This window comes from Trichosurus vulpecula, chromosome 6 (genome assembly GCF_011100635.1).
Source record: "Trichosurus vulpecula isolate mTriVul1 chromosome 6, mTriVul1.pri, whole genome shotgun sequence".
In the NCBI taxonomy this organism is placed as follows: domain Eukaryota; kingdom Metazoa; phylum Chordata; class Mammalia; order Diprotodontia; family Phalangeridae; genus Trichosurus; species Trichosurus vulpecula.
Genome location: NC_050578.1, coordinates 206423674 through 206495762, shown reverse-complemented (window position 1 = coordinate 206495762; position 72089 = coordinate 206423674). Strand labels below are relative to the sequence as shown.

At 41.4% G+C, this 72089-nt stretch overlaps 1 protein-coding gene across 1 annotated transcript; it reads right to left on the bottom strand.

Annotated features, from left to right (window-relative positions):
• Window positions 1–20909: 20909 nt before the first annotated feature.
• Window positions 20910–66814, bottom strand: HTRA3 (HtrA serine peptidase 3). Its single transcript, XM_036763895.1, has 9 exons — window positions 65885–66814; window positions 46620–46719; window positions 40902–41124; window positions 37524–37718; window positions 34683–34715; window positions 33127–33241; window positions 26211–26259; window positions 23302–23397; window positions 20910–22131 (listed from the first exon to the last, which is right to left on the bottom strand). Exons 1-9 carry the CDS (start codon window positions 66297–66299, stop codon window positions 21966–21968), a joined length of 1392 nt encoding a protein of 463 aa, XP_036619790.1. The 5' UTR covers window positions 66300–66814; the 3' UTR covers window positions 20910–21965.
• Between the last annotated feature and the right edge of the window lie 5275 nt (window positions 66815–72089).

Here is a 72089-nt window from a genome sequence, read left to right as displayed (position 1 = left end):
TTGTAAGGAAAACAAAACACTCTGTAAACCTGGAAACCCTATAGAAGTCTGAATTCTAATTCTGTGATTTCGCCACATGCTTACTGTTCAGCTACAAAAAAGTCACTGACCGAGTGTGGAGTATTAGATTGGGAGTCAGGAGAGACTTGCTCTATGTGCTGTTTAGTTGTTTCAGTTGTGTCTGACTCTTTGTGACCCCATTTGGGCTTTTCTTGGCAAAGATACCGGAGCGGTTTGACATTTCCTTCTCTAGCTCATTTTACAGATGAGGAGGCTGAGGCAAACGGGGTCAAGTGACTTGCACAGGGTCACACAGCTAGTAGACATCTGAGGCTAGATTTGAGCTCAAGAAGATGAGTCTTCCCGACTCCAGGCTTGGCACTCTATCGGCTCTATGGGCCTATTAATTACTCTCTCCCTGGGCTTCTGGTTCCTTTTTTTGTAAAACTGGGACAAGAATACATATAGAATTCACTTCCCCAGGTTGTTGTGATGGTCAAATGAGATAATGTATATGAAGTACTTTGCAAACATGTGCATCTACCAGCTACTATTAACTCTCGAGAACTGTAGCCTCCAAGCAATGGAGGTTCTCCTCTCACTTCCCTTTCTTATCATTGTAACTCTCGGTGAGGTCAGTACATGCTGGCTGTGGCTGGGGCTGTGATTATGCTGAGCTGTTAGTCTTGTCTTGGGAGGCCGAACTTAGAGGCGCAAACTTCTAAGTTTAATGAAGTGACTTGGATGTAATCATTTCTCTCGGAGCCTGTAAGCTTCCCAGATCTAACAGAAAGAAGGCTATTTATGGAGTGAAAATTAGAGTGCTGAAGGGAGTGAACCAGGCTGGGTGGGTCACCCCTGTAAAAACCCACTCCAGTTGGGACCTTCTGCCATCTTGGTACATGATTGATCCTCTTGCTCTAATTGTGATTAAATAAATAACATGACAAGCTGGCTGTTCATCAGGATTTGGAAGAGGGCAGATTGAGTTAAAATAAACTGGTTAGGGACTTTATTTGGTATGAATTATTCAGTGGCAGCTAGTGGGAAAGTTTCCAGCAAGAAGGAAACTAGCCAAGTCCCAGGAACACTGTATGTATTTCATAGTCTCACAGAATGCCAGAAATGGAAGAGACTTTTAGAATATAGAACATAGAATGTCAGAGTAAAGAGGGACCTTAGAAAATGAAATGCTATTGGAGCTGGAAGGCACCTTAGAACACAGAATGTCTTTGGAGCTGGAAGGGGCCTGATAAAATAGACCACATAACTTTGGAGCTGGAAGGGTCCTTATAACATGGACCATAGAACGTCAGAGCTAAAAGAGACTTTGGGACATAAAATACCTGTGCACAGGACTTTCAAGGGACTTTAGATACAGATACAGAATGCTAGAGCTGAAAAGAAACATGGCTCCTCATCTGAGCCCTTTTATGTGGTTTCCCATCTGAGGCCTTTGCGACTATACCACCATCCTCAAACACTTGGATTGGATGCAGATCTTCCTCAGCTTCTTCAGCTTCTTTCCAACAGAGTTAAAGACCAGGTGCAAAATCACAGTTTCAAGCTTTCCACTGAATGAATTTAAAAAATGATCGCATAACCCATGACTTCTATCCAAACCTATTTTGGGACTTGATTAAGCTTTAAAAACAAAAATATTATCAAGACAGCAGCCAACTTGGATTTCATCCACTTGAACACTCTATTATATGATGAAAAGCTAAAAATGTAATATTTTAGATGACACAGACTCTTGGCCACTCTTTTAAGATACAAACAATTAATGTCAGATTCTTGTTTACTGACCTCAGGTATTCCTTATGAGCTACAATTCCAAATGGAATTCATTAGTTTATTATTAACCTCTTTGAGCCTCAGCTTCCTCACCTGTCAAATGGGATTAATTATTTCAATCCGTGCTTGAAGGATTATTGTGAGGAACAAATTAGATTACTTATGGAGATTACTCATATAACTAGGAGCTATCCTTGTTACTACAATTACTCTTAATAATTCTTGTCATTCAGTCATTTCAGTTTTGTTCAACTCTCCATGACCCCATTTGGGGTTTTCTTGGCAAAGATACTGGAGTGGTTTGCCCTTTCCTTCTCCAGCTCCTTTTACAGGCAAGGAAACTGAGGCAAAGAGGGTTAAGTGACTTGCCCAGGGTCACCGTGATTTTAAGTGTCTGAGGCTGGATTTGAACTCAGGTCTTCCTCACTCCAAGCCCAGCACTCTGCCCACTGTGTCACCTAGGGGGTGTTCCACTGTTAATCATAGCTTTCACTATTTCCCTCTCACTTCAAAGTCTACAAAGTGTTTTTCACACAACAAACCTACGAGATAGGTCATACCAGTGTGATTACCTCCACTTTACAGATGAAGTAGCTGAACCTCAGAGAGGAACCTTGTCCAACCGCACAGATTAAAATTCACTTTGATTCAATGAGCACCTATTGAACGTCTGCTGTGTGTAAAGCATCGATGAATGGTGTTGCTAGAATTTGAACACAGGCCCTCTGACTCTAAGGTTTATTTCTATTGTTGTTTGTCCTTCATTTTTCAAAATGACGAATGACATCACAAAATGATGTCCTGACTTGCAGATGAATTGGATTTAAGTGAATCAGAGCTGCAGAAAATCATCAGCCTCGCTCTTTCTTCCATAGTTAATGAAGTCTAGTGGAAAGAGAAAAGTTAAAAGAACTGGCAATGGCCTGGGATAACCTTGGGATCTTCAATGGCTGATGGCTCTAACCCACCACCCAACCTTGCTACCCCTCTCCCACCCCGACACCCCACCCCAGCGCCTGCTTCAGCTGCCTTCATGGCTGTTGGGACAAATTGTTCTCATCTGCCCATTCTGCTGGGGGAGGTCTCCACTTGCTTGGGATAGACACCCCTGTAAATCACTAACAAGCTTGAGGCTTGTTGGTTACCCTCAACCTGGTTTAGCCAGTCTGCCATGACAGTTTTACCAGGGTGTGGCCACTGCACGAGCTATAGCTTCTTGGAGTCACAGGTGAGAGTTGGGTGACTCAGGTAGACACTAAAGATGGATGAGCAGCCCTCACACCAGAGGTGCTAATCCTCCCTGAACACCCCATATACTCCCATTCTATTTCTAATATACCACAAAAGAGGGTGTAGGGTGGCAGTGTACTGAAGGACGGACTTGTGGGGGAGAGACTGGATGTCAGTTAACAGGATGTGGAAATGCAGGTGTGAGGTGACAGAGACACGGACTAGGCAAGCGATAGCAAGAGGGATGAAGCACACAAAAAGGACATTCCAAAGAAAAATATATAAGACTTGGTGATTGGCTGCATATGGGAGATCAAGGAGGAGAGTCTAAGATGATTCTAAAGCTTGGGGTTTGGGTTGGCCAGTCAATACACATCTATTAAGTTCCCACTATGTGTCAGACACCTAGAAAAAAGGTGGTACCCTCTCAGAGATTGGCAAGTTGGGAAGGCAGTTGGTGTTATGGGGGGAAAAATAAGGAGTTCAGATTCTAGACATGTTGAGTTTGAAATAATAAGCCCACACAAGTGTACATGGCCAGGACACAGTTGGAAATATGGACCAGCAATAAAGAGGAGAGGCAAAGACTAGAGAGATAGATTTAGATCCATCAACAGAGGGTTCATAACCCAAGTCACAGAAATGGAAAAGGTCATTGTAGGACCAAGGATTAAGAGAAGCAGATGGCCCAGAAGGAGTAAGGAAGGAATAGTCTGGGACGTGGGTGGAAGGGATAGTTTGAGAAAGGAAGAATAGCTCTTCATTTGAGACTAAGGGAGGGATGAAAGAGCAGAGGCAGAATCACATGTCAAAGTAGGGATGAGGTGAAAAGTGAGTTATCCCTAGACAAAAGGAAATTAATAGTCATATAATTCAATTAGTGCAAAGTCCTGACGCTCCACCTGAGTGGCTGCATGCATTCCTCTCTTCCCTTGGTCTCAGTTCCTGTGTGCCTTAGCTAAGACTATTTCTATCTAGATTCTGGGTTTTTAACCCGGTTTCCACAGACTCCAAGAGGTTTATAGATAGATTTCGGGGGGAGGGGTGCGGTTCATCTGCGAAACTGAATGGAAAAAATTACATATTTATTTTCATTAACCTCTAAACGAAATTTAGCATTTGCTCCAATAATGAACATAGGCAACAAACATGATTCTAAGAAGGGATCCCTAGGTTTCACCAGACTACCATAGGAGCCCATGATGCAAAAAACGGTGAAGAATCTCCATTTTAGAGTCTCCTCTTTGCTGTACCCATAGACAGTGAATTCATTCTACTAAGGCTGCTGGAGTTAATGTGAGACATGGTTTCATTTGCCTTCCTAACATTCCTGGTCAGCTGGACAGCTTCTGCTATATTCCTGGTGACTTCCTTGTATCTCTTCTTGCTTCGTGGTGGAAAAGGAAAAAGAAACAGTGGTATGACCACTGTAATCACACTTAGGGTAGGAAGTCTGCTAGATGTGCTCACCAGAGTTTTCAATAGAATTTTGATCATATAACGATACATTTAGAGCTGGATGGCATATTTAAAGGTATTAAACCCAACGCCCTTATTTTACAGAAGAGCAAATTAAGACTCAGTGACTTGCCCAGGATCACACAGCTTGTAAGTATCTGAGACAGGATTTGAACTCTGGTACTCTCAAGTCCAGCTCTTTACCATGATACCCTGGAGCCTGGGATAAAATCTCTAAGGTGCTTTGCTGACTTTAGATCTCGATATGAATGCTAGTTACTTCAAGAGGATTTTTCCTAATGATTTTTCCCAGCAGCTAACCCTACCAGTTTTTGCTTTCTTTTAGTTGAACAGACAACCTGATTTCTGCCTCCCTCCTGATCAATAGCTTAGCTGGGTGTGGGGAAAAATAAAATATCCTTTCAATTATTTCCATAGCAACCATCTCAGATCCATCTGCTGTCTGTTATGAATGGTTTTCTTTTGTAAAGATGCCTCTCTTTCTCGTTACAACTGTTGAAAGATACTGCACTTTATTCTAGGTATCTCAAGGGATTTTTAAGGGTAATTTTGAGTACATGAGATTTTGTTCTTCTGCATTGACTTTAGAAAATAACCCCTGAGTAAGATATGAATCCACTCTTGGTTTTTCCAAAACAATTTTAATAGGTAGAGACTCTTTCCAAATGGTGAAACTTGTTTGCCTTTCCAATGGTGGCCAATCCTTCCAATTTTTGTCATCACGCCTATGTTTCTACTTATCTTTTTAGTGGGAAGGCTGTGACTTTTGAAGGAACTATTTAGTCACTCTCCCAGACGTGAATGAGCTGGCTAAGCCTGGCTTTGGGAGGGCTTGCTTTCGCAACACGCTCTTGCCAGTTCCTTTGCTAAATTAGAGTTATTTGTTCTCCTTACAGCTGCTGCCACAGCTGTTCACTCCAGAGGGAGAAAGGCGATTTTAGGGCTTGGGGCTGTTGTTGATAAATGACTCCACCAACTAGCGAGGTGGCATCTAGCCCAATTAGTTTGCAAGACAATAGAACTTCAGTGTTTATTCATTAGTTGAGTCAGAATTGTAAAGGAGAGCAGGGATCTCTGGGGATATGGAGACAGACGAGGTTATAGGTAAGCCTGATGAGGGCGTGGGACAGATTTCCCCAATTGCTCCTTCAACACAGGAGTTTCTGGGAACAGTTAAAAGGTCAGTTGATCACAAAGCATTTCCACCAGTGTCTTTAAGAGAACTAGATCATGGAAAGGGAGCTAGTATATTTGGAATCAGACTAGCTTCTAAAGGATGAAGAATGGAGTAAGTAAAGAGCAGCTCTAGTTGCATGGGAGAAAAGCAGGAGGTCAGGAGGAATGGTAGAGCACTGTCTGCAGTATTTGGTCCTGAGTTTCATCCTTTAGGGTCATCATTCAATACAACATCACCTGGGTCCTAGTCCCCCACCTGCTGCTTACTATCTGGCAGGGGCTGAATCCTACCTCCGACATTTATTATCTCTGTAACCCAGAATGAGTTTCTACATCAGCAAAAGCTAATATACGATCTACTTCTTGTTTTCTCTGCTCCAAGGTAAATCATACAGCCTTTTAGTGCTCTAGGTGTCTTTCTAAGGCTATAAAGTACAGAAGGTGCTGACCTGAATTGGTACAGTGAATCTCTTATGCCAATGAAATTACAGAGCAAGACCTTTAGCCTTAATCAGGCCCCTAAATGAAGCCTAATCCTAATCCCATATCTAATCCTAATAGGATCCCTAACTAATCTATCAGACCCCAAACTCCAACCCTAGCCCCATTCTCATCCGCATTCCCAGACCTAATTTCTTTGCCAAGGAGAATGTTCTCTGGATTGGAAAAGACAGACTAAAAATGGCTAATAGGGAGTTGCTATGCAAAATATGTAGGGAGATAGTAGGAGAACACCTAATTGCTCTTGTTAGATTCAAGCATCCAGGCATAGATAGCTACATCTCAGGGTACTGAAAAAAACAGCTGGTTTGGTTGATGAGCCATTTTGGAAGGTCATGGAAAATGGGAGAGGCACCATAGGACTGGAGAAGGGAAAATGTCACAATTCTTCCCCTTCTCCATCAAAAAAGAAGAGTCTGCAAGCTATAAAACAGTGAGCTTGACTTTAATTCCTAGAAAAATTCTAAAATATTTCATTAAAAGAAATAGCAAAAGGATAACTAGTGAGCACCCACAAGCCGGGATCACTTCCTTTGTCGCTAATTGGATAAAACTCAACTGACGAGCAAGTGACATGTTATGTACTTTTCCTATAGTTTAGCAAAGCATTTTGCAATCTTCTTCATGCTATTCTTATGGACAAGATGGGGAGATGTGAGCTAGACAGTAGTCCAGTTAATTCGATTTTGGAACTGGTTGAATGCATAGAACCAGAGCATTCCGTGCGTCTATGCGTTCAACCAGCTCCCAATACTTCAGTATCAGCTTGGCAGCAGGTCTATAGGGGATGCTCAGAGACTTGCACTTTGCCGTGGGCTGTTTGACATTTTTATTAATAACTTGGATAAAGGCATAGGCAGCACACTTATCAGATCTGTTTAGGATACAAAGTTATAGTAAAAAAAAAAAAAAGGTATAAAAATGTTGGATGACAGACTCCAGATCCAAAAAAAAAAATATTTTGACAGGCTAGAACATTGGGCCAAATCTATTTAGATAAACTTTAATAGAGATGAATGTCAAGTTATATACTTGGATTCAAAAAATCTGTTTCATGAGTACAAAATGGGGGAGGTGAGTCTAATTAGCAATTCATTTGAAAAGGATCTGGGGGTTTTAGTAGGCTCCAAAGTCAATATGAATCAACAGTGTAATCCCATGGAAGATTTCAGAATGACACCAATAGCCATCTTTAAGCACTAAAACAGCTGTCCCATGAAAGAGGGACAAAACCTATCCTACTTGACTACAGATGTGCAATAATAGAAATGGGTGCTTTTTGGAGCAAGGTGACAGAGAAGATAGAGCCCTGGGCCTGGAATCAGGAATATCTGAATTCAAATCCGGCCTCAGACACTTACTAGCTGTGTGACCCTGGGCAAGTCACTTAACCCTGCTTGCCTCAGTTTCCTCACCTGTAAAATAGGGATAATCATAACACCGCCCAGAGTTATCATGAGGATGAAATGAGAGAATATTTGTAAAGTGTTTAGCACAGTGCCTGGCACACAGTAGGTGCTATCTGTATGTTAGCTATAAAATGCTAGTAAGTTTCTCCTCAGAGAAGGGTTTGAAGCAAAGATTGGTTGGCTACCTATTGGAGAGGGTATAGAGGGTGTTCTTTATTAAGTACTCTTTGGACTTGATGGTCTTTACAATCTCTTTCAAATGAAGGATTCTGTTATTCGATGACCCTCCAAAGTCCTTTCTTGTTCTACGTCCTTTGAGCTATGAATTCAATTTGAGAAATGTTCGCTAAGCAGCCACTATGCACAAAGCATTGTGTTGGACAGAAACATCAACGGTAGTCTGGAAACGTGACTCAGGCTGTTCTAGAGCTAACACTCAGCAGGCCCCAGATTTGGAGGTTATCAGCTATGATAACAACTATGGTCAGAGCCAGCCTGGAGCTGTCCTAGTGAATGGTGCTAGCCAGGAAGGTTACTGATATACTATCCCTGGAGAAGGGATATCTGGCAGCAAATACAGAAAAGATTATTGAGGCGATCACCTACTTATGTCATGAGATCCCACCTGGCTCTTAGTCCGAGTGGGTGCCATTTTGTTTTGGTACACACAGTAGAAAAACCCAGCATGTCTAGTTTCTAACTCACTACAGTATTTATTTGTTCTGAGACCATAGACAAGCCCTAGATTTTCTTTATGCCTCAGTTTCCTCTTCTGTTTAAAAAAGAGGGTGGTATGGGTGTGGGATTGAACTAGATTATTAAAGCTTTCTACATATAAGGATGTGAACAGGAATATCACAGAGAGGTCATCTAGTCCAACCTCCATATTTTAATGAGGATGAAACTGAGGCCCAGCGAAGTAAAAAGACTTGTCTAAAGTCACACAGCTCACTCAGTCGATAAACATTTGTTAAGCACCTACTATGGCCAGGCACTAAGCTAAGTATTGGGGATGCAAAGAAAGACAAAAGATAGGTTCCTGATCTCAAGGAGTTTCCAGTCTAATGGGAAGGGCAGAGCTGGGGTTTGAATCTAGGTCCTCATATGGCAAATTCAATATTCTTTCTGCTATGGCTTAGAAATCCAGACAAATAAACTTGATCTTTTAAAAATGCATTAATTAAAAAAAAACCTGGCATACTGGAGAAAACATTGAACTTATAGTTCATAGAACTCAGGTTCTACTTCTTGTTCCAACGCTTATTATCTACGTCACTCAATTTCCTTATCTGTGAAATGGGGATAAAAAGATGTACATTATCAATCTGGTAGGGTTGTTCTGAAGAAAACTCTTTCTAAACATCAAGGTTCTTTTTTGTTTCTTTTTACTCATGGATTTTTAAAGAGTTAAGAGTTTCAGAAAGAAGAATCATAGAATGTTAAAAGGGGAAGGGGATATGAGGACCCTGTTCCTTTGAAGTTCATTTAGGTATGTGCTCTGTTCTTCTCAGTCCCAATTTTTATGCCATTAGCCATTAGGCAAAGTGTTGGTTAGCCAATCGTGGGGATGGAGGCTTGGAACAAGCTCCTGGCAAACTTTCTGGAGATATGTGTTGAAACACATTTTATAGAGAGTTTCTCAATCCTTTGGGATGAAAGATACTGGCTAAATAAAGTATTTTATTATTCTCTAAGACACTCCTTGTGATTCTTCCCAATTAAAATGGTAATTGAGCTCTTCTATCAAGGTACAGAAGCCATTTTTAACTCAGCATCATTGATCTAGGTGATGCAGTGGACAGAGCTCCTGAAGTAAGGAAGACTCATCTTCTTGGGTTCAAATCTGGCCTCAGATCCTTACTAACTATGTGACTCTGGGCAAGTCATTTAACCCTGTTTGCCTCAGTTTCCTCATCTGTAAAATGAGCTGGAGAAGGAAATGACAAACCACTTCAGTATCTTTGCCAAGAAAACCCCAAATGGGGTCACCAAGAGTCAGATATGACTGAAAAATGACTAAAAATGACAAAGATCTAGAGTAGGAAGGGACTTCAACATCCATCTAGTCTAACTTTCTCAAGATCAATGTTAGCAAACAGTCAGGGAAGTTCAATGACTTGCCAAAGGTTGCACAGGTTAACAGGAACATATATTTAGAGCTGGGAGGGACCTTAGAATGTAAAAGCTGAAAGGGATCTTAGAACAGAGATGTTTGGGTTGGACAGTTACTGAGAAAGAACAAGGGGAAGACATTTACTAAGTATACATTGCAAGACTGTGTTAAGCACTCGGGATGGGGATACAAACAAACAAACAAACAAAAAAAGAACAACGGCAACAAAAACCAAAGTCCTTGCCTTCACGGGGCTTACATTCTTAATGGAGAAGACAACACACATAGGGAAGTGGGCACTTTGGTTTGGATAGTTACAGGGAGGGTGATAGGGGCCCCAGGGAAAATAATTAACCTGAGCTGGAGGCGGGGAGGGAGGGAAAGGTAGATGGTTGGCAAGACTGTGGGGAGATGCCTGGAAGGCAGGGAGTGTGAAGTAAGGCCTGGGCTTTCCAGAAATAGGGTAAGACATTCCCCACTGCATACTGGTCCATCTCCAGTCCTCCTGGTCTATATCTGGCCACTGGATCAAGATGGCTTTGGAGGAGAAAGTGAGGCTGGTGACTTTGCATAGCCCTCTCTCACTTAAATACAATTCACTTGTATGTCACAGCATCATCTTCCCAATGTTATGGTCCTCTTTGAGAACAAAGGACAAATAACAAGACATTCAAATTGTAAAGGACATTTAAAGACTGTCTAATCTAACCCTTCAATTTCAAGACAGGAACCTTGAGGCCCAGAGAGGTGATAAGACATTCCCAGTAGTAAGTACAGAGCCAAGACTAGCACTCAGATCTCCTGATTCTCAGTCTAGATTTCTTTCCCTTAGACTACAATGGCTGTATAATTTCACCATTTATTTTCAATCATTGGCCAGTCTTATTTGGGGGAAATTTTTTCCTCTATTAAACTAACTGCCAGATTAAATTGAATGTTCAAAGCCATCAGCCTGGTGTGTGGTTCAGATGAGACCCTCTTTCTATTTCCCCTCACCCCAACCTGTTCCCTCTTGCTGCCCCCCAGGAGGTAAGCACCCCTTTACTTATGAGACCTCACATAACATTTTGTTATACAGTTTTCTAATGTACTTGTCACATATGATCGTATACTATTTCTGTGCTGGCATCATAAATTTTTTTTTCTTTAATTCTCCTGAGCTTGTAGTATATAGGTCTGTCCACAATAGGTATTTAATAAATAGGGAATTGGGTAGTGATGTGCTTGTAAATGTTTAAGAACCAGGTCTTTGAAAAAAAATACAGAACACTTTTAGGTTTAATCTGAATAATTGAACTTTTCCCTGTCCCTATCTTAAGGGAGAAGATCAAGAAAATAAATCAAGGCCTAATGTGTGGCATTGATTATTTTCCAAAGTATAAATGCTCACACTGAAAATTTAATAATCAAATACCTGTGTGAGCAGGCTCCAGTATACCACCTGAGATCTGTGATTTCATCAGTAGATGGAATGCCATGATGAGGAAAATCTTTCTACCAATTGAAATCAATACCTTCTTTATAAATTATAATTATTAGAGAGTTGCCTAAAACCCTGAAAGGCAATGCTTGAGCCTTGGTCTTGCTAGCTTTGAGTCCAGCTGTGCATCGACTAGGCAAGCTGACTCTACACTTGATTAATAACAACAAAGAGCATTATTGGTAGAATATAACCTCCTTGAGGGCAGGGACTTTTTATTTTTTTGCTCTTTGCTTGTATCCCCACTACCTAGCATGTAGCGTTTCAGCATTTTGTATTAGAATGGATGTGATGCACAACAGGAATATGAAGATAGAAAATAAACTCCCTCCCCTCATGGAACTTACATTCTACGGGACAGAATACGACATGCACAAAGATAAGTATGATTCAAGGTAAAATGTCGGATGGGCAAAGCTTTGATCTGAACACAGTACTCTAGCATAACTCAAGGAGGGAGGGAGGGATCACTCTCCACTTTCGGATCCCTTTAATAAATGTGCATCAAATGAACAGACTCAAACTGAAGGTGACCTAAAATTGTTGTTTCCAAGAAGGTGTGACCACTGAGTCCTCTTTCTCTTTAAGGTTCCGGAAGAACCAGGGCCAGGGTGCATCAAATCCAGCATTGCATCAGGAGGCAGGAAGAGTTGCACAAGCTGGGTTTTGGCAGCCCCCAGCTTTTTAAAGAACTTGTTTTCCCCAGAACACAAGAAAAAGAAAACTGAGCCTCCCTCTGGCCCACAGAAGGTGGAATGCAGCCATTCTTTCTTCATCCAGAACACTCCATGCCCCCACCCATGACTCAAAGAAAGAAGATTTTGGACACATTACAACTTGCTTCCACAATATTAATCACATCAACAAACATTGTGATGGTGTTCTAAGCTTTATAAAATGTTTTCTTCCCAATAATCCTGACAGGTGATTCCATTTTACAGATAAAGAAACTGAGGCTCAGACTTGCCCATGGTCACATGTTAGGAAATGTTGGAGACTGGCCTGGAACCTAGGTCTCCTCTACTGGGTCCTAGCCTCATTGTTCCTTTCACGGCTGAATCCTTTATTCTAAGACAGGCTGTCATCCTTTATATACCCTTTTATTTTCCCCTCATTTTCTTATCTTTCACCATTGTTTAAGTTTTGACTTATTTCTCCAGATCTTCCCAGTTCCCCATGGGAGCCTCATCTCCCTGTGCTAGAAGCCAATGAGTTATTTTTTTTCAGGGTCATATGTTGGCATTTATTATTTAAGTTCAAGAACAGGTTGTGAAAGGGGTGGGTGTGGGAAGGCCTAGAGGAGAGGGAGGGAAGAGACAGGGAGACCAGAGTCTCTCCTCTGTGTCTGCTCTAGACGGGGTTGATCCCGATTTCTGAGCCTTGGTCCAGGGCACACAACGAAGCACGCGATTAAGATGAGGTTGGGGGGGTACAGGTTTAGGAAAACACGGCGGGGGTGGGGGTGGCCAGAATTACACATCCAACCAGAGGTGGGGGCTGGAATTCTGCTTGGATCAGCAGCACGGCTTCTTTTTAGGAATTGAAGCATAGTGATAAGTTCCATCCCACTTATTTCAGCTCTTATAAAACATTCTTGTAGTTAAAAGTCTGAGCTAAAGAATTCTTTCATCGCCTCTCTAACTTCTTGTACTTTGCTAATTTCTGGTTTAAGTCCTTTAGGTTTCTACTTATGTTTACTGCAATATCTTTCATTTCTAGATACTTCAAGCTAGTCAGTTTGTTCATATTTTCCAGAAGTTTATAGTCTTCACTGGTAGCTGTGAGCTCGCCCGTCAGGTACGTGGCCATTTTGAAGAACATGTCCTGGCACAGCCCTGTGATGTCCGCCTAGGCGGGCTCCGTGGCCTCCTCCGCTGTCTCCACCACGGCATCGTCTAGGCCGGGGAAGGGAGGTAGGAGAAAGGATGGAGGGAAGGATGGGATGGCGAAGAAAGGGGAAAGGAAGGGGGGAAGGGAGGGGGAGCGAGGGGAAGGGAGAGTGGCAAGAGTGGAAGGAAAGGGAGAAAAGGGGCACCAACAAGTTATTTAAGAGTACTGAGCTGAATTAATAAGGTGAAATCCAACAGGGATAAATGTGAACTCTTACGGTTGGGTACCAAAAAAAACCCTTCACAATACAAGATAGTTAGAGAGATGAAAAACATCTGGGGATTTTAGTGGACTGCCAGCAGTGTGATGTGACAGCCAGGACATCGAGTGTGATCTTGGACTTCATTGAGAGAAGCATAGCTTTCAGGGACGCGGAGGTGATAGTCCCACTGTATCCTACACTCATCAGACCTCATCTGGACTGTGGTGTTCAATTCTGGGTGGCACGGCTTAACATTAGCATCGAGAAACTGGAGAAAATCCAGAGGAGAGCAACCAAGATGATGAAGGACTTTGAATCCATGTCACATGGGGATCAGTGGAAGGAACTGGGTCCATTTAGCCTGAAGAAGACTCAGGGAGCAGATGACTGCTTTGTTTAAAATCTGAAAGCTTGTGTGGAAGAAGGATTAGAACAAGGGTTGATGAGTGGGAGTTAGAAAAAAATTCCTAACAATTAGAGCTGTTCAGAAGTAGGATGGGCTACCAAGCAGAGCTTAGATGACTGCTTCTCAGGTCATTCCTTTAACGGCCCTTAAAATCTCTAACAATTCTCAGATTCTGTGATTCTTTCATCTGGTGGCCCCAAATGTCTTGCAGACTACAGTAACTCATCTTCCCACCTACATGTGAGCTTTTATGATTATGGCAGGATTAGGATCACTTGGTTGCTTATTTTAAGTCATGAGGCTCTCTTCCCAGTTGCTCTTGGCTTGTCAAACTGAATTATCACTGACTTGTAAGCAAATTAGATTATTTCCATGGCCTTCTGCATAAGATAGGGGGATTCCACACACTGGTTCCCAGTTCCTTCTCTGTTCTTCTGCTCTTGCCCTCCTCTCCAGTCAGATTGCACCTCCCACACCAACATGCACACTCTGAGCTTCAACTGGCCTCAGGGTCAGGAAGACTTGGGGTCAAGTTCTATCTTTGACACATACTGTTTGTGTATGACCCTGGGCAAGGCAATTAATTTCTCAGTGCTCTAGGTCACTCTCTGAGATAGACAGGTGACAAAGGATAGAGCTCTGGACTTGAAATTAGGAAGAGCTGAGTTCAAACTCTGCCTCAAACACTTACTAGCTCTGTGACCTAGGGTTAAGTCACTCATCCTCTCTCAGCTTCAGTTTCCTCATTTAAAAAAGGGAGAAAATATTACTATCTGTCACCCAGAGTTGTTGTAAGGATCCAAAGGGTTAACGCATGTATGGCACTTTGAAAACCTGTAAAGTACTATATCGCTGCCAGTTATTACAACTATGATAAGTATAACAATTATATAATATGTAATAACATGTTATATATAATTATAATTATATTATTTTATATTACAGATTATTATATCACATAATTTTTATATCATAAATTTATTATATTAACATATGATTTCATATAATTTATTATTTACATATTTATCACATTATTATAATTTCTATTATATTGATATATAATTTATAATTAATATATAATTTTTATCATTTTTTGAGGCAATTGGAATTAAATGACTTGCCCAGAGTTGCACAGCTAATAAGAATCTGAGGCTACATTCGAACTCAGATCCTCCTGGGTCTAGTGTGGGTGCTCTATCTACCTACACCACCTAGGGGTCCCTATTGTTATAATTATAATAGCTAGCATTTTAAGTTGCAGAGAAGATGATAACCTGAATTAGTAGAGGAAGTCTCCTTACTTGGGAGTTCCCGAAATCAATGAAATCTCTGTGGTCTAGTCTCTATTCCTCCACCATGTGCCTAGAATGCCCTCCTTATTCTCTCTGTCTATCAATAACCTGCCTCATCTTTCAAGGTCTAACTCAAATGTTACCACCTCCTTAAAAGCCTTCCCAGAACCCTTCCCTCCGCTCCCCCGCCCCTCGCCATCTCCCCTAACAGATGAGATCTCTCTCAAGCCTGACCTTCAGTAGTAAGCCTCCTGCTTTGCACTCTCTAAGCTGTTCACTTTCCTCTTTGGAGTGTGCAATGTTTATTCCATTTTTTATCTCACCATATTGCCTGCAATTTGGACAGCTTAACACCAGGCTTCACCCTAGTTATGACTTCAAAGCACAAACAGGGAGCACAGCTTTGCAAAGCTAGCTAGCACACATTCCTACAACATTTGGTTTTTCTTTTGAAATAAAAAGAGATCTTAGTAAAACATCTAAGCACAAACACTGACCACTGAGCTATATTTTAAAAATAGAATATGCAGTTGGCAGCATATGGGAAATCACATACAAGTCAAAAGTAAACACATAAGCACCAGAAAGGTTGGACTGCCCACGTAGGGCAAAGGATATCAGGTAGACAAAACTGAGGGCTGCAAGGGCACCCACAAAATGTTTAAAAAAAAGAAACTTCTGTTGGCTGGCTTTTTAATTGGAGATTTATGGAAAGACACAGACGTGTATCACTGAGGAGGAGAAGAGACATAAGGACTGTAATTCTTCTGGACAAGTGGAACAAAGACTCACTCCGATGAGAACACAGATCCAGATTCAGAGGATGCTGGCTTCAGAGCTAAAAGAAACCTCGATCTTTTGATATCATCATTGTCAGTGTTTTATAGTTAAGGAAGCTGAAGCCCAGAGGGATTTAGTGACCTGGCTAACATCAAACAGGTAGTAAGTGTCAGAGGTGGGGCGATGGATTTAAAGAAATGCGAATACAGTATCTAGACATCTGTAAGTGCCTTACTTGAGGTTTCTTAGCTCATAAGGCTCAGCTTTATCTAACTCAAGTTTTCTCCAGCTTTAGATCTGCTTTCTAAAGTCCCCTCCCACCAAAGGCACAGAACCCAGGTGTGCTGACTTGCAGTCAAGAGTTTTTCTATTATGCCCCACCCATTTCATTATGTACTTGTTCTATGTGACTCTGTAATGATCATCTTGTCATTTTACATAATGATAATTCACAAATTTACTTTTTTTTTTTTTACAAATGATGTTTTAGGACTTTATTTTTCCATCTTTTGTTGGGTACCTGGTACAATTTTCTGCAGAGAGAATACTCAATAAATACTTAATGATAATAGCTAACATTTTTGTAGCACTTCAAAGTTTACCAAGACTTTTACAAATATAATCTCGTTTTACCTTTACAAGCGCTCTGGGTGGGAGATGCTCTTACTATCCCCCCACTTTAAAGATGGAAAAACTGAGGCAGACAGAGGATAAGTGACTTGCCAAGAGTCACACACAGAGCTAGGAAGAATCTGAAGCCAAATTTGAACTGAGGTACTCCTGACAATAGCCCAGAGTGCTGCCCCCTGTACCTCCTAGCTGCTTGCCACTAAATCGATAGTAGGAGAATTTCCCCAACCGTCATGAATGTTTCAGGGAGGAAGGAAGTGGAAGGATCACCAACTCTGGAATCATAGACCTGGATTCATATCCCATCTCTGACGAAACTACCAGTGTAACCATGCGTAAATCACCCCATCTCCCTGAGCTCTAGTTTCCTCATTTGTAAAAATGAGGGGCCTGGTCTAGGGAGCGTCTGAGGTTCCTTCCTGACTTAGCTTTATGATCCGAAGTTTTATGTATTATTTCCATTCAGCACTGTTCCGTGCTTGTAGGAAGAAGTGACCGTGCTACCTTTCTTCCCTGAGCATCACTGTTTGTGGGCATATGTGGGGGTGAGGTGGGGTGGGGGGAGGGGGCCTGCCTTAGTGTCGCACTTTAGAAGGACAGCTGAACTCACCTCACCCTGGATCAATCCTCATCCTCATCCTTTGCAATCTGATGCACTCAGGTGAATCCTGTTTTCCCTCTTTGCTGCTGTCCACAGATAAATGGATGCTGGGAGGCTCTCTACCCAGGGGTCTCCATTTTCCTTAGACCACCCCAAAATAAGCAGATCCAAAGGGAAGCAGCTTGTGTTCTTTCTCCTAAGAGTTGCTACTACTGTCCTTCGGGAAGCTCCCCGTTTTTGAGGGCCCCAACTATCGCAGACATAAAAAATTGTCAGAAGTGAAATATGCGGAATAAAACAAAATAGCCATGAATGACCCACACAACCAAGTGAATATTTCCTGATTTGTATGGGAGAGTCTGACGACACCTGCATTAAGCTAGACATTCCTGTTGTTCGAGGCTCTCAGGCTGGTGGTAGAACCACACCATGGAGGGAGAAAAGTTCCCAATGAAGACGCGAAGCCTCTGACTGCTTTGTGCCTGCGATGAACCTAGTTCAGGTACCCAGTTCGGGTCTCCATTATCGGTTTTGTCAGCATGAGTGGTGGGTAGGTCGTCACAGCGAGTTTAATTTGACCTACCACAGGAGCTCAAGGTGGCAGAATGCTGGGCATCCCAGAGGCCTCAGGCCGGACCGGATTGGATTTAGGCCCCAGGAGCGTCCCCCACCCAGCTCCGTGGATGGTGCAGCGCCGGGTCAAGAGGCCGAGGCGGGGTGGGGAGGGGGGAACGAGTCACGCATCGCGCTTCCACGTGCTTTTTCCGTAGCCCCTGAGGCTGTTTGGGAGTTGGCTTGGTTACGGAGCCACCCCAAGTCTCACAATCCTATGGAGGTGACGTCCTGAGGGATTCGCAAAGTCCTCAACATTGCTGAAGAAAAGGACCAAAGGCATGGTGGATCTTCTCTCCAGCATCAGGATGAGGTGAGTAGCTGCAGGTGTGACTTGTCTGTGTCATGCTCCAGTGAGTTTTTCTCTCTCCCACCCCAAAATGCCATGGCTCGGGACCAAGTATATAGTGGAGACGTAGTAACAGCATTTATGTAACACTTTGCAAAGCACTTCACACATATTATCTCCCTGAATCCTCACAAAAACCCTGGGAAATAGGGGCTATTGTTATCCCTATTTTACAGGTGGGGAAACTGAGGCAGCGTTTAAATTAGCTCGGGGTCAGGAGGGCAGAATATAAATTTAGGTGTTCTGACTTCCTGACGCTCATTCCTAGATAACCACCTCAAATATTATCTTTGAAACCTTGGAAATAGAATGTTTGGATTTGAAAACACACATTTTTCACTCTCTGTTGTTTGGATTAGGAGGTGGGGTGTGGAGACTGCTAGGTATAAGTATAATCTGGTTAAGAGGCAGATTTCAGCTCTTGAGCAGCTGCTTGTCTTAAAGCCGGTGGCCCCTGACACATGCTGGCTGTGTGACCACAGAAAAATCACTTAAACTCCTAGAACTGTGGAGAAGTGTTCTCTAAACTATTCTGACGATACACCCCATCATCTGAAAAATTGTTTATTAATTATATGTGTGTACCACTGTAATTATGTGCTACATTATAAAACATACACAAAGTAGACATTGAAAAAAGATGAAATAAACAATTTCAAATTATTTTATTTTTATTTATTATTGGTACAAAACCCTTTTTTTCTTGTCACTAAAATATTACTTTTTAAATCTTTAAATATTGAGATTAGCTTATTCTTTATGTTCTGAGCAGTTAATTATTTTCGATGTTCTGTATTTGCTTCTTAGAATTTCTAGTATGTCCTGTATTAACTGTTTAAATATTCTGGGTGTTTTACCTAAATTCTTTTTACATAATAAGCCAATATTTCTCAAAATTGGTTTTTAAAATATATTATAATTATTAATGTTATGACTGTAGCTGTAATACATTTTTAAATTCTCTTGTCTAAACAAGGGGCAGATTAACAATTGCCATCAAATTGTGCATGTGTTAGCTTGTATTATGTAGGGGTAGGGTACTTTGCCCTTATTAAAATTTGCTGTGGTCAAGGCCACTAGCTGTTCAGAGGCATTTCAAGTTCCTTAACCCCTACCCTTCCCTCTGCGCTCTCTGCATCCTGAGATGACTTTTTGTTACTTTTGTATTTACTGTTTTGTGTACCTGTTGTATCCCTCAGCAGAATGAAAACTTTTATTTTACAGCTGAGAAAACTTAGGTAGATAGAGATTAAGTGACTTGCCAGGCTCATCTAGCCAGCAACTGGAGATTTTTTTGTCTTTACATCTTCGGCATAAGACCTGTGCTGCTAGGCACATAGAGGATGTACTTGAAGTCAGGAAGACCTAATAATTCTGCCTTGGAAATTTACCAGGAGTCACTTAACCTGTTTGCCTCAGTTTCCTCATGTGTAAAAGTGGGGATAACAATAGCACCTGCCACCCAGGGTTGTTGTGAAGTTCAAATGAGATAATTATATATGTAAACTGCTCTACAAGCCTTGAAGAACCATATAAATGCTAATTATTATTATTATTATTATTACCTTGCATATACAATAGTAGGTACTTAATACATGTTTGCATGTAGCCTGGTACAGTGCCCAGTGCCTAGCAATTGCTTAATTAATGGACTGGATTGAATTGTGTTGCCCATTGGTTGCCCTGATTTAGACAAGAGAGTGAACAAAAACAACGTATTTCTTTCCAGGCTTCATTCCAGACTTCCTCTACCATGCCCCCCATGCCCCAGCTCTCAGCCAACTTAGCTAAAGTCCCACCTTCTGCAGGAGGACCTTTCATGCTCCTCTCTCCTGCTAGGGACTTCTGAGATTACTTCCCATTAACATGACATATAGCTTCTGTCTACATAGTTGTTTGCATGTCATCTCTACCATTAGAATATGAGCTCCTTGAGGGCAGGGACCCTGTTTTTACCTTTCTTTGAACCCCCAGCACTTAGCACAGTGCCTGGCACATAGTAAATCCTTAGTGGATCTTTGTCCATTAACTCATTAGCTCAGGCTCAGTGATATTTGCTGGTCCCTAATTGGTTTTGGATTTGCTTGAACACGCCTAAAGAGGGCATTTATTTTCTTATAGACCTAACATCTGTAATTCAGGAAACTTCTGCCAGGTCGATAGTGTTACCTGCTATTTAAGCCTAAGTCTCAGTTTGCCCGTAATAATGGTTTAGCCTTTTGTTCTTTTTTCTATAATTATGATTCTTTATTAAAACGACAGTATAAATGTAGTGTCTACTTACTAATTACTAACATTTTAAAATAAATTTAAATCCAAATATAATATGGAACAATCTTAAAGGAAATAAAGCATCATGTAGTAAAAAGTACATTGCACAAGGAGTCACGTGACCTGAGACTTAATCCTGGATTTGCTATTAACTAATTGTGTGATGTTGGACAAGTTGCTTCTTTTGGGTGCCTCAGTTTCTTTAATTGTTTAACCTTTTTTCAATGTTTAAAGGGGCTGTTATGAATTGTCTCTAAGACCTCTTAGAAAGCCTGTTTTATGGTCTAAGGTCTCTTCTAGTTCTGATGTTCTATGTTCCATGTGTTAAGGTCCCTCCCAGCTTTGATCTTCTAAATTCTGAGGTCCCTCCTAGCTTTGCCATTTTAAGTTCTAAGGTCCCTCCCAGCTTTAATGTTCTAAGTTCTAAGATCCCTCCCAATTCTCATACCCAGTGTTTTATATTCTATTCAGCTCTGACAGTCTGCATTTTATATCCTATCCAGTTTGGACACAGCATATGTCTATTAAAAACAATGCGTCTATTGTCAATATAAAATGGAAGTGGTAGAAGACCTAGAGAATTCTTTTTGAGTACCTGCTTTGTGCGTGACATTGTATTGGATAGAGATCCCCAGAAAAGGCAACAGCAGCTGAGAAGGCTCAGAAAAAGAAATGAAGCTCTGGCACAGGTGTAAGAACAATTTGCTTGTAAACTTTAATATTTTCTTACAGTAGAAACATACAGTACAAGCTACACTGAGTATTCATTTTACAGTAAAGCCTGCCAATATAATGTAAAACTAATCTATACCCAAAATGTAAAAAAAAATGGCGTGTTATTTTTTCACATCATCTCCATGTTTTTTTTCATATATATGGCATTAATTCTATAAGAATCATTTACTCTCTTCCAGCACTGCATGACCTAGGTGTCAGCTGCTGCAGCCAATTACCACATTTATTCCTTCTGAGGGTCTTGAGAAGGGTGAGACTGCATGGTGGCAAATGGATTCAATTAGGAGACAGGTGACCTAAGTTCTGGTCTCCACTTTGCCACCAGCTGTGACACCTTGGCCAAGTCATCCCCTCCCTGGGCCTTGGCCATTATACTAGGTCATCTCCAAGGTCCCTATCTGTTCTGCACGTCTATGATTCTGCCACAAATCTCCCCACTTAAAGCCCTGTATTGAACTCAAAAGTGGAGAAACTGTTTCCAAATATGATTTCACATTCAAAAGGACATGAAAAGCACAGCTTTCCATCTAAAGAGCTTCATGGTACAGCACAGAGATTTGGATCTTAACCAATCTGATAGGATCTCCCTTTTTGAATACGGCCTCCTCACCATTAATAGGGTTCCTGGAGACTCTGGTTCTTTCTTGGGTGACACTCAGAAGCTTCTGTACGAGGAAAATATTGTGACTCTACTTTTTTTCTAATACTACAGATAATTTTAAAATACTCTAGTACTAAAATTCAGAACCACCAGGTCCAATTTTGCCTTTGGTTGTTATTCTTTGGAGCAACTCCAATACAAGTTATTTTGGGCTCCACTAAAGACAAAATTTGGTCCATCGTTTTAATTCTGTGACATTAGAATGGGTTGTCCCTGTACAGAAATGGCTCAGGCTCACACATATTAGGCCACCTTGTCGTTAGTCAACAGGAAACGGGATTAGTTTGAAGAAGAGGTATCCAACATTCCAGAATCCAAAAAGTTGACAATAGCACATAGGGACTCCTTCCTCTACATGACCACTTCAGGCTCAATATTAAAGAGCAAATCATCGTTTCCTCTTCGAACTTCAAGTAGTAGGGGTGACTCCTTCATCACAGCTTCCTGAAGTTCACTGGAGTTCTTCAAGGGACGGCCATTTACTTTGACAATGATGTCTCCGTCTTTGATTCCGCCTCTGCAAAAGAGATTAATTGGAATGATTACAATTCGCATGTGGTGTAAGGTCAGGCATTTAGCTGTGGCTGAGGTTACTTATTCTTACTTTGGTCAGCTCAGAGATGGTGAACTTGATAATATGCTTTAGCTACTTTTTGCTGCCTGGGGAACACAACATGGTATATTGGAACTATTACATATAACTGCCCTAATTCAGATTTCATCACTTTGGGCTCGAAATATTTTAATGATCTCCTAATTAATTTATCTTCTTCAAGTTTCTCCTTTGTCTAATTCATCCTTCACACAACTACAAAAGTAATCTTTATAATATATATATTGTTCAGTCATTTCAGTCATGTCTGACTCTTTGTGACCCCATTTTGGGGTTTTCTTGTCAGAGATCCTGAAGTAGTTTGTCATTTCCTTCTCCAGCTCATTTTACAGATGAGGAAAGGGAGACAAACAGGATTCAGTGACTTACCCAGGGTCACACAACTAGTAAATGTCAGATTTAAACTCAGGAAAATGAGTCTTCCTGACTCCAGCCTGGCACTGAGATACCTAGCTGCCATTTCTAATGTATAAGGCTGACCATATCATTCTCTTGCTCAAAAGTCTTAAGTGGCCACTCACTGCCTTTAGGACAAAATGCAAACTTTTATTTGGAATTGAAGGCCTTACATAATCTGGATCAACCTGGCCTCATTTTACATTACTCCCTTTTCACATATTCCCCTCCTGAATTGGGTCAGAAGGTTCGTAAGATGTTAGAACTGGAAAGGCCTTAGAAAGAATCTGGGCCAAATGAGGAAACTGAATCCCAGTGAACTTAAGACTTATGGGGGTCACTTGGCTAGTAAATAGAGCAGAGATTCAAACATGACTCCAAATCCCTGACTCACAAACCTCTTAATTCCCAGATCAATATGCTTTTCATTATACTATACAGCTTCTTTCAAATGATCAGCAATTCCGTGATCCTGAACACATGGACAAAGTAAAAGAAATGCTCCAACTTAACATTCCCTTTGGTTTATGGTGAAAAGTTCAAACAAAAAAAAATCACACCCTAACACCCTTTATCTCGAATAATTACAAAACACAAGTTCAACTAGAAACATAAAGTCAAGTAGGTTTCAACTGCCTGAAAGTCTTTTTGACTCAAAACTGTTCTTTACTTGCTTACCTCTGAGATGGTGAGTTTGGGACAACCTCATGCACATAAATCCCACTGCTGACATCAGGAAAATCAGGATTGTCATCCTTCAGTTCTTCCACCAAACTGAAAAGAGATTTAAAAAAAAATTTTATCATTATTTACTTTAAGGTCCACATGATAAATCTGAGGTTCAGAGACGATCAAAGCACTTGCCTTAGATTGCTCAGGCAAATAGGTGAGGTGACAAGGATATAGTGGAAAGATCACTTGTCTAGAAACCCTTCCCACTCCCACCCCCTATTTCTAGCTCTGACATTCTATGGTTTAAAGCTACTTCCAGCTCTGACATACTTTGTTCTAAGATCCCTTATAGCTCTGACGTTCTATGTTCTTAAATCCCTTCCACTCTGACATTCTGCGCTCTAAGGTCCCTTCCAGCTTTGACATTCTGTGTTCTTAAATCCTTTCCAGCTCTGACATACTTTGTTCTAAGATCCCTTACAGATCTGATGTCCTATGTTCTTAAATCCTTTCCAGCTCTCACATTCTGTGCTCTAAGATCCCTTACAGCTCTGATGTTCTGTGTTCTTACATCCCTTCCAGCTCTGACATACTTTTGTTCTAAAATCCCTTCCAGCTCTGACATTCTGTGCTCTAAGATCCCTTCCAGCTCTGATGTTCTACAATCCCTTCTAGCTCTGACATTCTGTTCTCTAAGGTCCCTTCCAGCTCCAATGTTGTAGTTTTCTAAGGCCACTTTGGTCTTGAACATTCTAGGACTCCATAAGACTGAGTAACAGGAACAGCTAAAGAGTGATTAATGAGAGTTGCAGTACATGTGGTAACTAGGGAGGTTTTCCCAAGGCTTCTAGCCTTGGGAAATACAAAAGTGTAGGTTAGGAGGTCCTTGGAATCTGCTGTATCAATATATTCTTCCTAAGGACTTTTCTTAGTAGATGTTTACTTCCTTAATAGCCAAGAATTGAATTCAATTCGAAGAAATTTGCTGAGTGCCCACTCGGTTCAAGGCACTGTGCTAGACACTGTACATAACCACATATGATGAATAGCCTCACAGGTGACAGTGTTCTAAATTCTGTTCTTTTCGGGGGGGGTGTTCAGGAAATGGCACAGAGAATATGAATTGGGTTTGAAGAGAAGGAAGAAATAAAGTTAAATTGATTTTTAAATTTTTGTTCATGGTGGTGGTGGATGACTGTTGACAAAGCGTAGCAGCCCTCAGACATTTCTAAGAGCTAAATATAAGAATCAATCATTTCATTAAAAGCAGCATGGAAATAGAGAGGGGTGAATAAGTTCATTCCTTCTTAAGTTCAAAAGAATTAAAGCCCTTTATAAAGCCATAATTACCTTGGAGTCCAGCTTTTTGTGGGGACACATAGGAAGCATTTAACATGAGATAAGGAAGGAGATGCTGTGGGCCACATGAGGATTCTTCAGATTGTACTTTGTAGATCATGCTTCTTTATAATCTCATATGGCTGCCTGCAGGGCAGCAAGGTGGTACCATAGTGCATAGAGTGCCAGGCTTGGAGTCAGGAAGACTCATCTTCTTGAGTTCAAAACTGGCCTCAGACACATCAGCTGTATGACCCTGGGAAAGCCACTTAACCCTATTTGCCTCAGTTTTGTCATCTGTAAAATGAGCTCGAGAAGGAAGTGGCAAATCACTCTAGCATCTTTGCTAAGAAAACCCCAACTGGAGTCATTAAGAGTTGGACACAACTGAACAAATGGCTGCCTAGGACCTCCTTTTTGTGTTGAATCAGTAGGAATAGAAATATCCTCCCCATCGTTGGCTAGCTGAGCTATCTGTCTAACCAGGTATGATAACCAAGGAAAGCCATTAAATGTTGTCTTGATGTTGGCTGACAACTCAGCCAGACAATGACGTGAATCAAAAATTGTATAGAGGGTAGCCTCTAGCTTCAACAAATGCTTTTATATCCAGGACTTTATTAGTATGAAGTTTTTGTACAGAACCCTTATAACCCTGTGGTTGGAATAATACTTTATAGATTAAGAGCTAGAAATCATCTTAGAACCTATTAAGTACAACTCCTCAATACGTTATATATGAGAACACAGGAACATTAAAATCACCAAATGGGTTCACCCTACCATAACATCAGCCCAAGCCTCTATATCTGACTGAAGACTCCAAGGACAGAGTGTGGGAAGATACAATTATCCCCATTGGTGCTACCTTGAGAATGGTATTTCATAGGATATCTTGATTTTGCATAACAAATAATTATAGATTTTTGTCACAAGGAATTGGTGTGTTCCAGCGGATGTGATTTGATGTAAAACATTTTCAAATGTGCAATCACAGACTAGCAGGAATGTATTTGGAAGACAGGAACCAAGATGGAGAAAGGATGAGAAACTTTATCATAGGAGACCTGGTTGAAGGAACCTGTAATGTTTAGCTTGTAGAAGAAGAGTCTTAGGTGGGAGGGAGAGAGAGGGAGAGATTTGATCCCTGCTTTCAAATATTTAAAAATCTGTCCTACAAATCACAGAACAGATTTATTTTGCTTGGCCCCAGAGAGCAGAATAAGGAAAGATGGGTACAAGTTGCAGAGAGACAGCGTTAGGGTCATTGGAAGAAAAGACTTCTAATAAAGAGAGCTAAACGACCTTAGGAACCGATGATCTTGGGAAGTAGTGAGTTCTCTTTTGCTTGAGGTCATCAAGGCTTAATGACCCCTTGCTGGAGGTATGGTAGAGAGAATACTCTACAGACATAGGTTGGACAAGCTGGTCTCAGAGGTTCCTTCCAACTCTGACCGTCTACCATGCTATGATTTCATCATGAGCCGGATTAGTTATAAGCAAGAGAATGAATACACAAAGACAACTGCAACAGTACTTAACATATTATGGAATCCCCTGCCCCCTCAGGCACCTACACTGGTGTAATGGTCCGCATCCGTATGCCAATGAAGCGCTTTTTCACATCTGGAAAATAAATGGTAGGATATTGTTAGTTTCGCATGATCAGTTTCTGCCTCGAGATAATGAGCCTAGCAGAGCTCCCTCAATGTTCACATCCCTCCTTTGAACCCTCAATGATTTGAACAGGAAATTGGCTTATTATTCATGTAGGGCATGGTACAATTTGTACATGATACAATGAGAAGAGCCTTGGTTCTGGACTCAGGGAATCTGGGTTCAAATCCTGCCTCAGATGCTTACTAATGATGTGAGACTTTGGGCAAGTCACTTAACCACCCTGGGCCTCTTTTTCCTCTTCAGGAAATGAGAGGATAGACTAGTTGGCCTCCGAGGACACTTTCAGCCCTGCACTAGGATCCTAGGATCTTGATTTAACCACTGCTTTCATGTATTTAAAGGGCTACCAAGTCAAAGAGGGATTACATCCACTCTATTTGACCTTAGAGGGCAAAACTAGGAGAAGTGGCAGAGAAGCGAGTTTCAGCTAAACGTAAGGAAATGTTTCATTAACAGTTGACGGGATGGGCTGCGTCAGGAGGAAGATCGTTTCAAGTCACTGAAGTCCTTGCTGAAGATGCTATAAGGGGGGCTTATGCTGGCCATAGTCCTTCCCAACTCTAAGATTCTTGTTCTACGGTCCCTCTTATATCTAACATTCTGGGAGTCTTACCGCTTTACCAAGCATTGGACCATGTCTAGCCAGTGCTGGGTATTATTATTGTTCATTCGTTTGGTCATGTCCGAATCTCTGTGACCTTGTGGACCATGCTGTCCATGGGGTTTTCTTGGCAAAGGTACTGGAGTGGTTTACCATTTCCTTCTCCAGTAGATTAAGGCAAACAGAGGTTAAGTGACTTGCCCAGGGTCACACAGCTAAGGAGTGTCTAAGGCTGTATTTGAACTCAATTTGATCTTCCTGACTCCAGGCCCAGTGTTCTATCTACCGAGCAATCTAGCTGCTACAGATTAGGAAAATACAAAGAAGCATATGGCGATGGGCTGAATCTTATATTTACCATTAAAAAAAAACTGTTAAACACACAATTTGGGTAATACAGTTTTATTTTTTGCCATAAAAATAGCTGTCTAGCCACCAAATATAGAGAGTGCCCCAGAAATCTTAATGTGGTTTTTGAGCACCCTATATTAAGGCAGCTCAAAGCAACAGAAGGAATATTAGACCAAGCAACAGGCAGAAACTTCTAACACCACCAGTTCATTTTACAGATGAGGAAACTGAGGTAAACAGGTTAAGTGACTTGCCCAGGGTATTAAGTATCTCAGACAAGATTTGAACTCAGGAAGATGAGTCTTCCTAACTCCTGGCTGGTCCTCTATCCACTGAGCCACCCAGCTGCTCAATTCATACCTTTTATAAAGAGGCTTTTCAACAATCAGAGAGAAAACAAAGAGGATTACCTAGATGAGCCTTTGTTAATTGGAAAACATATCCAATTAACCTAAATGTCCCCCTTTCCCTAAGCATACCTTGGTTGATTTTTACTGTACTTTGGCATTTGAAGTAGTTAGGAGTCTCCACCCCAGGGTAGCATTAACTTTCCCATGTAGACCTCACATAGTAGGGCTTATTTTTCATAATTCAATGTAATTATCAAGTCACAGCGCATATCGTAGCTATCCATCTATGCCTCATTCCTCTTCTAGACCATATACTCCTCAAGGGCAGGAGTTCTTTCTTTTCTAAACTTGATGTCTCCCTCCCTCTCCCAGTATGTTTGCCTCAGTTTCCTCATCTGTAAAATGAGCTGGATAATTGACAAGAAATGGGGTCACAAAAGAGTAAGACATGACTGAAGAATGTGAGTTCATAGTATGGTGAGAAGAGGACTGGATTGAGGACCAGCAGACAGTGGTTCTGGATTTTAGCTAATTCACTTCTACTCATGGACCCTCGGTCTCTTCATTTATGGAATAGGAATATTGCTACTAGCCCTACATGCCTCACAGGTTTATTGTAAAGATGAAATGATACAGGGAGGGAGGTGTGAAAGTACTTTGAAAATTCATGTTTGATCACTCTTCCCTGCTTTAGTAAATATTATATGCTGAACACAGTGCATTTTTGAGTTGTTATAATTTTTGTAGGTAGGTACACAAGGTCATCACTTAGGTCCTGTTGTGCAGAGCAGTGATTGGAGAAATTCCAGGAGAGGGAGTTATAGTGTAGACATGAGTTTCCTAATTAAATCCTTCGGCAATTTCTCCTAAAAGTGAGTCCTATTTACTCGATGTTTCTCTGCAGCTGTAGCTGAGATTATCATATTCAAAGTATGGGGCACCTCCATCTCATTTACTGAGAACGGTCACCTTACAACAAGGCCTGTCTGGGGTCAGTGGTACCTAACTGATGAGGTTTTCACTACAAGGTTCTTCTCATTTCTAGTTTGGATGGTAGCAGTGCCGACTGACCTTCGGACGGCAGCACAGCACCAGGCACGTGGTGAACAATTAATGCTCGTTGATTGTGGATTACAACCTGGTGGACTAGACCCCATGGGTATTGGAATTGGCAGTAAGGAGCGCTGGACCTGAGTCCTAATACTGCTACTTCCTAGCTCTGTGGCCCTGAGCAAGTCATTCACCTCTATAGGTCTCAGTTTCCCATATGTAAAACGGGACCAATATTAGTGATACTACCTAATCTGCAGGTACTCAAAATGATGTAATGTATGAGATCAGGGTTATGAAATATATGGTAGACTACAAAGGGCTATAGAAATGCAGACTAATTTAACTACTCTACAGAACTCCCCTTGAGAAGGAATTGGGGATAGAAAGAGAACTGAATTCAGAATAATAGGACCCAGAAAGAAAAAGAATAATAGGACCCAGATTCAAATTTCAGTTCTCCTTACTTCCTATGTAAACTTGGGCAAGTAATTTCATTGCTTTTGGTCTGTTTCCTCATCTGTACTCATGAGGCAGGGAAGGGTTGACCTAGATTATGTATAAACTTCCTTCCAGCTCTAGATCTTCTGATGCGCTTGGAAATAGTTTGAAGGCATTTAAATCACATAGGAGAAGCAGTAAGTTAAAGTGGACAGACGGCTGGCCTCTGAATCAGGAAGACCTGAGTGTGAGTCCTGCCCCTGACCCATTGTGGCTGGGTAATTCCGGGCAAGTCACCTCCCAGGAGGTTGTCGAGGACCTCCCAGAAGGTTTCAGGACCCAAGGAAATTCTTAAGAAACAGAAGTTGCAGTGAAGTTGACCATCTGCTTCAGTAGAGGGAGATTCCCTTTCCACAGTTTCTTACATCAATGAAAGTATCACAGGTTTGGACCTTTAAAAAGGACCAGAGCCGGTTTGGCCTTCACATGGTCCATAGAGATTTGTGGGGATTGATTTGCTGTCATCACACGTACTTTGGGGAAAAACATATCCACAATGGAGTTCAAGAAGGCCCTCTATTCTCTGGAAAGTGTGAAGAATTATTATTACTATAAACAAAAATACAATAGTTGACATTTATATAGAATTTTTGGCCACAAACTTTTTTTCCCACATACACAATCCCATCCTCATAACAGTACTATGAGGTAAGAATTCTTCAGGATTACTATGTTCCTTTTATAGATGATGAAACTGATGCTCAAAAAAGGAACCCAGCAATATAATATGTAATATAATAGTTCGTATACATTTGCATGTTGTTTCTCCCATTAAATTGTAAACTTCTTGAGGGCAGGGGCTATCTTTTGCCTCTTTCTGTATACCCAGCACTTAGCACAGTGCCTGCCTCATAGCAGGCACTTAATAAATATTTATTGATTTATTATTGACCGAATATCCTGCCTGGCGACAGAAGGCAGAAATGAGGGCAATGATTATAGAAAGGAAGATTTCCACTCAGGGTAAGAAAAAAAAAACTTCCTCTCTATTAGACTTGTATAAAAGTGGAATTAGTTGCTTAGCTTAGGAAATAATGATTCCCCTATCCCTGGGGGTCTTTGAGTAGAGGCTGGATGGTTGCTTGTCTGGTATCTTGTAGAGGGGATTCCAGGCCAGATACAGGTTCTTGGGATTGTATGGATGGAATAAACACCATCTGAGCTCTCTTCCAACTTCCAAAATAAGTGAGTCTGTGTATATGGTCTCTTAGAGCTATAAAGGTTTCTGAGAAATGATGGAGACCAATGCTTTCATTTTACAGAAGTGGAAACTGAGATAGTATGAAATGAACTGACCTATGCAGTCACATAATTAGTAGGGGGATAGTGTTGAGACTAGGACCCAGATTTCTTAGTTCTTTTCACCCTACTGACAATGAGTCTCCTGCTGCATTCTCTCTTTAGCATTATTAAATTTCCTATTGTGGCTACCCTACAGCCTAACAAATTGGAAACCCTGGCATGAGCTTGGAAATGACCAAATGGTTTTCACAAGAGCCAGACGTTACACCTGAGAAGCCGGAGGAACCAGCAAGGAGCGAATCCATAGCCTGTCTCAGAGTAACTCACATTTCCATGTGCTCAGGGCTCACAGGTGACTGCTGTCAATGTTGGTCAATTTACACACACATGTATGGGGCTTTGAGGATTTGAAAAAAAGTGGCATTAACTATTCAGACTGTAAACAACTAACAAAAGCTTCATACCCGTTATACATTGCACCAGAATTCCTGCTGAGGATTGTGACAAATGGAAACATTAGATGCTCTTTAATTTAAAATGCAGAGATAAAAGGACTTTAGATTAACAGAGTTTGAATTATCTGATGCTTTTATTAAAGGAAAGAGCAGACCCTTTAATCAGTTGAGGGACCCAAACTGTGGATCCTTGATGGTAAATGGAAAATGGCTTGACAAAATTTGGCTGTATTCTGAAGAACTACAGGATTGCAAGGTATTTTCTTTTACTGGTATATAAGTTGGTAGACACTGCACAGGACAGTATCTGTCCCCTAAGAGCTTATGTTCTTAAATACAACCATAGACAACCATCTATTTTGTGTGACCCAGTCTGGTGTACATGTGGAAAAGTGATAATTCCTGTGTCTTCTCTCTGGTTAGACCATATCTGGACTACTGTGTTCCGTTTGAGGGTTTGTGTTTTTGAAAGGACATTGACCAGCTACAGTCACCAGTGGAGGACAATCGGATGACGAGGGGACTGGAAACCAGGTCATATGAGAATTAATGAAAGGAATTGGGGATGTTGAGCTTGGAGAAGAGAAGATTTGGGGTGGGATAGGGACAAGAAGGGGATTATAGCTATCTTCAACGGCATGACGGATTGTTATATGGAAGAGGGATTATGTATCTTGTGAGGCTCCAGAGGGAGATGCTAAGACAAATGGGGAGACAATTCAGAGGAATGAATACATTTTACTCAATATAAGGAAGAATTTTCTAGTAATAAGAGCTACTCAAAAGTGCAATAGGCTACTTGGAGGTGAGGTAGTAAGCATCCTGTCATTTAGAGTGTTCAAGAAGATGTTTGGTTAGGCACATGTTGGGGATCATTTAGAAGAGTTTCCTGCATTGGGAGGAGAGTTAATGATGTATTAGGTCCCTTCTAGCTCAGATTTCTCCTGGAGAGAATATGTGAATAAGAAAAATAAAATGGAAGTTGGCTATGGTGACCATAATGTAACCTCACACAGCTGCATGTGTCCTTAGACATTGGGATCTGAGGGGAAGTTTGGTCATAGTTGGTGTCGTCTCTTTCCCAGATGATTATGATGGCATCTGACCTGGAGCTTTAAAGCGATCGAAGATTCCAAGTTAACAGTTGTTTGAGAAGCTTACAGGTTCAGTTTCAGAGAGGTGGCGATGACAACAGAATAACGTGACAACAGAATAACGTGACAACAAAAATAATGGCCGCTGACACTGATGGTGCTTTAAGGTTTGTGAAGCCCTATACAGACATCACCTCATTCGATCCTCACAACAACTCTATGAGATATAGGTATTATTCCCAATTTACAGATGAGGAAACTGAGGCTTAGAAAGGTTTAAATGCCTTGCCTAAAATCATAGAGTTAGTGTCAGAGGCAGGCCTCAAACCCAGATCTTCCCATTGCTGGGAAATGAACAGAGGTTAGTTATCTCAGCAGATGAAAACTCAGTGGGGTAAAGAGAGATGTGGTGGGAGCAGAGGCGGCTCTGTGTGAGAAAGGCCAGTCACCTGAATTCAAGATGGCACATTGTTGAACACCACTGATTTTATTAAGGGGCACAGCACTACCCTAATGCTACATAATATAAAATATTTAGGATTACAACGGAAAGTGATTTAAATACAATTATCAAAATATTTTTTAAAAAATAAACAAGTTCACAGACTGCCCCCGTCCCCGGCCCAGGTTAAGAACCCTAGGACTAGATGATCTCTGAGATCCTACCTAGCTCCGCATCTTATGATGCTATGAGATGAGACTGTTGATGACAGGGAAGGAAGAAGTTGAGCTTGGCAACTACCTGAGTGTGGACTGAGGTGGATAAGGGGGCACAGAAGAGACAGGGAGAAGCTGGGGATGACTCATTTAGTGTCTCAACTCTGTGCAAAACTTCTGGGAGCAAAAGGGATGAAACTAATACCAGGAGACAAGAAAGCAACATCTTCACAACATATTGCTTTGGTCCAAGCCCAAGGGACTATTTTCTTCTGCTTTGGCTCTCCATGAGAAGAGAGTTGTTAGACTTGGCACTGGCTCGTCCCTGGCCCTGGGCTGGTTCAACATGCTTTATTCTCAGGCACCAGCCTCTGTTTGTATCCCCCAAGTTAACTGGCCGAAGCTGAGGCCTCATTCTTCAGGGGAAGTGGGCATTTTACAGGGAGAATTGTTTTTGCTTTTCCAATCTTCTGAGGGTTGGTTTTTCTAAGGTCTCCAGGCAGGGACTTTACCTTTATTTTGCTTGTCGTAGGACTCGGTAAGGAAGCGTGTGATCCGATCTGAAGGAATAGCAAAGGAGATCCCAGCTGCAACTTTTAATGTGTTTATTCCAATGACTTCTCCATCCTGTGCAAAGAGAGTTGATTAAGTGGTCACTAGAGGACAATAAAGCAAGCCACATTGCCCACAGCTTTAAAAAAGAAAGATAAAGTTAGTCCAGGTTCCTAAAAGGAACAGCTGCCCAGTCACTGTAAAATGCCTCACTCTAAAATGCTTCCCCAAAGTATCCCTTTAAAGCTGATCGCTTCACTTATAATGGCCAATTTCCCATTTTATTTTCTCCAAACTCAAGGAGGAGCTGAATGATCCCAAACCTGACTAGCACCTCTAAGTGGCTGAGAGTGGGCTGTCCAAGAGATGTAAGAAAAAAAATGGGAATGTCCTCCTTAGACATGCATTACTCAGATAAAGAAATGGAGGCACAGAGTGAAGTGGTTTGTTTACTATCATATTGCTAGAAGCTTTCATACTTTTTCTTCCATCACCCACACTAAATTCTAAATAACCTATGTCACAGTCTGCTTAGAACCATAAAATTCTGGAATGGGCTTTTCAATATAGAATGCCAGAGCTAGAACACAGATCACAGAATATTAAAGCAGAATTTTTTTTTCAGAGATCATCTGGTCCAAACTCCTTATTTACAGATTTAGAAACTGGTGCAGAGAGAGGAAATGATTTCCTTAGTGATTTAATTTAGCTTAATGATGCCAAAGTCCTTAGCACCGTTTGATGGTTCAATATCAGGAACTGATATGATTTTATCAGAGGACGTGACATCAGAGAAGAAGTACTCTCATCTGCTTTGCAGATGCACCCTAAAAACAATGGGATTTTTCCATTTGACTTGAAGCTGAAACCTTCCACATATGCTCTCTCTTGTTTTAGAATGTGAGCCTCTGGAGAGCTGAGACTATCTTGATTTTTTTTATTTATGTTTCTAGTGCTTTGCACACAGTAAGTGTTTAATAAATGCTTCATTCATTTCTATATTTGAAAAAAGAAATTTTCCAACAATGAATGTCCCTTTCTGTCTTTCATTTCTACCTTTGATGTTCCTTCCATGCTGGCTAACTGATCAGTAAAGACATTTTCACCAGCAGTTCCCAGATACAGCTCAGCTAGAGAAGTTTTGGAGGAGAGAGTGCCAACCTCGGGGTGATCGATCTGAAACTCTAGGAGATGGGAGGGGGTGGAGGGGCCCTCCTTCAGGGGAAGTCTTAGGGAAATCAAGCCTCATTCTAAATGCCCACAGACAGGCTTCTTGGAAACAGCTCTAAAGCCAAAGCTCCTAAGAGTTTCTCCTCTTAGCAGTAATACTGTCTGACATTGAAGACTTAATCCCGTTTTATGGAGACACTAATGGTCCACTTGGTGGTTTGCCTGGACCCTTTGCTCTCCCATCATGCTCCTTTGTGGTAGTCATGTCCAGGCTCATTAATAGGAAATTCATGAAAATTCAAAGAGACTTTTGATCTAAAATCAGCTTTCAACTGTGTGTACTTACCAGATTAACTAGAGGTCCTCCTGAATTTCCATACTATAAAAAGGGAGTAAAAAACAACTATTAGATTTTCAGTTTTAGGGGAAAAGTGTCTATATTTAAAACATAGTTCAAAGAAGTACCATAAAATATTGGAGCTGGAAGGGACCTTGGGGCTATAGTGCACAGCTTCTAATCACCTTCTAATTATGTTGCCTCTCTAGGTAGAAGATAAGCTTCTTGAAGGCAGGGACTGTTTTTGTTTTTTTTTTTTTTTTTTGCTTTCCTTCATACAGTAAGTGTATAATAAATGCTTATTTAAGGACTGATTATAGGGCACAGTAAACAAGACCTGAAAGAATCTTAGAAAATGGACCAGTAGAGCTAGGAGGAATGTTAAAACTCAGAGCTGAGAGAGTCCTCAATTTTATAGAGGCTCAGAGATGTGAATTAACTTGCCCAAAGTCACACAGCAGATCGGTGGCAGAGCTGGGCATGAAATCAAGTCTTCCACTTCCTAGTCTGAGACTTACCACTATACCACAGTGCCCAGTGTTCAAAGGGAAGCTCCTAAAACATCCTTACTAAATGGCAGGTTTACTGATAAAGGTGAACAACCTCCCAAGTGGGTCAACTTTGAAAGGGAAAAATGAATTTTTGGTCTGTTTGTTAAAAGATGAAGTCTCATTAGGTTATAGCCATTTTTGTATGTGATTACAACTTATCTTGGTGAGCTATCACAAAGAAAGAGTGGATCTTAGAAGTCAATATAAAGAATTATATAAATGTGGATTATTATTCATGTAGAATTACAAAGAACTATATGAATGTGGATTATTATTTATGTAGAAGTACCCAGAAAAATGATAAAGCCCTATGAAAGCTAAAGAATATAGGGGTGAACTGCCTGTCACAGGAAGTGTGTAAGTCAAGGTACCATTTCTGTTTTCCTAATGAAGTAATATCAAAAAACAAAGTCACTCACATCCCCTTCCCCTAGTCTATTTTAAACACTAGCAGCTACCTATCATTCATTTGTCCTAAGGTGTATGGAGGCATGAGGTTTAGACCTTGATTTGTCTTGAGGAAAGGTGTGTGTGTGTGTGTGTGTGTGTACACACAGATACATATACTACACATCTCATGAAATCTTTTTTTTTTTAAGTTCAGTGCCACTCTGACAACCCTGTACTCATTTATTCCCCTGGATCAGTAAGAATCCTTACTTTTTCACAAGCACATAAATGTTCCTGATTTGGGTGGTGCTTAAGCTTTAAGAACACTTTGGTAAGAAACATCCATCCATCCATCCATCATTCACTTCCTATTCCCATGAGGAAAGAGGTTGAATCTGATCCCAAGTTCAGATCCCAAGGTAGGAGGCATCTTCCCAGCTGGACTAACAAGTCTAACTTAGTTGTCAATGCCAAAAACAACAATGATGATTTTTAATGCTGATTTTCTACACTAAACTGCAATGAAACCATCTTTCCGCTCAAGTCAGACCACATCTGGAATATTATGTGCAGTTCTGGGCATGATATTTTGGGAGGGACATTGACATATTGGATTGAGTACAGGGGAGAGTGACCAGGATTATGAGGGGACTGGAAATTATGGCATATGGTGACATACTAGTTAAAGTAACTGAAGTTTAGCCTGGTGTCTTAGGGGAGACATGAAGGTTGTTTTTATATATTTGATGGATTTTCCCATGGAGGAAGGATTAGTTACTTTCTACAGGGGACAGCAAGTTGATGACAATATAAGATAGAACTTTTTAGCCATTAAAACTGTAAAGAGGACTTCCTCCTTATGTGGTGAGTTCCCCTTAACTCTTGAGTGTCCAAGCAGAGACTGGATGACCATTTATTAGAGATGTGTTGGGAAGGTGAACTAAGGTCCCTTAATAATGCAATTACCAATGTAGTTTCATCATCTATAAAATGAGGATGATAATTCCTATCCTATGCATGTCACAGTCCATTGCTCATAAAATGGAGGAAGCCAATTTACTTAGAATATGTCCCTACCCAAGTGCCCAAGGGATTTAGTACTATTTCATGAAATCATTTCAGTTGGAAAGGTAGACAGTCATTTAATCCATTCCCAGACTAGAAGCTTTAATAAATGTGAAACTTTAAGCAACTGGGCCAGTTAGGTTTGGCATAACCATAACTAGGGTGAGGTGACTGGTACTTTGCTCCAGGGTGCTGAATTTAGATGGCACTAACAGCACTTTCAGCCCTTCAGCAGGGCAGAAGCAGCAGAGCTTAACACCTAATTAGCAAGAATAATAATAGGAAAATAACAGATGAACTCTTTTCTTGCCTAGCTTTCCCTCCTAGCTTCTTCTTCCCAGGCAGGCTTCTATGTTGCTAGCCCTGGGCAAAATTTATGAGGTTTGCTCCGGGCATTAAAATTCTTAATTATGGCACTGATCGTAGCTCATCCATACATATGTATTATATGTATGTACACACATACATATGCATATATTTGTATACGTTATATATGTATACATAGATGCCTATGCGTGACTATATATACATATATTTTTGTGTGTACATATATACACATACATATAGTTTCCTCATCTGTAAAATGGGGATAATAGAACTTACCTCCCAGGGTGGGGTGAGTATTAAATAAGATAATATGTGTAACGCTTTTAGCACAGTGCCTGGTACACAGTAGGTGCTTAATAAATGCTCCTCCCTCCCATCCACTTCCTTCCGATGTACATATACATGTTCAGACCCATAAGCATAAACCAGCCCATCTACAAACTACAGTCATGCTGGACAGTTCAAATACAGCTATTGGCATGAACAATATGTTGTCAGAGTTAAGTACATGACTTACATTGATGATGGCATCTGTTTGAATGTAGTCCATGTCGGAGTCCTTAAGACCCAGTTCCTTCCCATCTCGCTGGGCTGTGCTGACAATTCCTGTTGTGACTGTGTTTTGTAAGGCAAAAGGACTCCCAATAGCCACCACAAATTCTCCTGGCCTCAGGTCTGCTGAATGGCCCAGCAGTAACACAGGGAGTTTTTTCTAATGAAGAGAAAATTGAATATAGGAAGATGAATACCAAAATTCATTCCATTATTCAACAAATACATTGGTCAGATTTCTTAGGAAGAAAATAATGAGCTGCTTTTTAACTGAACCTATGGTTTCATGAATGTGGGGCTCTCCCGATGAATGAGTTCCTTTCCCAGTGCCTATCAGCCAAAGCTCTGAATCTTATCGTCTTAGAGAATTGCCCAGGTAAAGATACTTGACCAGGGCCAGATGGCCAGCATGTGGCAGGGACAGGACTAGAGCCCAGGCCTTCCTGAGCCCGAGGTCAGCTTTCTATCCAGTTAGTCATGCTACTCTCAATGAAAGGTAAAGGTGAAAAGCTTTTGTCTGTTCATATTAATAGGAACGATAATGATAACATGATATTTTGGTTTGCAAAGTGCTTTGATCTTCTAAATAACCCTGGGAGATAGGTGCTATTATTATCTTTGCAGATGAGGAAACTGAGATAGACGGAGGTTAAGTGACTTGCCTGGGGTCACACAACTAGTAAGTGTCAGGTGGAATTTGAACTGGGGCTTCCTGATTCCAAGCCCAGCATTCTATCCGTGGCATCAGATCTTTATGTGGGGCTGTTTATTATTATTATTATTGTTATTATTGTTATTTTGGTGTCAGGAGAGCTCCAGGTCAAATCCTGACTATAACACTAGATAATTACATAGCCATAGATGAGCTGTTTCTAGTCTCTGAGTCTCAGTTTCCTCGTCTGTAAAATAGCCATAATACTTTCACTCAATTCCTAAATACTTTGTGGAGAAAGTGTGTTGTAAACCTTAAAGGAGGGAAAAAAAAAAGTGCAGCTAGATGGTTCCATGATGGATAGAGTGCCAGGCTTGGAGTGAGGAAAACTCATCTTTTTGAGTGCAAATCTGGCCTCAGACACTTACTAGCCGTGTGGCCCTGGACGAGTCACTTAACCCTGTTTGCCACAGTTTCCTCATCTGTAAAATGAGCCGGAGAAGGAAATGGCAAACCACTCCAGAAAACCGCAAATGGGGCCACAAAAGTTGGGTACAGCTGAAAAGATTGAACTACAACAAAATCTTTAAGTGCCATAGAAACGTGAGTTATTATTCTTTATTGTTATTATTATGATTTTATATGGCACTCTGTAAAGTGCTTTTATCTATGGAAGCAGTGCAGTATAGTAGAAAGAGGATTGGCTTGAAGTCGGAAGATGTAGGTTCAAAACCCTGCCTTTTATGCGTACTCTACCTGAATGATTGTGGACAAGGCATCAGTGTTTTCACCTATAAAAAGAGGGGGTTGGTGGACATGACCTCTGAGATCCCTGCCATCTTTAGCTTATCTATCCTATGATCTTCATAACTGAGGCCCAGAGAGGTGACTTGCCCGAAGCCATAACACACTCAGTCCTTAGTATGTCCAAAGCCTTCATCCTCAACAATGCCAAATCTCAGGGCCCGTGTCAAACTCACAATACAACTCCCTCCCACACTAGTTTTCTCCTCCATCCAGCCGGGATGGGGGAATGCAAAGTCATTTAAGCATGAGCTTAAGAGAAACCTAATTATAGCACCAATCTATAAAAGTCACGCAATGCATACCAGAGCCAAATATAAACTGTTTCTGGATGAAAGACAGCCTAGTGTAGTGGAAAGAACTCTAGCCTCTTGTTCCAGTTCCCTTATTAATTCACTCTATGGCCTTGGGCAAATAAGAGCTGGAAGGGGCTAGATGTTCTCTAAGAACAACCTTTTATTTTAACGTTGAAAAAAACAGTGCTAGTGTACCGGACTCTGATTCCCCAGCCCTTCATTTCCTCCCTCTGTAAAATGAAAGAGTTGAACCAGGTATCTCCAAGGTCTCTTCCATCTCTGAGAGGCTATGTCCAATGTAGGTACATTCCTCTTTGTGCAGACATAATTGTGAAAACCCAAATTTGCGCAGAAGGTAAAGAGGTGAAGATTAACAATTTTATTGAATAAGACTCACCATCGAAGTATCAAAGGGGGAGCCCAAGGTTGTTGGACATTTACAAAATTAGACCAAAGCTACTGTTCCATGTCTCCCTGATGAAATGGGTTCAAAACCAACCCTTGGGTGACTTCGGGCAATTTACTTCCTCATCCTGAGCCACAGTTTCCTAATTTGTAAAATGAAGGAGTGAGGGGAGATCACTTCTAAGATCTCTTCAAGTCCTAGGATCCTGTTGGTCCTAACTCTTTGACCCGAAATATTGAATGGAAACTACATGGATTTGGTGAGATGAGAGGCCCTTTCAACTTTCTTAGATGATCATTCCAGAGTTCATTAGGACTATTATTACTGGGGAGCAAGTGATTTGGTTGGCCTGTGAATTAGGAGACAGGGAGTCTATTTCCCAAAGTTTTAATTTCATGACCCAAGTCAGTCTCCGAGCCTAAGACTGATACTTGTAAAGTAATAATATATACTTATCCACACCCTCCCACAGGTTGTCTGGAGGTCAGATTTTAATAGGTCAACAGGAAACTTAGCTGGAAAAAATTTTTAGAGCTGAAAGGAACCTTAGAGATTATCCATCCAACCTTTTAATTTTATAAGTGAGAAAAATGAGGCCTTGCTTTACTAATTGGGGACTCTCTCTCCCCTGGACTACCACTTTAGCAAGGAGCTGGCCAGGCTTCACTTAACTCTTGCCTGGACTCATTCTGTCACCCTAGAGAAATCAGAAAGACCCTGCTTTCCTGATGGGTGACTCCCTTCCTGAGGCCACCATTGCAGAAGGGCAGTAGCCAGGCTTCATCTTACCTGCAGTGACACTTCTCCTCCCTCTCACCTGCTTTCCCTGCCTCTGTCTCCATCTAACCTTCTGCTTTCCAGCTCCCCCACATGCTTTGTCTTTCCTCATTACATTGTGAGCTCCTTGAAGGCAGAAACCATCTTTTGCCTCAGTGAATATCCCCAGCACTTAGCACCGTTCCTGTACATAGTAGGAGCTTAATAAATGGTTATTTATTGATTGGTGGAATACTGAAAAGAGGGAACTGAACTAGAGTGCTTCTAAGTTCCCTTCTAGAGCTAATCTTTTAGGTTCTAAGTTCTCTTCCATCTCTGGCATCCTGTAAGCCTACAACACCCTTGAAAAATTCAAGAATTCAAACCATTTCCTGCCTGATAAGGACACTACCTTCACTACTTACTTACCTTGGGATTGATCTTGATCGTGGCAATGTCAGACTTCTTGTCAATGTCTTTGATCGTTGCCTCATAGGTGTCTCCACTCTGCAGCTGAACCTTCAACTGCTGTCGTCCAGAAATGGCATTGGTGCTTGACACTACATGGGCATTGGTCACTATTAAGCCAGATTCCGAAATGATAAATCCAGATCCACTGGACAATGGCACGTTTCGACCGAAGAGAGGGTGCCTGTGGCAAAGCAAGCACAAACAGGGACCTTTTTAGGTTGTGCAGCAGTGGATGGGAGGCAATACCCAAAGTTCATCAACACACAGCATGTAGGCTCACAGATGGTCAGAGCTGGATAGGACTTTAGAACATAGAACATGGAATGTCTGAGCTAGATGGAACCTTAGAAGACAGAATGTGGAATGCCAGATCTAGAAGAGGCCCTAGAACATAGTGATGTTAGAGCTAGAAGGGGCCCTGTTATTATCTTGTTTAATGTTATCATTCTACAGTTGGGGAAACCGACCCAGAGAGGATATGTGACTTGCCTAAAGTCACACAGTGATTTACATCACAAAAGCAAGTCAAGCTCTGTGCCCAGGATACAAAGAAAGGCAAAAGACAGTCAGCCCCTGCCCTTGAGGAACTCACATTCCTGTGAGGGAGACAATATGCACACAATTATGGATAAGATAGATCTATACAGAACAAATTGTGACATTCTCCAAGGGAAGGCACTAGCATTGAGTCATCATGAGAAATTGTTTGGCCTGTTGAATAACTCAGGCAGTCTATTTCAATACAGTGAATGGCTGAAGGAAGTATGTTTCTTTAGGCTGTTGAGGAAAAGACCAAAGGGGACATGGGGACCATGATGGGTGTCTTTAGGTATTCAAAGGACTATCAATTGACCCCAAAGGAGGAATGGGTAGAAGTTGTTATTTTGGTCATGTCCTATTCATTGTGACTCGATCTGGGGTTTTCTTGGCAGAGATACTGGAGGGGTTTGTCATTTCCTTTTCCAGCTCACTTTACAGATAAGGAAACTGAGGCAAACAAGGTTAAGTGACTTGCCTCGGGTCACTCAGTAAGTGTCTGAGGCTGGATTTGAACTCATGAAGATGAGTCTTCTTAATTCCAAACCCAGTGCTCTAGCCACTGTGCCACCTCGCTGCCCAGGGGTAGAAGTTACATGGAGACCAATTTTGGCTCAGGTAGAAAGGAGTCACTCTCTAACCATCAGAGATATCCAGCAACCAAATGGACTGGCTTAGCCGATAGCAAGTTTTCTAGAGAGAAGATTCCTCCATCAGGCCTAAAGAACTGGACTGAAGGATGCCTGGGGTTCTTTGCCACTGTAGGACCCTATAATTCCAGCATCATCTACCCATAAGGCCAAGTAATTGGATTTCAGAGTTTGAGGTGGCTGTTTAATAAAAGGGCAATTAAACTAAATGGGGCTCAGCACTGGGATGATTAAGGAATAAGTTGTTTACTTTTTTGATGTAAATTAACTCTTTAGTGCCAAGAACGTACCACTTAGACCAAATGGAGCAGCTACATATGAAGTTAAATGCTCAGAGCTGGAAAGGTTCCTTCTAAGCAATGGGGCATAACAGAGGAGACCTGGGTGTTCATGCTAGATCACAATTATTCCATGTGAACTCAGATAAGTCTCTTCATTTCTCAATTTCCCCATCTATTAAAGAAGGGAGTTGCCAAAGATGCTCAATTACCTACGAGCCCTTGGGCAAGTTGCTTACTTCTCTGAGCCTCAGTTCCCTCATCTGTAGAATGAAGGTATCGAACTAAACAGTCTCTGAAGTCTGCGCTCCTATGACCCCCGACAGCCGACGTGCTCTGAATTAGCTTCTTATGTTCTGACATTATTTGTCCTATGTTCCCTTCTGGCTTTAAGAGTCTATGAGTCAACACCAACCCTTTTACAGAAATTCATTTTATTAGCTGACTAAGCCAATCTTCTGCCCTGTCTGCAACCTGTCAGCTCAGTGGCTTATCTGCCTCCTTCAAGCACCTGCAAATTTCTGCTGATTATATTTGTTTTGTCTCACCTTTCAGACAGCAGACTCCCGCAGGGTGGGTTCTATATCTGTGTGTCAGTCTATACCCCAGGCACCTATGGCGAGTTTCATGAACTTTTTGGAAATTCAATGGGTGTTTGTTGACTGATCATTATATGTTGTTTACCAGATCACTTTTTATCAGCATGGCCCAGTCAAAAGGGCAGTATCAGGTCATTTTTTATCAGCGTAGCCCAATCAAAAGGGCAGCGCCTGAGAATAAGGAGACTTAGTGTCCCGTCTGGGCTCCATCACTGACTGAGTAACCTTGGCAGACACTTCAGAGTGCCTCAGTTTCTTCATTTGTAAAACGGGATAATAATAATTTACCCTCATGAGAGTGTTTTAAGGTCAAAATAAGATAATACATCTAAAAATGTTTCCCAAAAAATGTAAAAGTTGAATGAATCATATTAACACCAGGTATTTTTGTTGGGCAGCTAGGTGGTGCAGTAGATAGAGAGGAAGACCTGAGTTCAAATATTATTAGCTGTGTGTCCCTAGGCAAGTCACTTAACCCTGTTTGCCTCAGTTTCCTCATCTGTAAAATGAGCTGGAGAAGGAACTACTCAAGTATCTTTACCAACAAAACCCCAGATAGGGTCACAAAGAGTTGGACATGATTGAACAACAAATTATTATTATTAATTATTGTCATCGCCATTAGATATCTGTGTGGGATAGTGAAAAGAGCATTGGATCTGGAATCAGGAGTCCTGGGTTCTAGTTTCACTTTTGTCAGTTACTGGCTACATGATCCTAGCATGAGTCGTTTAAACTCTCCAAGCCTCAGTTTCTACATCTCTAAAATTTTGTACCACTTACATCACAGGGTTGTTGTGAGGAAAGTACTTTGCATACCTCTGAGTGCATTTTTGCTCAGTTTCATTGGTCTAGGGAATTCCCTCTGAGGAAACTCCCTCTATTAATCTACATGGGCAAATTTTTTGGCAATTTGCGGCCTTTTTCTGCCTTGTTCCTGAACGTGCTCTCTATCCCTTCCAGTTTTCCAGATTCCTTTTACACATTACCTTCCCCCATTAGAATATAAGCTCTTTGAGGGCAGGGATTGTCTTTCTACTTGACTGTAGAAGAAGTTGTACTTCACGACTTCTAAAGTGTTTTGGTTCTTTGAGTTCATGTCCTATCACCCCTACTAGACTGAAATCTCTTCCACAACAAATCAAACCAAGTAATTTTATTTAAGAGTTTGATGTGACCATTTAATAAAAGGGTCTTTGTAATCAGGGTTCTTTAGGCAGTAATTAAACTAAATGGGGCTCAGTCCTGTGATGATTAAAGAATAAGTTGTTTACCTTCCTGACATAAATTAACTGTTTAGTGCCAAGAGCAGTCCTTAGTCCTAATGGAGCAGCCATTTATCAAGCTCAACCCTCAGGTCTTGAAAGGGCCCTTCTAAGCAATGGGATGTAATAGATCACTGGGTCTTTAAGTGTCTTATTTTCATTATATCTTTCCTAGAATTAATCACAGGACCTTATACACTGGAAGAACTTCACAACTTTGGTGAATTAGAAAAATGTTTCCAACATAGACATGGCGGCTGTTCCTTCCGTCAGTCTATCAGTTGGTGTTTGTTGATCAATGCTCTTCACCACTTGGCTTTAAGCAACTTTTCCAGAGTTGCTTTAATTACGCATTAATAAATCTTTTTTTTTGGAGGGGGAAGGCAGGGCAATTGGGGTTAAGCGACTTGCCCAAGGTCCCACAGCTAGTAAGTATGTCAATTGTCTGAAGTCAAATTTGAACTCAGTTCCTCCTGACTCCAGGGCTGGTGCTCTACTCACTGCACCACCTAGCTGCCCCATTAATTACGCATTAATGTAATTAATTTAATTACACATTAATCCACACTCTACTGTTTAGTCACCTTTGCCGTTCCTCACACTTGTTTACACCTCATAGTCTCTTCCTTCACACAGGCTGCCCCATAAGCTGGGAATGTCTTCCTTTCTTGCTTCCTCCTCTTGGATCCAGTTTCCTTCAAAGTTCAACTAAAATGCCACTTCCTACATGCTGCCTTAGGTCCTGATACCCGGCCCCTCAACCTTGTGTTTATCTTTAAAAATATTTTGTATTTACTTATATGTACTGATCAACTTCCTTTTCTCCCTCCCCCCAGCATGTAGTAGGCATTTCATAAAGGTTTGCTGATTGACTGGCTATTGCTATATGTAAAATCCTGCGCCAGGCTTTGTCAGGGCACATAAAAGGTTAATTCTTGGCCTCAAGGAATTTATAGTCTCTGCAGGGGGATTTATTTGTTGAGTTGTTTTTCAGGCGTTTCTGACTCTTTGTGACCCTTTTTGCGGTTTTCTTGGCAGGGATATTAGACTAATTTGCCATTTCCTTCTCCAGCTCATTTTACAGATGAAGACGCTAAGGCAAATAGGGCTAAGTGACTTGTCCAGGGTCACACAGCCAGTAAGAATCTGAAATTGGATTTGAACTCAGGTCTTTGTGACTCCCACCCCAGTGTTCTATCCACTGCACTACCAAGCTGCCCCATGCAGAGGGGGATAAGAAGGATAAAAATTGTATAGTTCTTCTGAAATCACATCTCCTTATGTCATTCTCCTGCTCAAAAACTTTCAATGACTCCCCAGAACAACATATAATGCTCCTCACAATCTGGCTCCAACCTCCTTTTCTAGCTTTCTTTCACATTACTCCTCTTAACGGGTTCTATTCCAGCCAGATTCTCCAATCTCGTCCTGTCTTCTCTTGCCCCGTCACCTACACACATAAATGTTCTTATTCTTCAGAGGCAGAACACGGGTTCTAGAATCAGAGAACTTGGGTTCACATCCTGCCTCTGACATTTATTAAATGTGTAACTTATGGCAGATCTCACTTAACTTTTCTGGTTATCAATTTCCTCATCTGTAAAATAAGCTTCTTGGGCTACATGACCTCTGAGCCCTCTGAGACCTCTTCCAGCCCTGAATCTGTGATCCCCATCTCTACCCATGAAATCCCTGTATTCCTTCAAGGCCTTGGTCATGTCCACTGTAAGTTCTCCTTTGTTCTGCCCCTGCCTCCCCGCCTCAACTAAATGGGATTTATCCTTCTTTCAACTTCCTTAGATTACTTTGGCTCTCCCCCCAAGGTCCCTCCTACCTTTTAAGGCACTCATGTGTACACCTGTCCTAGGCACCTGATGAACTATAAATTCATCATGTGAATAAACTATAAACTCCTCAAGGATGGGCATAACTTTGCTCTTTTTAGAATTTCTTAGTGTCTCGCAAGATTAACACAGAGTCTGGCACATCATCAATGCTTAATAAATGTTTGTTGAAATGAATTGACTGAAATTGGAGCTCACTTGAACCAGGAGGGCCTGGAGGGTGGTTAGAGGTTGGATTGGCAGGGAGGGAATCATAAAGAGAAAGAACAGCATGAGCAAAGGTTTGGGGGTCAGAAGGAGCAGGATATGGGGACTGGAGGTGAAAGGGAAAGAAGGTATGGGGAGGGACATGGAGAAAACTGTCCGGACTGGGACGGAGGGTTTAGGTTTTATTTCATCAAAGGAATCATTGACAAAGGAAATACAGAAAGCTGATGGAAGGATAGAGGGTAGCGTGGGCAGGAATTGGTGGGGTCAAGCAACCATAAGAGAGAATTACCTACCTCAGAAAAAGTTCAATGTGAACCACGGCAGGAGCAATCTTTTCCACCACATCCGCAATGAAGTTAAACTTGTACCTCGGGCTGGTGAACTGTTGGTGACCTATACTAGCAGAAAGAATTGGGTATGTTAATAAGAAGATGCAGCTTTCATGATCTACCTGGAAAAAAAATAGATGTGAGAGAGCTGAGCTCTTACTGGTTTTGCATTAGTCAATTTTACGACTATAATAACAAAGACCTTTCTTTTGTGACTTCTCCTTAAGCAAAACAGATGGGAAAATCTGAGATTGCTAGACAAATAAATCAGAGAGGGGAGCAATTATTCACTCTCCAGATGACTTCTTTGTTCGAAAAGAGGAGTCAGGAACATTCCTGACCATTCTGGACTCCACTGGTAGGTTTAAAATTGATGAGTTAATTAAAAAAAAAAAAGATTTACAACAGATTTTCTGGAACACATGGACTTGGATTCCAGTTCTAGCTCAGTTACTACCTGTGTGACCATGGGCAAGTTACTCTCTTTGAGACTCAGTTTCCACTTCTATAAATTAAGGGGATTAAGACTTGAAGGCTCTTTCCAACTTTAAATTCCATGACACTGACATCTATTATGTAATAACAAATTATAATAGCTAACATATAGTGCTTTTAAAGTTTATAAATGCATTCCATATGTTATCACACTTGACTCTCATCCCTTTGAGGTATCATTATCATTATCATCCCCCCCTCCCTTTTTAGAGAGGAAGGAAATAGAGGAATTTGGAGATTGTGACTTGCCTAAGGTCACATAGCTAGTAAGTGTCTGAGGCAGGCTTTGAATTCAGGTCTTTCTTACTCCAAATCAGAACTTTGTACATTGGTACTACTTAGCAGCCTTAAAGAGAGGTTTACTTGCATTAGATGGCTACAAGCATTCTGGAAAGCAACATGCATACTATGAGTCAACACAGGCTAGCAGACAGAGTACTGGACTTGGGATCAGGATAACCTGGGTTCTAATCATTGCACACATTACTTCATTGTTCTGAGACTTAGTATCTTCACCTGTAAAATAGGGGTAGAAGCAGCAGAAGTGTCTCGGAGGATAAAGCACTGGACCTGGAGTCTGGAAGACCTGAGTTCAAAAACTTAGAAACTTACTAGTTGTGTGACCATGGGCAAGTCACTCAACTTCTCTCTCCCTCGAGTTTCCTCATTTGTAAAATGGGATAATAATAGCACCTACTTTCCAAGGATGCTATAAGGATACTGTGAGTTAAGCTTCGTAAAGTGCTTTGCAAATCTTCAAGCTCTAATCAATGCTAGCTATTATTATCTACTGCTCCAAGAAACTGGGAGGAAAGAATAGTGTAAAGCCGAATGGATGGTAGACATGGGAACTATGGTGATGTTTCTGGCCTTCTGACCCATCGCCCTCACTTTAAAATCTAGATTCATTCATGATTGAAACAAAAGGTAGTTATAGCCCTGACACCTAGAACTGAAAAGCAACAACAAAACAAAAAAACCTCATTCTCATCAGCAAGGCTTCATTTCCAAGCCTATGGAATTACCCTTCCAATATCTAACACATATCTAGTAAGCCCTTTCCAGGAGGTGGCTTGGCAGCACTGTCTCTGGAGTTCAAAGACTACTTCAGGTGCTATCTACTCAGGTTCCCTTGGGTTCTTTATCTAACTACCCTGAACCTCAGCTTCTTAATCTGTAAAGTCAGGATGCTGGACTAGTCAATCAGTATGCATTTTTTAAGTGCCTACTATGTGCCAGGCACTGTGCTAAGCTTTGGAGATAAAAAAAGAGGTAAAGGCTTGCAGGTAGAAGGTGAGATTTTAGTTGGGACTTGGAAGTAAGACAGGGAGGAACTTATGATCCAATGGGGACAAGAATATGCAAACAACTATGTACAGACAAGCCATATATGGGAAAAATAGGAAATAATCAACAGATGGCAGTCACTGGAATTAAGTGACTGGTAGGTTTAAAATTGATGAGTTAATTTTAAAAAAGAGATTTACAACAGATTTTCTGGAACACATGGACTTCGATTCCAGTTCTAGCTCAGTTACTACCAGTAGGCCTTGGCAACAGATTAGAAATGGGAGGTGAGAGACAGTGAGGAGCTGAGGATGACTGAGGTACTGAGTGGATGGTGTTACCCTCTACAGTAATAGGGAAGGTAGGAGTCGGGGAGGGTTGGCGGGGGCGGGGGGAGTGGAGATAATGAGTTCTGCTTTAGACATATTGAATTTAAGATGTCTACTGGGTGTCCATTCCAGATGTCTGAAAGAGAGCTGGAAATGCAAGTTTGGAGGTCAGCAGAGAAATTAGAGTAGGAAAGGTAGCCTGTGAATCATCAGCATGGAGATGGTAATTTAATCTATGGGAGTTGATGAGATCACCAAGAACTCTATGGATAGATTTCAGTAGGTCCATCAACTTGGAAGGGAAGAAAATTATATCTTTATTTTCACTGACCTCTAACTGAAACTTTGCAATTCCTTTAATTATATAAGGGCATTATTATGATGAGTATACATAGGCTTCACTAGACTGTCAAAGAGGTTTATGACAGAAATAAAGGTTAAAAAAGTCTTGCCTGGATGGTCTCTGAGGTGCCATCCAACTCTAAATCTAAAATTTATGATCCTCCAAAATGCAGAGTATAGTGTCAGGCTTTAGGGGAGAGAAGCAGTCTAGGTAAGATGCAGGTTTCTGTTTTCAAGGAGCTTAAAAGAGTATTCCTAGTATCCAAGTCTAGTGCAGAGAAGAAAAAAAATAAACATACCTACAATAAACAACATTACATGGCGAGTGTATTATCAACTAGAGAGAAGGGTCAGAGGGGATAAATGAGTCAGCTAATTAAGTAAATGGTAAAGATTTCCAATCAGGTCTGCTGCAAGGCTTCAGTCCTGAAAGCATGTTTCCAACTGAGCAATGTTTATCTTGCACTTAGCCAGAGGCAGTGGAAAGCATATTGGACGTGGGGACAAGAGACCCGAGTTTGAATTCCTACTTTGTCACTCACTAGCCATGGAACTCAGCCTCAGTTTCTTCATGTGTAAAATGAGAATGACATCTGTACTACCTTCCATCAGCAGTGGTCCTGAAGAAAGTACTTTGTAAATCTTAAGGTACAATATAAACACGAGTTATTACGATTAGTAATAACTAATTTATTTATGCATTTAATTTTGACACATTTAATGTTGCCTAGGCCCAGGTTTGCCAGGCAGTTCATGAACTTTGATGAAACTTTTTTGATGGATTGAATTTCGCTCACTGTTAGCAAACAAGCCAAAGGCATTTGAGAAATGACTGGCTTTTCTTTTCTTTCTTCAATTACAGGCATGTGCCAAGGTCTCCCACTTAGCTGTGAAGGCATTGACTTAATTTGGAACAAACAGGGCTCAGTTTTTGCCTTGAAAGGCTTCGATTTAAAAAAATACTCATATACTCCCCCCACCAAAAGAAAAAAAATGAAAGAAAAAACGTTATTGGAATTCAATCTGCCAGCAAACTCCTGACATGAAAGATGAAGCTCAGTGCTCAAAATCAGCCTTGCTGTCCAGCTGTGATGGCAAGCAACCACAGAGTTGGACAAGACCTCAAAAGTAGTTTAATTTAACTCCTTAGACCTGGGATCTACTCGCAGCTCTACCATTTACTACATGTGTTAGCTTAGGCATGCCACTTAACCACTCTGGGCCTCAGTTTCTTCAACTGCAAAGCGGGGAGATTGGGCAAGATAATCATGAATCTCCCTGTTTCATCTCTAAATCGTCTGAATCTATAATACAGAAAAGAATCTCCCACAACAAGAAGTTATCCAGCCTCCATTCGAGTACCTCCAGTGATGGTGAACTCACTACCTCACAAGAAATCCATAGTCAAGAAGTTCTTTATTTTAGATCAAATTTAATCTCCTTTTCCCTTCGGATGGTGATTGAGTCCTTCTGAAGCAATCTTGTCTCCAGTCTAAGAATCCATATGTCCCTCAACTGTTCTTTAATCCCCTCCCTGTCTTGGCTGTTAATGTGGCTCCTAAATTGTGGTACCTGGAATTGAAGACACTACTCCAGATAAGATCTGATGAGGGCAGAGAACAGTAGGCCCACCACCTACCTTGTGATGCAAATTGACATTCTGGAGAAAGGAATCATCTCTCTAAATTCCCAGGATTCCACCCAAAAACTCTCCTCCTAAGCAGAACATTGATTTATTATTAACATTCCTATGGGCTTTTGAATTTTTGAAAGCACTTTAGATGCATTATCTTATTTGGAGCTCACAACAACTCTAAAGGGTATGGACCACAGAGTCTCAGAGAGGTTGCGTATGATCACACAGCCCATCATCACAGGCAGGATGTGAAACTAAGTCTTCCAGACTCCAGGACCACTCCATCCCCTACAGTACTCCTGGGGATGTCAGTGGATGTCAGAAAGTTCAGAGAAAAGATTATGGCCTGAAATTCTACAGAGGACTCCAGCCTAGGAGATATGGAAGGTTCTTTTAAGGACAAACCAGATAGCACACACTCAAGGAGGTTTTGAAACATTCCTGATGAATCTATTTTATTTGTTGCTGGTACCCCGCAGGGGAAGAGATTCTTTGGGGTCCCATGCAAAAGCCTCTGTTTTCTATTGGTCTCAGTCAAGCCCTCCGGGCTTAATGATGAGATGGGAAAGGAAGATGGATGAAGCAGGATCCTTATGGAGCTTGGTTGAACACGTAGGTTGTTCAGGCAGTTAATATCAGAACCAGGACTTGTGACTTTCTGTCTAGAACTCTTTGCTCCACTCCCCTCTGAGCTCCCCACCCCTACTCCATGTGCCTGGAGGTCAGAATTCCTGCCTCTCTACCTAGAGCTAGCCTCAGTTGAAGGCATCGTTGTGGTTGGCTGAAGAGGAGGCTCCGTGTTGCCTCTTAGCCCTGATGTAGTATCTTGTTTCCCAGATAAACAGCTGGAGTCTAACCTCTGAGAGCAGTTTACATCAGAATCTGGCTGATTATAAACCTAGAATCAAAGTCTCCTTGTATCAGGTCAGCCCTAGAGCACAGGTCAGCATTGGGTGGGTGGGGCTAAATAAAGTGGCATGAGATGTGGCGGTGTTTTAATAGCAGGAGGCTCCTTTTTAGTCTCCACATTTAGCAGCCAGCAGGAGTAAATCTCTTTGATGGATTACTACAGAATAAACAGAGTGGGACAATTTGGCAGATTTAGAGTTTGCCACTTGGTTTTATGTCAATCCAAGATTATTGAAATACACACGTACACACACACACACGAAATGAAACCTCTTGCTTACATAAGCTTCTAGTTGAAAGCAACGCCTAGTCAGTCTAGTTAATGATCATTACTCCAGGGGACCCTCAGGGTGTAGCTGGAAAAAAATATGTAAGAGTAATTTTTTTCATTTGCATATCTCGAATAACTCACAGGGAGGCATCCATCTGTCTGTACCTTCTTTGAATAGATTTGTACAGTGAGCTCAGTTTACTAAAGCCCAAGTATATGAGCCAGAGGCAGACACCAGATACAGTCACGGCAGGAATGTGGTACAGTGGGGAAACCCTGGAGTTAGAGGTAGAGACCCTCCTCCACTTCTTGCTATACCTTCTAGTGAGCTTGGGAAGGCCTCAGTTTTCTCATCTGGAAGAGGAGGGGGTCAGATTAGATGTTCTCTAAAGTCCTGGCCAACTCCAGACTCTAAGATCCTATGTGGTCTGGACCAGTGACCACTCTACAGACAGAGAGTCTGGGCCATCCTGAGGTTAAGTGATGCTCCCTTCACCACAGAGATTTGAGAGTATTTGTAATGCCAACTTCCATACTGCCCACTCCAGTTTCTCCAACTGATCCTTGTGGGGAAGGACTTCAAGGCCCCTCATCATTCTATGGTCTTCCACTGGTTGTCAATATGCTTCCAAAAACATGGTGTTCAGAACTAAATATGATGATCCCAATATGTCCTGGACAGGGCAGAGGACAGAAAACAGGACTCTGGACTACCCCCTCTTTCATTCTGGATACCATGGCTCTCTTAATTGGCCTGGTGCAGAATCTATAAATCTGGTATACGATTTACCTTTAACCCTAATCCTATCCCACTCTCCTTTTAAGTCTTTAAAGGGAAAATGGGATGCTCACCCATTGGGAATGCTGCAGAAGGTATTCCTGCTTAGTTCAGCCTGAACTAGAGAACTTTGGTGTTCAGTCAGCATTAATTAAACACCTACTGTTTGCCAGGTATTGTGTTAGGTGCTGGGAGTACAAGTATGAAAAAGGAAACAATCCCTCCTCTCAAGGAGCTTATGTCCCCCTTAGCTCTGACATTCTGGAATCCTAGGAGGAAATCTAGGGGTAGTGGGGTGGAGAAGGAAGGCAGATTCAAAGCTTTTAATATGCTTCCCATCTGTACAGACGAATCCTCAAGATGAAAGAACGAGATGGAAGAAAAGAAATTTGCATTCCTCCAAACCAGGCTTCCTCCATATACTACACCAGTCTGGAAAGACCTACATTTTAAAACAAAAATGAAAATGACTACCACTCTAGTCTGCTCCTGTCCTCAAGCCAGTATTCTGAAGTCAACCCTCAACTTAGATGAAATTGTCCAATAATCTCTTTTCTCTGCCCACTAAAAAGTGATCCATAAATCCCAAAAAGCTTTGGTCCCCTAGAACAATAAAGGAAACCCCATGGGGGTCTCTCTGAAAGAGGAGGTTAACAAAAATTTAGTATGGCTGGAGAGAAGCAGGAGACCACAAGGGTTAGCTCAAAACATTCCTGTGTGACTGACTGCTTTTTGGGTGGGAGGGATGGAGAGAGACTGAATTTGCATTCATTTGGAAGGAAAGGAGACGTCTATACCTTCAAATGGTCTAAAGAGAGTCAGAATTTCCTGACCAGAAGAAGGAAAATATTTTCTTTGGCAGTCATCATGACTTCCCTGAAATCAGTTTAGGAGGTAAAGAGCTCTAGATTTGGAGTCAGAGGACCTGGGTTTGAATCCTGGTTCCGATCCTTAGCACGTGTATGACTTTTGACAAGTCACTGTTCCCTTTTTAGGGCAATTCATGAAAAGAAAGGTTTGATCTCTTGGAGAGAGCTGGGGAGTTAAAGGGGATAGAGTGCTGGATCTGTAATCAGGAAGACCTGAGTTTGAATCTAGACTCAGTCACTTATTAGCTGTATGACCTTGGGCAAGTCACTGAAACCTCTGTCTGCCTCTGTTCCCCCATCTATAAAATGGGGGTCCTCTTCAAGAATGAAAGACAGATAACAACAACAAAACGAGGTTAATAATAGTACTTAACCTCTCTGGATTTTGTTATGAGAATCAAAGGAGATAATGATTTATAAAGTGTTTTGCAAACCCTAATGGGCTCCATAAACACTAACTAGCTATTCTGGCTCTGATCTCTAGAGTCTGTATGAGTGACCTCTCAATAGACAGTCTGAGCACCATCCAGAGGTTAGGCGATGCCCTCAGAGGGACCCCTCTGTGAGAGAGACCACAACACCAGCCACCATTCCACTGTCTCAGAGTCCCCATTTCATGTTCTAAAATGGGTTCTTTGAAAACCTAAGAATTACCCTCCAGTGGTTTTAAAATTATATCATGGAACAGGCTCCTTAATGCCTCCCGTTCTTTTACAACATCTCTGCCCCACCCCCACCCCGCTCCCCTCGCTGAATAGCATCACTCGGGGCCAAGAATAATCTCGGCAGCTTCTGTATAATGCTTTCTGTGAGGTTTGACCAACGTCCGGCAGGCCTGCTAAAATTCAGCCACTGTGTCACTGGAGTGGGGGATGGTGATTAGAAGGAAAATTTAACTGAAAACTGCAGTCACAGCTGAAAGTCCCATAGAACTCAAACATACCAGAACAAATTGTCCTACATTTTGATTTACTTCCTTTTCTAAAGGGAAGGGAGGCTTCTCCTCAGTATTGTATAGGCATAATTATTCCTCAACTTATTCTAATGAGGAGGGTCTAGTGGTATTGTAGAAAGAGCTGAAGCTTTGGATTCCAAGGACCTGGGTTCAAATTTTGGCTCCATTACTTACTATCTGTTTGCCCTTGGGAAAAATCTCCTCCTCTCCCTCTACCTCAATTTCTCCACCTGTAAGATGAAGACCTTGATATTTATCAAAAGGTCTCAACCTGGGACATGAAAAAATTTAGTAAATTACTATATTATTCTATTGAAATGTTCTGAAAGTATAATATTGTTAGTGAAAAAGTATGCTGATAAACATTTAATAACTTCAGGATTCTAAAAATGTTATGTACTAGATTTCTTTATGAAAAACTTATATCTTTATTTTATTTCTTATGTGTATGTCTATTCAAAATAAACTCTAGAATTTATTTCTTTCCATACTGAATAGAGGATATGGAAAGGTTTGGGAACAAAAAACATTGGGAACTCCTAGCCTTAATGATCTTAGGTCACCTCAAAATCCAATGATACTCTAAAATTCCAGAGTAACCTAGAACCCTAAATGGAAGGGAGAAAGGATTTCAATTCTCTACACAGCACTGGTAAGCTGGGCATTGCTTCACTTGCATTCCAAACTCCAAGTCAGTAGAAGTGATCCAACATTAGAAGCATTGATGAAAAAATACTTATTTTTTCTTCTAAGGAGAGGGCAATGGTCAAGTCTTACCTCCTAGGTTCAAGAAATCTGAGCTCTTGGACAGTCTAGGTTTTTCCTGTCTTCTGGGAATCTTTCCCTGATTGACCCCACCTAGGATCATGGGATTTCAAGATGTGAAATCTTTTAGTCTAATCCCTCACTCTGGTTTAAAATATGAGGAAACTCAGGTGCAGAGAGATTTGCTAAATAACTGCGTTATACTAGTCAATATTCCAAAAGAAGTATTTTTATCAAAAAAATTTCAATAACCATTAGTGAGAGCTAATAAGAAGCATAGCCAGAATTTGAACCCACCTCTTCAGAATCCATATGCAATGCTTTTTCTGTTATGCCACATAGACATTTCACCGACTTATACTTCTATTCTGTGGCATTTCAGACCTATGGACTTTCTGCCTAAACCCCCCAACAACTACTGTATATTTTATTACTATACACACACACACACACATATATACTATATAAAATATATATACTGTATAAGTGTACATTGTATGTATATTTTATTAAATATGTCAATGTATGCATATATTATACTATGTATATATTATACGTTATGTGTATACGCATATATAGTTTACAAAGCACTTTTTCCTAAGTTGTCTCATTTGACCACCACATACCTTGTGAGGAAGACAGGGGAAGGAAATTTTCCAAGGATACCCAGACACCAAGAAATGAAGCATAGAACCTTGGGGAAGGGACCTTGCATGAAGCATAAATTTGTTCTTGACAGGTGATTATCTACTGCCATTTATAGAGTTCAAGTTTAGGGAAATAGTCAAGGAAGATGACAAATTATCAGCGTATTTAATTTGTGAAAATTTTCTCTGTCACTTTATATCCAAAAGTCAACTAGCCATGGCAGTCAATGTCTCCAGTGTCTAATGTCACACTTCAAGAATGAATTTGTTATAGACTTGTGAGCTTGTAGAATGTCAGAGCTGGAAGAGACATTGGGGCTCTAGCCATCTCATTTCACAGATAAGGAAACTAAGGCACAGAAAGAGAAAGTGACTTTTTCAAGCTGATCAATAACAGAGCTGGAATTAGAACCCAGGTAAATATAAGTCCAGGACCTTCCCTCCAGTGCTTTCATATTTTAAAAGGAAGGAAAGGGTGGGAAGAAAACTCAGGCCTTTTGTCTCTGCCTAAATCTATTGCTTGGCAACTTGTCTGACAACTTCTGCATCTCACTTTAATTGAATACCAAATTTTCTTGATGAATGCCAACCTAATCTCAGAACCTGATCAGAAAAATAAATAACTTTTTGGCTCATGCACTCAAGCACTAGTTGAGTAAGTCCTATACGTGAACCAACATGGGAACAGAGCATTCCCACTGTGGAATTGTGTTAAGCAGGTCTTAGGTCAGACAGACAGAAGTTGTTTCATCAAAGCAGATTGTTCTCTGACTTGAGTCCTAATAAAAAAAATCTTGGCTCAGCTTGCCTTCATTCCATCATTATTCACTTGAAATTCTTCTTTGTGTAGAGGGAAATGGAAGACAAAATCACATCTGGCTATTTTCTCATTGAATGGTAGTCTTGAGATTCAGGAGGCTCCAAAGTTAATATAATTTTTTTTAAAGTTATCAACTTTGAAGCAGGGAAAGAGGGGGAAGGGAACAAGCATTTATGCAACACCTGTTATGTGCCAGGCACCATACTAAGTGAATTACAAACACTGTCTCCTTTAATGACTCAACTTTAGTTTGCTTTCTTGCTGATATTTAGAACAGCCTGTATGTGGACCTTAGGAACTATTTGGTTCACTGCTTTACCTGAAGAATGAACGCCTTCTACAATTTCCCTGACAAGTCATTCAGGCTCTAGTTGAGGACCTCTGGTGACAGGAAACCATCCTTGACCCTGCCTATTGCAAGAGAGTTAGTGAAGTATAGAGGATGGAGTATTCGACTTTGGGTCAGGAAGACACTGGTTTGAATCCCACCTCTGACACCTATTGGGTGTGTGACCATAAGGATTGTAGTACCAAGAGTACTTTGAGGCAGCTAGGAGGCACAATGGACAGAGTGCTGGAACTGCAATCAGGAAGACCCAAGTCTCAAATTTTACCTCAGATACTTACTAGTTGGGCAAATCATTTCAACTCTGTCTGCCTCAGTTATTCCATCTGTAAAATGGGGATAATAATAGCACCTACCTCCCAGAATCGTCGTGAGGCTCAAATAGGATATTTGTAACGTGCTTTGTAAGCCTTGAAGCACTATATAAATGCTAGCTGCTATTATTACTAGTAACATTATTATTGCCCGGGGTTGTTGGAAGTGTCAAAGTACAGGCAAAATACTTTAAAAATGTAATGAGCGCTACGTAAATGTCGGCTCTTATTACATCATTCACTGGACAGCTGGAGTTGTTAGAAATTTCTTTAAAGAGTGATGGCCAATCTGTTTCTCTCTAATCTCCACCCCTGTGACCAAGCAGAACAGGTCTAACTGTCCCTAGACTTCAAGGCAGCTATCATGTTTTCCCTAAAACTTGTATACTCCAAGCTAAAGTGAGAAGAATCAAAAACTGTTTCCCTTAAATTGCCTTCAGATGGTGTGGTTTCAAAGCCCCTCATCATACCCTGTCCCCACCCCACCTCCCAACCCCACTGAAGTCCTCCACCTGGCCAAATTCAGCATCCCTAGCAAAGAAATTATGAACATATTGCACTGGATTTCTCCAGCCCCTAGGACAATTAGGAGAGTTGAAGTACTACTCAGGGGTCTCTCTTATTGAGTACAGTATTGAGAATGTTAATTAGTACAAAGAGTCCTGGGCCAAGAGAAATGAGACCCACACAACAGTCCTGCTCCTGCTCCTGCTCCTGCGTGTCTTTTGGCCAAAGCACCTTAACCTTTCTGGATCTCAGTAAAAATCCTCATAAAAGTAGAGAGGGTTGTTCCCTTACAGTTCTACAAATTCATGAGTCTACAAAAGAACCCTATTTGAGAGTATGTAATGAGTCATGAGAGACTTCACATTTCGGTCACGATTAGTTGTTTTGTTGGAAAGTGAAGACATTTTGCAGATTAAAAATTTAGTTTGCTAAATGTCCATACTGTTCTGTCCTCTGGATACGCTTTGAATCACTAATGGTTCTTGATACATAAAGACAAATTTTCTTTTACCAAGGTACTGCAGAAAGTACTATAGGAATTTATACCCTACTAAGGCCTGGCTGACCTCTAAGGTTTATTCCAGCTCTGAGATTCTACAATTCATCTAAATTCTCTGTGTGCCTAAGTTTCCTTGTATGTAAAATTGGTCAGATATACATTATAACACTTATGTATATATGTGTATGTATGTGTGTGTGTGTATATATATGTATATACGTATACACACACACACACACACACACACACACATTGTGAGTATATAGAATATATTTATACAACCTTGGGTCACTGAAAGCTATACCAATGGAGCCGTGATCGATAAGTACTACCAAGTTAGAAGGCTTCTTCTAGAATGGGGCAGGTTTTTTTTTTTATTTTTGGAAGCACTTGGGGTTAAGTGATTCGCCCAAGGTCACACAACTAGTAACTGTTTGAGGTCAGATTTGAACTCAGGTGTGTGTGTGTGTGTGTAATTTTTATGAGCCTAGAGAATGAGCAGATTATTTTCCCATAGGAACAATGTGATGATAATAGATTTCCAGGTGAGTGCACAATAACTGTTTAGCCCACATTGTAAAATAGACTCCTATTTCTCAGTTTCAAATGGGCTTTTTAAAGATATAATATCTACATCCAGAGAAAGAATTACGGAGTCTGAATGCAGATTGAGGTAAACTATTTGCTCTCTCTCTCTTTTTTCTCTCTTCTTTTTTGGTTTTGTTTCTTCTTTCTCATGATTCACTCCATTGGTCATAATTCTTCTTTATGACTTGACTATTGGGTAAATAAGTTTAATGCGAAGGTATATGTAGAACATATATGAGATTCCATGCCGTCTTGGTGGGGGGAGGGGAGGGAAGGGAAGAAAATTTGGAACTCAAAAACTGGTGGAACTGAGTGTTGTAAACTAAAAATAAAAAATCTAAAAAATTTTAAAAATATGTAATACTTGTTAAGCCACGTTTTGAGTTAAAGTAGGCTTCAGATACTTGAGAGATTATCATATTGTTTCTATGAGAAAATTTGTGCCTATTAAGACTCAGGATATTGGGAACACATCTTCCCTACTTGCAGCTGCTGGGGTCACTGACTTCTTAAGGAAGATGGAAATACTTTTTGTTCCCTGGGGCTCAAAGAGCCCTTCTTGACCCCAGTGCAACTCTGACCTCTGTTTTCATACCTAATGGCAGTATTTTTAAGTCAGATATTTAAAAGTCAAGGAGCACCTGTACTCTAGTTGATACATCCAAAGAAAATTTTGAGATCTTATGTTGATGCAAATATGTACTGAAATGAAGCAAAGAAATAAACAAACCCACCCCCCCAATAGGGAAAGACATTTAAATTTCTAAAGTTGTCCTTAATGGTCACTGGGGCTTAGCTAAATAAAAAAAATAGAGCAGAGAAACATTTTTCACTTTTTCTTTTTGAAAAGGGAAATTTTACATCAAAAGCCTACCTTCTATCAGCTTATATTTTGTAGTTATCCACCTATACAATGTGACAGAATGGGAGAAAAATACTGGATTTGGAGTCTGAGGACCCCAGTTCAAATCCTAGTTGTGCTACTTAAAATATGTTATGACCTTGGACAAATCTCTCTATACCATGGTTTCCTCATCTGTAAAATGGGGCTGGGGTTGAACCAGGTGAACTTTAAGGTCCCTTCTCCTTCCAGATCTATTTGCTCGCTGCTATTCTATAATAATCTGATTTTGGTGAGAGGAGTCAACCTAGGGAGGTGGAGGGGGGAGGGGCAGAATGTCTACAGTAAAGTACTTTAAATCTCTGTCCTTGGTCCTGTTCTCTTCAATATTTTTATCAATGACTAGAAGAAAGCCACAAATGGCATGCCTTAGCTATTCTGCAGGTGACATTAAATCAGGATAGGCAGTGAACGAATATGTTTGCTAACAGTTAACATCTAAAAATATATTAGCAAGATGAAACTGTTTGCCAATGGAACACAGAGTGATTGCAGAAATGGATTGACCCTTGGCCCTTTGGAGAAAAAAATCAAAGCTACCAAACAATTCCAGAACCTTTCAGCGCTCCAGTGAGGACTTTTTTGTCCCCAGAACCTGAAGAATAAAAAGGCTCAGGTAGGGCCAGGTGGCAGCTAGGTGGCATAGAACATTGAGCCTGGAGTCAGGAAGACCTCAGTTCAAATCTAGCTCCAGACACTTACTAGCTGTGTGACCCTAGGCAAGTCATTTAACCCTGTTTGCCTCATTTTCCTCACCTGTAAAATCAGCTGGGGAAGGCAATGGCAAACCATTTTAGTAATTATGCCAAGAAAACCCCAAATGAGGTCACAAAGTGTTAGATGTGACTAAAATGACTGAACAAGAACAACAAATATTTCTCAAGCCTTTAGAGATATCTGCAGATATCATAGAAAATATCTATGTATCGATCTAAAGAGGAGGGGGGAAGAGGATGCACTAGAGGGTTTAGGAGGTCCCTTGAAATTTACTGCTTTTGTGACCTTGGGCAAATTATTCTATCTTCCCTGGGTCTCAGTTGGCTCATCTGTAAATGAAAAGGTTGAATTAGATAGCTTCTGAGATTCGTTCCTGCTCTAAAATTCTATGAGCCCTAATACTCATTTTACTGACATACCAAAAGCCAAATTTTCTTTTCTTTAAGTGCTGTATGTTTGGCCAAAAGGGAAGGCAGTATCCCTAAGGATCACTCCCAAGTTCATCTGCTATGAACTCCCACCTGACTCACTGGAGCAGTTCCTTATTTATTCCTTTAAACTTGTGCTCTTTTTTGGAGCTCAGAATGAATCTTCTAACAGCCATATGGCCTTGGGATTCTCTATGCTCGGAAACAGCAGAGGCCAGGAGAGTATTGAAAGGTTTGTGTTTGGGAAGCAACAACTACAGATGTCAAATGTCCTGGTCTTTAAACATCCTAACTGGTGAAGTTCCTGGCTCACTCCACCTTGGCCAAGCCTCTTGGCTTCCCAATGCCTGTCAACCCAGCTGTGAGACTGCAGCAAATACAAGTCCTCTTTGAAAGCCAGATGTTCTATCTGAACTATGGTATCCTGGGGAAAGAAGAAACACACACATACATACACGCAGAAGTGATCTGTATCATTACTCCAGATTCTAAATTCCAGTCTTCAGACAGCCCAGAAAGCTGTAAAAAGGATTTTTAAAAAGAGGCACCTCTAGCATTTAAATAATTAAAGGTGAAAGAAGCTGTCAAACCCTGTTCTTCACAGGCATACTAATATTGGATGGATAAATTCTTTATTTTAAGCTGCCTTGAGTGTGTGATTCTGAATTAGTCACATGCCCTGGCCCTGATTTAATTGGAATGCCCAGAATATATCATGATTGCAAGATCAGGTGCTCACATTGTTCGATATGAAAAAGGCACTTTTTTTAAACACACAGATCAGTTGCCTTTGGAGATCTGGCAACCACCCAGGAATTTTTGGCCTGCCTTCCATGAATACAACTATCAGAGCTATTTCTCCCCTGAACATTTTATAAAGTGTTGTGAGGGATTTGGTTAGAAATAATTTCCAATTGAGCCCAAGCCACAAGTAAAACCAAGTGCCCTCAGAAGTAAATCAGTTACCTGGAAAAGCCATTTATCATATTCAGTCACATCTTTTGAAATTGGTAGCCACACAACTCTAGGAGGCAATCACAGGTCATAAGTTAACTTCTAAGATGGAAGGATGGCAATGAATGGGCTGGACTGGCATTTTCCATGCCAGGTTAAGAGCATCAGAGGAGCTGGCAGGATCTGAGAGGTCATCTGGACCAATCCTCTCATTTTGCAGATGGGGAAACTGAGGCCTATGGATGGGCAGTAATTGTCAAAGGCCACACAGTTAAGAAGCGTCAGGGCTAGGAATTCTGCTGCCTTTCCCATAAGGTGCAAAGCAAGGAAAGCTAGAAAAGAAACAAACTGCTAAGGTAGTTCAAAGGGGTGGAGGGTTGTTTGGGGGTGGTAGTAAGTAATCTGGGAAGGCTTGAGAGGAAAAAAGGTACTTGAGCTGGTCCCTGCAGCATAGGTAGGATTTCAGCTGGTAGGAGTGGATCAGGGAGGAGGGTATTCCAGCATGGAGAACTGTAACCACCACCAACAACAGCAATCGTTGGCATTCATATGGTACTTTATGTTATCTCATTTGGTCCTTTTTTTGACCTACCCAGGTTTACCCAGCTACGTAAATGTCTTGAAGTAGTATTTGAACTCAGGTCCTCCTAATTCCAAGTCCAACATTCTGTCGTCTATGCTTGACCAAGCTAATCTCCAAAGTTTGAGTTTTGTCGGGTGTGTGTGTGTTTTGTTGTTGTTGTTGACCTAGTGTGAACGAGGGCTTAGAGATGGGAAGCTGTGTACATGAAAGAGTGGTGTGGAAAGGTAAGTATTTGTTATTGGTGGGAAGGAGAGTACATGCAAACTTAATTCCGATGGAGTCTGATAAGTTGTGGGATGTACAACTAGGGTTCTGTAGAATGGCCCAGGTGTCCTGTACCCTGTGATTTTGGGAAATTAGAACAGTCAATTATATTTTCTGGGGTCAGTCCTCCCTCTACCCCGACCCAGACTGAAAGAGAGGGAAACCCCAGCGTGCCGAGTGTGCACAGGGATAGCAATTGCAGAGGCTTTCTTCACAACATCCTGACTGGCAGCTTGGCTCCTGAGCTGTAAGAAGAAGGGTCCCCAGTCCATCTGCAAGTCACATCTGGCTTGGAGATCATCCAGTCCAACTCACCTCCTTTATGGATGGAGACACTGAGGACCAGTGCTTTTCGAACTAGTGATACTGGACTCTTGGCTGTTGCATGAACAAGACACTCCGTCTCTTGGCCCTGGGTATTGTCTCTGGCTGTCCCCATGCTCTCCCTCCTTCACTCCAAATACTGACCTCCTCCCTGGCTTGCTTTAAGTTCCAACTAAAATCCTCCCTTCTATAGGAAGCCTTCTTCATCTGCTTTTTATTCCAGTGCCTTCTCTTTGTTAATTATTTCCTATTTATCCTGTATATAGCTTGTTTTGTTTATATTTGTTGTCTTGTCTCCTCCATCCTAGATTGTGAACTCCTTGAGGTCAGGGACTGTCTTTTGCCTCTTTTTGTACCTCCAGTGCTTAGCATAGTGCCAGGCACAAAATAGGCATTTAATAGATGTCAATTGATTGATTAATAAAGGACATTGAAGGCAGTAAGAAAAATTTATATTTGTATAGTATTTTCCAAAGTGCTTTGTGTACCATAATCTCACTTGGTTCTGTAAACAACACTGTGTGGAAGGGAGTTATATAATCCCCATTTTACAGAAGAGGAACTAGACCCAGAGAGGTCAAGAGAAATGACTTGCCCAAGGTCACACAGCTAGATAGTAGAAGAGCACTGATTCAAACCCAGGTCTCCCCTGCTTCCAAAGCCACTCTTCTTTCTACTTGGCCATTATGGCTCTGATAACTCCCGTAATCAAATTCCATTGTGTAGGATTCAAGATGGATCCACATTGGACCGAATTCCACACTTCATTGAGTCATGTTATCAGAAGGCTCTTGTGTCCTAGAAATGGAATTAGCTAGACCTGAGCTCAAAGCACCTACTCTGGAGTCCTGGCTCAGTATTTTGGAAAAAGTCACCTTACCAATCCACCCATCTGTTTTTCTCTTCTGCAAAATGGGGAAAATATTCCTTGTGACACCTAATTCTGAGGGTTTTTGTGAAGAACAGCTGAGATTATGGATGAAATTGAATTGTAAAGTATGATGTCACTGCGAGCTATTACAGTTCTCCTAAGGATATTATGATCATTTTGTATATGATTATGCTTTAAAGCCATTTCTTATTGAATATGGAACTGGAGCCATGAATTCACTTTGGTCATTGTTGAGAACATCTAATGAAGCATCAGAGAAAAACTATAACTCTTTCATGTTACAGGTATTTAAAAAGTGGGATATAACATGTTTTAGATCACATGATAAGTTAATGGCAGAGCTAAGATTAGAACTCAGGTGTTTTTGAGCTCGTTGAATCATACTGCGCTAACTTTGTGACCTTGGGTAAGTCAACATCATTTCTCCAAGCCTCAGTTTCCTCATCTGCAAAATGAGATGTCATCCCTAGACAACCTCTGAGGTCTCTTCCTATTATAACTCTGTAATCTTATAATCCTGTAGTCCTTTGTTAAGCACTTCCTAGGTTATTGGACACTGCAGTTGGGAGACCCAGGATAGCTATCACTGGGTCCTTGACTTTCTTTCCAGTTTTGGAGCAGCCCACTCTGGTCCATTCCCCTTCGTAGTCAGCTTCCTAATCAGGGCGCATTTGTATGCTGAGAAGCAGCATTGCAAACATCCCTGGGCAAGGAACCAGGTAACATTGTTCCAATGCCCACTTTCCTACTAACTCTCTGGGCTCTAAAGTATAGGTAGGATTTCTACCAGTAGAGATTCGTGTGTTGGGGTTACCTCCCCTCTCTGGGCCTCAGTTTCCTCATCTTTAAAGTGATGATCTCTAAGGTCCCTCCTAGTTCTATAGTCTTATGCTTCCACGTTCTAAGCCTAGTTCTGACATTCTTTGTTTTGAGGTCCCTTTTAGAGCTATCCAAAAGTATAATGTGCAGCCTGGGGGAGGTAGCAGATTTCCCCTTATTAGGAGCCATCAAGCAAAGATTAGATGATCACTTCTTGGGGGATGTAGTAAAAGGGGATTATGGTTGAAGAATGGGTTGGACTCCATATTGTCTGAACTCTTTCCAAGTCTGAGACTTCTATGATTCTTTGATTTCATCCCTGATATTCTGAACCTTAAGGTTCTTTCCAATTACACTTTAGGTTCTAAATTATAAGGTCCCTTCCAGCTCTTATATTTTGTCTTCTAAATGCTAAATTCCATTCTAACTATGACATTTTAGGACTTCTCCCACATCTGACACTTTAAAATTCTAAGTTCCTTTCCGGAACTGACAATCCATGTCAATCAATCAAAAAACATTTAGTATGTGCCTACTATGTGCCAGGCACTGTGCTAAGAGCTTGGGGATACAAAAAGAAGCAAAAGATAATCCCTGCCCTCCAGTGCTCACAATCGAATGGGGGAGACAACAAGCCAACAAATATATACAAGTAAGTTATGTACAGAATAATAGGAAATGATCAGAGAGGAGAGGCATTAGAATTAAGAGAGGTTGGGAAAAACTTTTTGTGGAAGATGGAATTTTAGCTGGGACTTAAAAAAAAAGCCAGAGGTCAGTCGGCAGAGAATAGATGGAAGGGCATTCTAGGCTTGGGAGAGAGCCAGAGAAAATGTCCGAGGCCGAATTCCTTTGGGAGCTCTCTCTAACTTTCCAACTTCTAAGGTCCCTTCAAGCTCTGCCATTCCACGTTCCAGCTGTCTCAGCCTAGACCTTTCTGATTCTTGACTTGCCCCCAAGCTGCGCACAGTGGGACCGCGCTCCTCTTACCCGATTCACAGGCTCCCTTCTGGATCTGAATGACAGCGGGCAGCCCCTGCTGAAGGGCTTTGCGGCTGGCAGCCTTCAGCCGGCACACGTTCTCGTAGGTTCGCCCGTCGCTGCCGCACACCTGGTAGGTCAGCTTGCACTGGCAGACTCCCTTGGCGAAGCGCTTGCCCGCCGGGTGGCCACACTCCAAGCTATCCCCGCACGGGGGGTCGTCCTTTCTGCCGCACGCATCGCCCTCGGCTGCTGCACACACCAGGCAGCAGTTACAGCTGTCGGGCACGTAGCCTCCGGGGCAGCTGGGACTGGGGCATTTAGAGACGTCGCAGCGCGGTGGGCATGCCAGGGGCTCTGCCCGGCCGGGGCTCAGCAACGCCAGCAGCCCCAGGGTGCACAGCAGGAAGGTGCTTTGAAGCATGGCTTAGTCTCAGGGCTCAAAAGCTGCAGCTGCAAATGATTTTAAAAGACCCCTGCAGAAGCGTTGTGGAACAGCTGAGAAACAAAGGCAGACACAGCAGTCTCTCAGGCCAGGGGAGCCAAAGGAGCACCGACAAGCCAGAGCGGGGCAAATGGGACGTACTGCAAAGCCTGCTTAGCTAAAGCCAGAGGAAGCTGTCCCTGAGGAACCAAGCTTGCTTCTCCTTCTCCGGAGGGTTCTGGGGTCCAGATCATACGGAGCACTAGCTCCTAGGGGGCTGGGCAGAGGTGGCGGGGAGGAGGAAGACCCCTGACACACTGAGCTGGGTGTATCAAGAGCTCAGTTCAACTGAGACCCTGACTGGAGAGATTTCCTGGGGGCATGCAAAATGCGCCGAGGGTCCTTTAGGCGTTGTGCTAGGTAAAGGCAGCGGCTTCTACCCTTGCTCTGCTGGCAGAACAGCGCGGAGCCAGATTTTAAAGCCGAGCCAGGCATCCAATGCTCCTCCCCCCACAACACACACCCTAGAGAAGAAAGAGGGAGGGGGTTGTGGGAGTGGGGTGGAGAGGACTCCCCAAGTCTGGCTGCCGAGCTTTGACACGGCAGCCAGGGATTATCCGGGGAGCTATAGTCTTGTTGCAGGAGCCTGAGCTCAGGCGCAAAGAGGTATGTATGTGGGCTGTGCCTTAGGGGCAGCTGCAGCTGTCTAGGAGGAGGCGTCTGGGGCCAGCTGCGCGCCCAGCCTCCGAGCCAGACCCCACCTCCTCAGAGAACCAACTCCAAGCTCCTCTTCCCTTAACTCCGGCTCCTAATCTCCCTCCTCCTCTTCTCTCTCCAAACTCCAAACTACTTTTCTTTACCTTCTACCCCCTCCTTTCCCGCCTCCTTTGTCTACCTTCAGCTTTGCTTTCCACCATCCTCTTGTCCCTAGTTCTCCTGCTCATCTTCCCTCTCCTTTCCCCCTCTGAACTCTTAATGCTCTCTTCCTCTGCTCTCTCTTCTTAGTTCTCCTCTTTCCCTTCCATTTTTCTTCCTCCTCTTTCTGCCTTCTCTTCCTCTCCATTCTTCCTCATCTAGTCCTCTTTGTCTCTCCTCTCTCCTTTCTTTTCCATCTTCTTCCCCAACCCCATTCTCTACCCTCACTTTACTTTCTCCCCTTTGTCTTCCAAGCCCTACTTCTTTCTATGTCCCAGAGTAGTAGTCTTCCTCACTTGAGATCTTCAAGAGATGACCACTGTTGAGTATGTTTTAGTGAGGATTCTCAGCCAGGTCTCATCGTACTAAGTCCCTTTCAGCTCTGAGACTGTGCAGTTGACAGAGAGATCATTACAGTTTATATTCAGGGTCTGTGGTTCCTGTTGGGACATCTTTGCACCTATTTGCCTGAAGTGCTCCTGGACCTCAAATACATTTTTAAAAATTTATTTCCCTTCTCCTTCCAGAAAGCAGGAAGTTTGGGGATCCCTCATCGTACCTCTTTGAGATGTTCTCATATTTGTATATTTCTCCAGGAAGCTTTTAAGAAAATAAATATTTGGCAAGTCTTTAAAAAATTGACAAGAAGCTAAGCTGCAGGGTAATATTTCAAACAGGCTGGATTGCACCTGGAGAGAATCAGGCCAAGAGCCCTTCTAAAGGGATCATACTGCATGTTTCCTCAGACTAAAATAAGGGGTCTGAGAGCCCGTACATTTAGAAGCGAGAGGGACAATCTCAGTCATTTTGCCTGGGTAACTGGGGTAGTGCTGGGGATGAGAGTGGAATCTATAGATTGTGGAATATATAGACTGACCAGTAAAAGCTGTATTTCACCTTACTGGCTACCTCTCTTAGTGACCAATTTCCATTACCATAAATCTTGACATTCATTCATATTTTAACATTCTTTTTTTAAGCTACTGTATTTTAAAACTAGAGCTTCAAACCAATGTCTTCTGTTTCCAGTTCCTAATGTTTTTTCCTTTCTTCAGTGGTGACAAATCTTCCATCAAGTAAGGAATTATTATTATTATTTTTAAACAGCTGAAAGTTACTTCAAATGAAGTGGACTGCAAACTTACCATGAGTCAGTAGTGTGATGCATCATTCAGGAAAGTTCATCCAATCCTAGGAGGCATCAAGAGAGCCACACTGTTCAGGCCTTAGGGAAGTAGTGGTCAGTCCAACTGAACTCTGCCCTGGTCAGGACACATCTGGAGTATTATGGTCAGTTCTGAGGACGACTCTTTTAAAAAATAGTATTTTATTTTTCCAATTTCATGTAAAGACAATTTTAACATTCATTTTTAAATAAAATTTTGAGTTCCAAATGTTCCCTCTCCCTTCCCTCCCCTTCCCAAAAACAGTAAGCAATTTGATATAGATCATATATGTGCAATCATGTAAAGCATGATTAGTCATGTTGTGAAAGAAGAAACAGTTTGCAAAAAAAAATTACAGTTTGCAAAAGGAAAACACACACACAAAGAAAGTGAAAATAGTATGATTTAATCTGCATTCAGATTCCATCATTTCTTTCTCTGGAGATGGATAGCATTTTCCATCATGAGTCTTTTGGAATTGTCTTGGATCATTGTATTGCTGAGAAGAGCTAAATCCTTCATAGATGATCATCACACAATGTTGCTGTTACTGTGTACAATGTTCTCCTGGTTCTGCTCGCTTCACTCAGCATCAGTTCAGGTAAAGTTTTTCCAGGTTTTTCTGAAATCCTCCCACTCATCATTTCTTATAGCACAATAGTATTCCATTACATTCATATACCACAACTAGTTCAGCCATTCCCCAATTGATGGACATCCTCTCAATTTCCAATTCTTTGCTACCACAAAAAGAGCTGCTATAAATATTTTTGTACATGTGGGTCCTTTTCCTATCTTTCTGATCTCTTTGGGATGTAGCCCTAGAAGTGATATTGCTGGGTCAAAGGGTATGCACAGTTTGATTGTCCTTGGGATATCATTCCAAATTACTTTCCAGAATGGTTGGATCAATTCTGGGGACCACTCTTGAGGAACACTGATAGCTTGGAAAGGTGTCCAGAGGACAGCCTTACAGTTGTGCTTTTTGAGGATTATTTGAAGGAAATGAGGATATTTGATTTGAAGAAAAGAAGCCTAGAGTGAGAGGGAGCAACATTGCTAACTATATTCCAGTATTTGAAGGCCTATCATGTGAAAGGGCAATTAGCCTTATTCTTTTTGGCCCCGGACTAGGGAGCGGGGAACAATGGTAAAAATTTCAGTTCAATATAAAGATAAGCTTCCCAACAATTGGAGCTGTTAAAAAATGAATCAGATGCCTTGGTGGATGGTGAGTTTCTTATAATTAGAAGTATTTAAGAAGAGACTGAATGACTACTTGGGCATGTCCCAGCAGAAGGAAATACTAAATTTCAGTTAGAGGGCATAGTGAAAATGAAGATGTGACTTTTTTCTCCATACAAATTCATGAGCCCTGAGGAGACGCTTGGACTCCAATCAATCAATAAACATTTATTAATAAAAAAATAAAATTTTAATTGGAACACTAATACATTGTCGGTGGAGTTGTGAACTGACCCAAAAATTGTGAACTAACCCAAAAATTCTGGAGAACAATTTGGAACTATGACCAAAGGGCTATAAAAATGTGCATGCCCTTTGGCTCAGCAATACCACTTCTAGGGCTGTATTCCAAAGAGATCATGAAAGTGGGAAAAGAACCCACATGTACAAAAATATTTATAGCAGCTCTTTTTGTGGTAGTGAAGAATTGGAAATTGAGGGGCTGCCCATCAATTGGGGAATGGCTGAACAAGTTGTGGTATGTGAATGTAATGGAATACTATTGTTCTAAAAGAAATGACAAGCAGGAGGATTTCAGAAAAACCTGGAAAGACTTACATGAACTGATGCTGAATGAAGTGAGCAGAACCAGGAGAACATTGTACACAGTAACAGCAACATTGCGTGATGGTCATCTATGAAGGATTTAGCTCTTCTCAGCAATACAACAGGTGGGAGGCCTGCAGCCTCAAGGCCACATGTGGCCTTCTAGGTCCTTGGGTTCAGCCTTTTGACCAAGTCCAAGTTTTACAGAACAAATCCTTTTACTAAGGGCATTTGTTCTGTGAAGTTTGGATTCAGTCAAAGAGCTGCACTTGAGGATCTAGAGGGTCACATGTGGCCTTGAGGCCACAGGTTCCCCACTCCTGATTCTAAGACAATTCCAAAAGACTCATGACAGAAAATGCTATCCACATCCAGAGAAAGAACTATGGAGTCTGAATGCAGATGGAAGCATACTGTTGTCGTTCTCTCTTCTTTTTCTGTCTTGTAGTTTTTCCCTTTATTCCTGATTCTTCTTTACAATATGACTAATGTGGAAATATGTTTAATATGATTGTACGTGTATAACCTATATCAGATTACATGCCATCTTGGGAAGGGAGAGGGGAAGGAGGAGGGAAATTTAGAATTCAAAGTTTTATAAAAGTGAATGTTGAAAACTAAAATTAATTTTAAAAGTTTTTTAAAATCTTTTTAAAAGTACTTACTATATGCCAGGCATTATACTAAGTGCTGGGGATACAATTAAGAGGCAAGACAGTCCCTGCCTGGCTTACAGTCTAATAGCTAAGAACTCCTGATCAGAGAGATTCTTGTTCAGATATGGGTTAGACCAGGGGTGGGGAACCTGCAGCCTGGAGGCCACAAGGGGCCCTCTAGGTCCTCAAGTGTGGCCCTTTGAATCCAAACTTCACCAAATAAAATAAAATTTTTGCTCAGTCAAAAAACTGTACCCAAGGACCTAGAAAGTCCCATGTGGCCTTGAGGTTGCAGATTCCCCACTCCTAGGTTAGACTATACAGTGGCTGAAGTGTCTGAGGGTCTGTGAATCTGAATTTCTTCCTTAATACTTGAAACTCCTTTAAAAATGAACAAAACAGTTCTTTCCATGGATACTTTCACATATGGCTTAGGGTCAGGTCCTCCTATCTTGCATAAATATCTTTATTATACCATTAAAATGAGTTAACATTAATTTTATTTGGTGGAAATGGAGAATGTTTCACAAGGCTGCTTCTCCTAAAACTAAAAATACTGCAGGGTGTTGCAAAACCAAAGTTGGCAACTACTATCTTAGCAGCATGAAAAGTGTGAAATATGTCCAAAGGAAAAGAACAAATGGGTTGGTTGGTGCTAATGCCTTATCTTTAGTTCTACACAGAATCAGAATGGTCTTTATGTTCCTGATACCTTCTCCTCCTTTCTAGCATTTTCTTGGAAAGTCTATTTACTTATGTGTGGGGATAATACTATTTACACTTCCTGCCCATGTTTGTTGCAAGGACAGCCCTATAAACTTGGAAATTATTTGAGTTTATACAGGTTTAAAAGAAAAGTCTTTTGATGGTTGCCTTTGGGGGCATACACTGAGCTAGAAGAGATCTATCTCTCCACTCTGAAATTTGTAGACAATAAAAATGGGGTTCAGAGAGGGTAAGTAATTTGCCCAAAGCCACATATCAAGTTAGTGACAGAGCTTAGATTATAACTAAAATTCAAAATTCTGCAAGAGACCCTAGGAGAGAGGAATTACAGCTTCTTGAAAGAGGTGGCATTGGGATGAGCTTTGATGGATGGGTAAGATTTCAATGGGCAGAAATGAAGGAAGGGGTCAGATATAATTAAATATTCTGACTTGGTTTTTATGCTCCTGTTATAACTTGCAAGGGCACTAGATGGCGCCAGAGTGCACAGAGTGCCTGTCATCTTCCCTAGTTCAAATCCGGCCGCAGACACTTAC

Bases quoted from the DNA above. Each gene is read 5' to 3' on its own strand.
- HTRA3 (XM_036763895.1), bottom strand. From the start codon at position 66,299: ATGCTTCAAAGCACCTTCCTGCTGTGCACCCTGGGGCTGCTGGCGTTG. The intron at 41,125-46,619 runs GTAGGTAATTCT...GCTTTGCCACAG, and splicing joins CACATTGAACTTTTTCTGAG to GCACCCTCTCTTCGGTCGAA. The intron at 22,132-23,301 runs GTAAGCAAGTAA...TCTCTTTTGCAG, and splicing joins CCAAACTCACCATCTCAGAG to AGGCGGAATCAAAGACGGAG.